Consider the following 72,089-nt stretch of genomic DNA (forward strand, 5'->3'; position numbering starts at 1 on the left):
TTCAGAAGTGGTGACCTGAAACCCACTCACCCACGTATGAAAATAAGTGTTTAACTTAGCAATATAATCACACACAGTTTCATCTGCCTTGCGTTTATGCTCATGAAACTTTTTTCTATAAGCTTCAGGTATTAACTTAAAGCATTTCAATAAACAATTTTTAACTGTATTATAATTTAAGCAATCAGTATCAGACAATTTATAAACAGCAGTTACAGCTTTGCCATGGAGTAAGGGGGTCAGGAATCGTACCCAGACCACTTGGTCAACATTATACTGTTTACATCCACTTTCAAACATATGAATAAAACTATAAAAATTATCACCCTCTGTAAATTGTGGAAGAAATTTACTGACCTTTACTGCTTCTGTGGTTTGGTTATTCCCTTTCCCATTACCTCCATGACCCTGGTGAAGAGTCAGCATTTCTTTTTCATGTTGCCTCTGCCTCTCATTTTCTTCAGCCTCCAAATGCCACAGTTTCTCATTTTCCTCAAGCTCCAAATGCTGTAGTCTCTCTGCTGATTCTATTTCCAAATGTTTGGCCTCCAGTTCAAGACTCTAACTCCAGACAGATTTTTAAGTCCTCTGAGGAAAAGTTGAACTGTTCATTTTCTGGGGGTTGTACATCCCAAAAGCCAGTCTGGTTGCCTTCCTGGTTGTTGGTTAGTAATGCAGCTGTGACTAAGGCTGCATTCATTTCTACTTTAGTCAGATTGGCATGCACCAGTCCTTTGGCTTGGCACATCTCAGTCAACTGGCTCCTTGTCAGCTTGCCATAATCCTCTGCTGACATCCTTGCCTGCTCTCCCTGACTAACTAAGCTAACAAAAAATAAATTAAACTATTGTGTATGAAACTCTGAATGTCTACTGTGTGGCTGCTTGACAGTACAAACACCTTCTTTAGTGACCACTGTTTACAGACTACAGGAGTTCAATATCCACACTACTGAATCCAAATATGTGATATGATGCTCCCACCACTGCCAGCCAATAAATATGTGATTTGGATATCCCACTACTGCCAACAAATAGAAATGTGATGACCGACCACTGGACCAGTAATCAAGGAGCCTCAATCCTCACCACTGGCACCTGTGGGGGATACTTACTGAGCGGATAACAGGCACACGCACAGTATTTCCAGATGCAGCTGTCTGCATCAAGTGCAATTTCCCTCAAGAGCAGACAGAGGCCACAGTCAGTCTGGGGCTGGTTTCTCCCTCTTTTTCCAGATCCCCAGTAAGAGTCCCCACTGGCACAGCTATAGAGTTGAGTCCTTAGCCAGGGTTCCAAGCCAAGTCCCCAACAGTCACTTTGTCCAACCAGTGTTTCATGTCCCTGCCCAAGTAACACTAACACACACACACACACACACACACACACACACACACACACACACACACACACACACACACACACACACACACACACACACACCTGGGAAAGGTTGGCATAGGTTTACTAGCTATAACCCTTCTGCCCAGACTATAAGGTAGTTATGACTGCCATCAGACACTCCTGCCAGCTACATTAAGGGTTTTCCAGGGGTACCCAATATACAGAGTGAAATTAATATTAATACAAATGGCAGTTTGACCAAGAGTAGGGCTATTAGGAGTGGCCCACACAGTGTCACCAAATACATATGCAAGTACTCTCAGAACTTAAATACCTCTACAAAGGTCAGACACAAAGAAAGGATAAATATATTTAATAATAAATAATAAAAGAACAAGAAAATACTAAGTATATATTCAAAATGACATCAGAGTTCAGAATCACAGGAAATATTTAAAACATTGAAGGACAGTCTCATACAAATAAAGAAAAACAATATCTAAACTAAGCTTCACTATACTCCTGACTGTATCTAAGAGAGTTACTATGCCCTAATAGCTTACTTAATTAGAGGAAGGCAGATGATGTGGTGAATGTTTCCTCTTGTTGTCAAGTCCAAGACAGAATACAGAATGCCCAGTCTCTCTAAGAGACTTCTCAAAATAATATCTAAAATATTACTGCTGGGATAGCTAGCAGAATGACATTACTTCTTGTCATCTGACTTCTAGTTCCCACACAAAATCTCCATTGCTGGAAGCTGGGAGCACTTAGCATCTACCTGTAAAAATACACACACAAGGGCTTTTGCTCAGATCTTTGTCAGGTGCTGGAAGTCATAAAACAATTGCATTCTTCCACACTTCAAGATTAGTAATTAGTTCACCCCAAAGACAATACAGAAAGCTTCCTAGTACAGACGTTGTGTATCTGGCTGCCTTGAAACCTGTGAAATAGCATCTTCATGGCCTAGCCTATAAAGTGATTTAATTTCAGATATTTTTCTAAAGTTTGCTGGACTGAGGTTAATTCTCCAGTTTTCTCTATCAAAACACTTACATTTAAACAGTTACAATAATGCATGTACATTTCTGTTCTCTCCAATAAGGCACACTGTGCATACATTCAAACACAAGCACTTTACAAATACCTTTTCAACACAAACATCTGTACAAAACAGTTTGAGATACACATGACATACAGTTCTAATACATTTGTAACACCAGCATCTTGTATGACCCACAGTTATTTATTTATTTATAAGCTAATCTTTTAATTAATGCTAGACTTTATAAGCACAAGAATTTAAAGTGTTTTATTTGCTAGTCACCATGAAAAGCAGACACCAGCAGCTCCTATCATTTCTCTTTGGTTACCCACTAGTCCTCATACTGTTTCTGTGTATAGTCTCCTGTTCTGCACTTTACCCTTCCCTGAATTCATTTCTAGCCTCACTCATAATTGCCTTTCCTAGTGCACCTGCCCTATTTTACTGTCTTCAGACTCTTACATATTAATGTTTTTTGTATGTTTTGCCCTGCTTTTAGCTGCTAGTAATACCTCTTTCTCCCCCTGCAAAGCCCCTCTGTATTGTAGCTTATTTTAACCATACAGCACTGGGTTTCCATCAAGTAAATCTGCTTGTGTAGCTTGAGGCCAGTGTCCTTTTGTAAACTTACTTCTGCTCATATTTTATTTCTTTTTATTTTATTTCTGATGACTATACCTTTAGAAACTTTATATCCTTGTCTCTCAAGCTAGTTTTTCACTATCTTTTCTGATTGTTTCGATGACTACATCTTGACCAGGGTGCTAGCCCCGCTCCGTTTGCTCCTCTACCCTACCCCCATTCCCAACCACCCCCTTACAATTACTTTTATACCTAACTATCCCTCCCCTTCCTGTCCCACTAGCCACTACAATTCCACTTCCTGCCTATTGCCACAACCACCTTACTAATCTGTCAATCTTGTCAACACCACTTCATCTATACCACTGTCTCTCTACCTACTCTATCTGACCATATTTTATTCCAACATGTATTATTTTCTAATATCTTCTACACTACTCCTTATTCTCTCCATCTCCACCTCTTACCACTCCAATCTATCTGACCCACTCCTATGTTCACCAACTTCTCTCTCATACAACATATGTCCAACTACTTCATCTTTTACTATCTCCCCTAATCTCTTTACTACCTCTATCTCAAGTCTGTATAAACTATCCATAATACAGGTTTTTAAACCTTCCCACAAAGCTAAGTCAAAACTATACAAACTCCATCTATGATCTACTACACACTCTCTCCTCGCTAAAAACCTACTTTGTTCTGGAGATTTCCATCCCAACCCTGACCCCTCTTCTCTCCCCAAAACTACCTCTACACTGCCCCCATCTTACTCCTTTAACAGTCACCAACCTCAGTCACAACAATCATCTCCATCCAAATACTTAACTATTTACTCATTGAATATTCAGAGTCTAGAAAATAAAGTCACTGAGCTGCACTCATGGATAGCTCTCAGCACCCCTCACATCCTCTCCCTATCTGAAACCTGGCTCAAGCCACACATCTCAAATAGTGAAAAATTCCCACCAAGTTATAATATCTTCTGATCTGATAGACCTGTAAAAAAAGGTGGTGGTGTGGCCATCCTCTACTCAAACATTCTTAACCTCTCACCATACCCTTCCCCAATTCCTGACTTCCTCCCAGCTGAAATCATCATCCTTAACTGCCATCTGAATCCCCACAAAAAACTTGCAATTGCCTCTATCTACCTTCCTCCTGGTAACAATCGGCCCATTCTTGAAAACATCCTATCCTGGTTCTCCCACAACATACCATATGAGACACTTATCCTTTGTGATGTCAACATTGATTGGTCCAAACTCACAATTGACTCCCCCCAACTCAGTATCCACCTACACGGTTTCCACCAACTTATAACATCTCCCACTCGCTTCCATAAAAATTCCTCTTCCAGCTCCATTATAGACTGGATCCTTACCAATCCCCCCCCCCCCAATACCACAATCCCACCACCTTACCTGACTCCCTCAGTGATCATCTCCCTACCAGCATCTTAAGACACTACTCCCATATTCCTAAATCCCACCTTATCAAAGACTGTCGAAAACTATTGACTTTCAATTCATCCCAATTTAACTCCATTCTCCACAACATAGATTGGCCCATTCTAAAACACCTCCCCCTAAACGATGCTGTAAGCACTTTCAATAGCATCTTCATGAATACTCTAAACTCCTTAGCTCCCTCTAGGAAGATCAGAGTAAAGTCAAACCATGCTCCCTGGCTCTCCAAAGAGACTGGGTCCCTTATGAAACAAAGAGATCATGCTTGGAAAACCTGGACTAAAACAAAACAACCACCTTTTCTTCAAAAATACAGGCAACTGAGGAACCTTGAAAAAAACATACAACTAATGACAAAAAGTTATACTATAGCTCTGCTCAGCTTAACAACAAATCCAATCCTCAAAAATGTTGGTCAACTCTCAACATCCTCTATCCTGGAAAGCCCTCTAATCCCTCCCCATACCCTAACTCTTCCTCTCAGGAAACAGCTACCCTCCTGAATAAACACTTTATCTCTTCCATCCAAAATCTGGTAACCTCTAAGCCAAACCTACTTCAACACCCACCTCTCCAAGTCCCACTAACACAACTTTGTTTTCTTTTGAGCCAGTTCCCATTACTTACATCAAATCTCTACTACTCAAGCTAAAACCATGCTCTCCTTCCACTGACAATCTATCTCCTACATTCCTCAAACTTGCTGCTGACTCAATTGCCTATCCTGTATCTATAATAATTAATTGATCTATTCTGGAATCAAATGTCCCCACCCTTTGGAAATCTTTCTTCACTAGCCCTCTTCATAAAGGTGGAAACTCCACTGACCCCTCAAACTACCGACCCATTACCATTCTGTCCCCCCTCTCCAAGATATTAGAAAAATGTATTCACTCACAGCTTCTCAATCACCTCCTCACACACCTCTTACTTACCCCTACCCAACATGGATTTCGTCCTCACCACAGCACCACCACTGCCCTCCTCTCCTTCACTCATATCATTGCATAGACCCTAGACAACAATAAACTCAGTTCCTGTCTCTTCCTAGATCTCTCCAAAGCCTTCAATACTGTCTCTCATCCTCTACTACTATCCAAACTCGCAAATCTCCACCTATCCCCTCTGCACTTGCCTGGTTTAATAGTTACCTATCTGGCAGGGAACAATCTGCCAAATGGCTCTCATCCTCCTCACCTTTCCTTCCCATCTCCACTGGTGTTCCCCAAGGCTCCATCTTGGGACCCCTTTTGTTTAACATCTTCACCAATGATCTTTACACCTCATGCAAAGAATCCTCCCTTATTCAGTATGCCGACGACTCCACATGTATATCCATCTCAAATAACATTCCTGAACTACACTCCCTGACCCAACAGGCTCTACTGTCCACTGAACAATGGCTCTCTCACAACCTATTGATCCTAAATCCCAAAAAGACCAAACTCCTACTTTTCCTTCCCCGTTCTCTTTCTCATCACAAAACCTCCTTTTTTATTACATCTTCTAACAATACAAATATCCAACCTGACACCCACACAAAACTCCTAGGGGTCATTATCGATGACAAACTCAAGTTCAACCTACACATACTCCAATGTATAAAAAAAAAAAAAAACAGAAACTAGGTCTGCTATATCAGAACAAGAAATTCCTAACCCCTGAATCTAGACTTACCCTGGGCCAGGCACTCCTCCTCCTCCCCTCCCTCTTATATGCCACCCCAGTTTTTACCAATATCCAGGCCTCCACTCTAAACAAACTGCAACAGACTTACCATAAAATAGCCAGATTCATTACTAACTCCCCATACAACTCACACCACTGCATTTCTTTAAACTCTCTTCGATGGCTTGAACTTCCCCAGTTTCTGCTATCTTATCAATTTAATATGCTACACTCTATTCTTTATAAACCCTCCTTCTGTCCATCTCTATCTTCCTTAGTCTCCATCTATATCCCATCTCGGACCCTCCAGACTTCTAACCAACAATTACTTGATATCTACCACCCAAAAAGGTCAGTAGGCAAACTACTCTACAAACACTCCCTTGCCCATGCTTAGAACAAACTTCCCCTTGACTTACGTTCAATCTCCCACACCTCACACTTTAAAAATGAACTAAAAGCTTATTTTCTCAATTCCAGAACCTGCCCTTGCCATGACCCTACCTAGTCTTCCTTCCCTTTATATACCCTCAAAAGGACCATACTTAGTACCTCATTACACCTCTCTCTCCAATGTGTCTACTACGCATTTGCACAATTTTATACAAACAAAAAATGTTCATTGTTGACCTATTGAACTATATCAATGTAAAATTACTTAGCTTATTTTTAATGCAACTTTAACTTTATACATGTATCCCAACATATGTGAATCATTTTGCTATAACTGCTATTATATCAATATTGTTTAAAATTGTACTTGTTTTAAAATTTATTTTATTTTTATTTATCATTTGTTGACCGGGAAAGTCCGACTAGGTTCCACAGAGCCTGTTTTCAGTGGAGGCCCATGGAGAAATGCTCCAGATGTAATTGAAGTAATTGGAGAAATGCTCCAAAATGTATTACTGGAGCATTTCTCCTTGGGTCTCCACTGAAAACCACAAGCCCTGTTGGACAAACCTGGTTAACAAATGTCAATAAATAAATAAATAAATAAATAATAAAGAAATGAAGAAATTTATCTGAGAGGGAAAGAGGACAAGAGCTAAGTCGGACAAGTTGATTCTTCCAATTGAACAAGGTGATTTAGGTTTACCTGATCTGAAAGGATATTTTAGAGCTACACAATTAAAGCTCATATATATAACACAAGGCGAAGGTTATAATTCAAAGTGGAAAGGGAGGTTGATGAACCAAGGGGGAAGTTCAAAAAATAGAGTCAGAGAGTGTGATTTTTGGATGCAGATCCTGAAGGAGACTAATAGCAACCATACATAATATTATATCCATAAAGTAGCAGAAAATATCCTGAGAACAAAGCCAATACCAGAATGGAGAAAGGAGATTTTGCCAATAGGGATGACTGCAAGTAGGGATACAGAAAATAGGCAAGAGGGGGCTGGAATTTACTGGAGAAATCTGGCAAAGGAACCAAGACACTGGGAACAAACAACTCAAACAGGGATGGTAATAGAGAGGGATGATGGTCTTCCCTACCAGGGCTTGATCACAGAGTACAAGCAAAGAGAAAGGGATAGGAGAATTTTAGTGAAAGACCTGCTCTGGTAGAGTTTTTAGTTGAATCTAGAACAGAAGCAGCAGTTAAAAAATGGATAATTAAAAGGGCGAAGGTTGGCCTTAGGTCAAGTGGTGCCCTAGGCAAAAGGGCTGTACAACGCCACCCCCACATCACCTGGTACTCCCATCCAGGTCTATTTACACCATCCAGTTTAATGAAAAAGCACCCTTGCTAGAGCGGCACCCTAGGCAGCTGCCTAGTTGGCCTATGCCTAAGGCTGGCTATGAGTATGGCATATAAAATATTGCATAACTATAACAATTAATCAGAGGAGGTTAGAAAAGATTGGGAAGAGAGACTGGAAAAGTAATTTATAAGAAAACAATGGGAAGGCGCATGCATGTCTCTCAAGCATGCAACCAAGTCTCGAAGGTTTAAGATCTTTGCTTGGAAATGTTTGCATAGGTATTTTTATACCTGAAGCAGACTTCAAAGAATTTTCCTCAGGTAGATAGCAAATGTTGGAGGTGGAGGAGGCTAACAACAACTGGGACCATTTTAGCCTAACCTTACATCCCAACTCTCTGACAGGTTCTAGTACCCTTGATAGTGTAAGCAGGGGCTGGGGAGATGAATCATTTACAAGCATGGGCCTATGAAGTGAACCATCTAATGGTTGCCTGTGTATATGAGAGACATAAGTGGCAAACTAGGGTGGATTTCCAGTTCCCGATCCAGTTATCTAAGCTACACTTAAACTGGGTTAGGGAGGAACTCTACTTCACATGTATCTGTGTCTGTTCCAGATAATGTGGTAGCCTAAGGGATCCATACCTGTCTCTCCAGCAGGTCCTATTTATATCAAAGGCAAGGTTTACTGTATGTCTTCAGAATGAGTAATTCTGGGGCTGTTTGTTTTGCAGATATGCAGGAGATCATCAGGATGGGGTCCAACAATGCCTTGTATGCCATGCATAGATCTCCCTTCAACAGCTTGTAGGAGACAGAATACAGGGACGGGGCTTTGAGGTGGTCTGCATAGGACATGTTACTTATGTCTTGTATTATTTTAGTGAGGAACCTCTGTGGATGTTCCTATAGTTGGATATGTCTGGTTAGGTACACACCAAAGGGGGTACTGTACTCAATGATAAGTCTGATGAATGCTGAGTAAAGTACAACATTGACCTCTTTGGACCTAGATGCCATACCTTTATTTATAAGTTGCACAACATAGACTGATTTCCTTATTACTGTAAAGATGTCTTGGACAAAGGTTAGATTATTATTTGTGTGTGTCCTCAAGTCCCTGACTTCTGGGTCCACTCTTAGGGGTGTGTTGTCAATATGATAGTTCCCAGGGGTGAATGACTTCCTGAAGTATGCTATTATGCATTTATTGTTATTTCATTTCAGTCCACAACTCTGACATAAGTTATTTGTCTTTGTCAGCCCTTCCTGGAGAACACTAGTCTCTGTGAGGGATCCTATGACCGCTCCTAATTTGCAATTGTCTGCAAATAATGTTCTTGTCATTGACTTCAGAGAACTGAATGCTAAAAAGGAGGAGTTCCTGGACTGATTCCAGAGGAACTCTGTTGGTGACTGGCCTGTTAGTAGAGGTGGGTTCCCCAGTTTTAATTTCCAGGGTCTTGTCTTTGAGCCAGGTGACTATCTGCTGGGTGACATAAAGGTTTATATTTAAACTCTTGGGTTTGTCAACAATGCCCGAATGGGGTATTATGTCAAATACAATGGCCAGGTCGAGACAGGCAGTGTAAACTGTTTTGCCCTCATCCATTGCTTTGGTGGCCCTCTCAAAGAAGTCGACCAGGTTGAGTAGGAATGACCTCTTCCTGAGAAACCAAACTGGGTGGAGTCCAGTGTCCGGCATTTTTTTATGTCATTTTTTTTTAAACACCCTTACTACATTAACACTTGTGGCACAGGCAAACTTACATTGATGTAAATGTAATCAAACCATATTGACAAGTTCACATTTATAAACATTATACATCACATACATTGTTTTATACAATTTAACCAATTAACTGTCAACTTTTCTAAAGATTTAACTTCTTGTTCTTTTATATCTGTTAAATCTTCATTGTGGTGGGTTCAGACTTTGATTTCCATTGTCTAGTAATTGCTTTTCTGGTAGCCAACAGAACTGAACATAGCAAGGCCCTTCTATGTCTACTAGGCAATTCAGATCCTGTATCTCAGCTAAAAAAAATAATTTCCTTAGTTATGCTCATATGCTCACCCAGGACTCCTGACAGAGTAGTCTGTAGGGAATTTTTAAAGTCTGCCAACTCATTACAGTCCAAAAACATATGCTTCCAAGTACTTTTTTCTTTCCCATTACACCTTCAACATTTGTCATCTACCGGAGGAAAAAATCTTTGGAGTCTGCCTGGGATAGAAAAATACCTATGCAAACACTTCCAGGCAAAAATCTTAAATTGTATAGTCTTTGTTGCATATTTGGGAGCCATACATATGTTCTACTATTGTTTCTTTGTACATTGCATACCTAATCTCTCTTCCCAATCTTTTCTGCCCTCTTCTGATTGATTCCTATAGTTAACTTTCCTCTCACCTCCCACCTTTATTCTCTGCAATCAAACCAGACTCATAGGCACCATAGACTAACTTTCTCTCCTCCTACCATAACATACTGTTTTCTTTTGCAAGCCCTTATGAATACCTTTATTAAAGCAGGATAACCAACTTTTTATCCCACAAGTCAGCTACTACCCTTAAGCCCTTCTTTTAATGTTTACTAACATCTCTAACATGCCCTGAATAAAACTTACCATCTCTCTCACTCTGATACTAGCCCTGTACTCCTCCTCATACCAAACCTACCTTACCATATCCTACCCATCTCCTACTTTACCTATGATTCCAAACCATTGTCAGTATAAAGCCCCTGTTCACATCTCCCCACATCTTTCTGATACCTCTTCAACACTACACTTCTCTCTTAGATATTTTCACACGGATACCCCTGCTAATAACCTTTATATAGATTACAATTTTTTTCTAAACTAAAATTTTTTATCCTCCACTCCCTTACCCATATTAAACTCCAATAAGACATCCATCCTAACCCAGGCCCTTCTCTCACTACTTTCTCTAACCCACCCTCTCCACTAACCCCAAATTCTAACTTCCCCCTACCTATTATCTACCTCTAAAAATGTAATTCTGATCTTCTCATCATAAACTTCAATCTCAGAAGCCTCCTTAATAAAGTTCATGAATTTCATGCTGCCATTGCCCTTTATTCCCCAGACGTAGCAATTATTACTGAAACCTGTCTTAAGCCTCATACAAAATCAGAAGAATTACTTCCTAATGGGTACAGTATCATCTGAGTATATATTATCTAAACATGGCAGGAGCATTGCCATCATGTTCCTAGACAACATTAATTTGGTTCAACTAAACTCAACCCCATCCAATCTCCCTAATTCAGAAATTTTAGCTGCAAGGCTTGATATAAATAAACATAAGTCCATTGTCATTATAGCTATCTACTTCCATACTGCTCAACTGTACAGATTTTCACATTGTCCAGATTTTTGGCTCATATTTTTGGCCTGTTCCTCTTTTTTCCTGGCAAATCACTGGGATGATCTCAGGATTGTAGTCACTAAATAATGACATACATTTGAGTTTCAGACTTCAAATTCTTCAGAAAATGTATATTAAAACAAATCCTATTACTGTAGCAACTTTCCAAGTTTATAAGAGCAATATTTAAAATATGTCCCTATTTGTACCCCCATTTTTTCAAGCTTTGTCTAGATTTTTTTGCATTAAAAGGTTGAGAGGTATGTGACTACCTCCCCCGTGCAAATAACCTCCACAATATTGAAAACATCCTTGAATGGGCCTCCTCTAACTTTAGCCATGAAATGGTAATACTTGGAGACTTTAACCTTGATTGGCTCACCTGCTCCTCTAATTCACCAACAAATTTTATAAACCTATATAACTTCCATCAAAACATTCACCTCCCTACACATAGACAAACATACAAACAGACAAGCCATCCTCAACTGGATTCTAACAAACAAATATAACATTAACTAAGAAGCTAGCTGTCTTCCTGACACTAAGTGATCACTTTCAAGCGCATCTAATAAGAAAAAATACAAATAACTCTAGTAATATTACATTCCGCTACATTCGAAACAAAAAACAATTTTCCCCAATCATCTTCAAGACACATTTAAAACAACATAACTGGGCACCTCTAAAAACTCTACAACTGGACCTTGCAGTGCAGTATTTAATTATACTTTCCTGCAAACACTAAATAAGCTTGCCCCACTCAGAAAAATTTGTATCAAAACCAAAAAACTTCCCTGGTTATCAAAAGAAACAATTCTACTACTAAAATAAAGGGACAGAGCATGGTCTCTTCTTCTTACTAACAGAAATAATGTTAATCTCACCCCCTAACAACAACTCTGAAATCAAGCCAAGAAGCAGATTAAACAAGACAAAAAACATACTTTCAGTCTTGTCAACTAAAATACCAAAGAAATCCCCAGAAATTCTGGCAATCAATTAACCACCTTCTTAAGCCTGGAAAACCCACCACCCCAGACCCAACAACTGCCAATACTATGGAATGTATAGCCACTCAATTCAATTCCCATTTCACAACCTTGATAACCTCGCTATGAAACAAAACTACTAATTCTCCTCTTTCGATACCCAATTCCACTATCCAAACTTCTACCTTTTTCAAGTTTGAACCCATCCAAACTAGTTGCATACAAAATCTACTAACTAAGGTAAAACCATGAAAAAAAGTCTTCTGTTCCACTGGAATATAGTTCTCCTTTATTGTAAAACGTTACAAATGAGCGCTTTCGTCTGCTCAGGGCAGACTTCTTCAGATAGACTAAGGTAAAAGCTTGTACTCTTGCCGCTGATCAGCTACCTGGTGACTATTTAAAACTAGCCGCCATATCCATTGCTTACCCTATATCTATTCTAATCAACTGTTCTACCTCTGAACAATATGTACCACACCTTTGGAAAATATTCCATGTCATACCCCTTCATAAAGGAGGCCCCTCAACAGATATATCCAACTATAGACCTATAGCCATTCTCTCAACTCTAGCCAAAATCCTAGAAAAGTGTATACACAAACAAATATTAGACTTCTTTTATCTGATACACAACATGGCTTTCAACCCATACATAGTAACTACTACAGCCCTCATAAGTTTTACCAATTCCATTAATCACCTCAGAAACAACCAACTTGTCACTGCCACCTTCCTTGACATGTCAAAAACCTTTGACACTGTATCTCATCAAATCCTTCCAAATAAACTGGCCTCCTACAATTTTCTGCCCTGAAGCCCTAAGTTGGTTCCATAGCTACCTTTCTAATCAAAAACAGGCCTCCTTATGGGAAAATAAACTCTTACCCCCAGCTTCCCATCTCGGTAGGAGTCCCACAAGGATTGATCCTTGGACCACTACTTATCACTATTTTTACTAATGACCTAAGCTCTGCTGCTAACCCTGCCAAAATCATACAATACGCAGATGATGCGTCCCTCATCTGCTCTGCTCACATTATCAATGAACTTCAAATAAAAATTCAGACTGCCCAAAATAATATCGAAAACTGCTTAGCTGTCCAACTTATACTAAACCCCAATAAAACTAAGCTTATGGTCTTTTCAAATACCTCCATCCCAAATAATCGACAACCTCTCTATATATTTTCTTCAAATGGCAGTAAAATAGAACCTGTCAAACAAATAAAACTTCTCAGGGACACTACTGACAATGCATTCAGATTTGACAAACATATAGCACTAACAATTAAAAAAGTCCATGTAAAACTTAGTACTTTGTATAGGGCTAGACCCTATCTTATTAAACATGCCAGACTTGCAACAGCAAGAACCTACGTCTCATCTTCATTACTTTACTGTTCTCAAATATTCATCAACCTTCACAAAACAGAAATGACTAACCTCAAATCTTGCTATAACAAAATAGCCACATTTGCATCTAACCAGCCTCAAAAATCACATCACTGTATTGGCCTCCACCACCTGAACTGGTTAGAAATCCCAAACTTACTTACACTAAATCAACTATTAATTTCCCATACAGTCATGTATTAACCTGATAACTGCCCAGCTCTATCTGACCCTGTTCAACCCTATACTAACCTTAGGTCTCTTAGGTCAGCTGGAAAAGTGTTGCTTAAAGTTATCAAAACTCATAACTCACATGGAGACTCCTTACACTGTCATAAAATTGCTAAATACTGGAATTCTCTTCCTCAACATATACTATCCATCACTAATACTCTTCATAGGTTCATAGGTTCATAGGTTAGTACTAGGCTAACTGCTCTTGCGAGCCATTGAAAGCCTAGCCAATTATCCCTTGTGAGACACAAACCCTGCACCTTGTGTTTGTAAGGCAAACACCTTAACCATTAGGCCACCCTCCCAACTTCAAACAAGCCCTGAAACAATACTTCTCAAATAATTGGATATGCTTCTGTTCTCCCCAAGACTAACCTGTTCTTACCCTCCTTTTTCTGACTCTCTTCTTGCTCTCACATAGCCTCATGTCCTTCTTGGCGATGACACTTCCAAATTTCACTTGATAATTCGATTCTGCTTTTTCTTAGTATTTTATATGTGTATATATATATATATATATATATATATATATATATATATATATATATATATGTGTATATATATATATATATATATATATATATATATAGTGATGCCCATACACTGTCCCAGTAATCAAGGAGCCTCAGTCCTCACCACTAACACCAGTAAGGGATGTGCACATTAGGAGGATAACAAGTATATACAAAAAAGCACTTGCAAGGTGTTGCAATAAATTCCAAAAGCTGCCAAGTGGTGAATTCCAAAGAAAACTTTCTTTTATTGACACAAATACAGGCTTATGCGCTTTTGGCCATGAAAATGGCCTTCATCAGAAACACCCATAATCCCTAAGGCAAACACTTAAATACCCTTCAGTGACAAAAAATACTATTCAATTAACCAATTAATATATTTTATACAAATAACATAAATAAACTAAAACACTACTATAAGACACTTATAAAAACTGCAATTCTACTTACATTTATTATATTTTGCTTTGCTACATAAAACAACTTTATAATTCACCCCACTATTAAGACTAGGTTTGTTACAAGCACTGAGCAGAATGTGCCATTTAAGCTCTCTATATTCAAGCTCTCCTTCTTTGTCCCCATTGAAATAAGGGGAAACATAGTCTATTACTGAAAACAAAAACTTTGAACACTTGGGACATTCTAATGTATGTTTAAACAATGCATTATTGTAATCTTTCTTTTGGATTCCATAATAATTTTCATAAATTCTCCTTCTCAGTGATCTATTGGTTTTTCCTATGTAGAAGGAATTACATGCTAGGCACTTTGCCATGTATACCACAAATTCTGAACTACATGTAAACCTACCTGGCACTGTAATGTTTTTTTTCATAAGTACTTACTTCTACATAAAGCCCCTCTGCTATAAATCTGCACTCTTTGCAGTCTAAACACTTATACATATCCTTAACTCTACTATTACTGGGTGCATGTTTATTTTCTAAAATCTCTTTAAAATTCCTAGCCCTTTTATTAATGTATATGGGTTATTCTCCCACTGCAGCCTTAACTTCTTTATTTGCTACTAATATTCTCCAGTTGTTATTGGTAATTCCTTTGATAGCTTCGCTGTCCACTGTGAAGATTAAGGGCATGGCCGCTTGCCAATTCTTATCCTGCTTTACCTTTTCTTCTCCTTCCCTAATCTCTTTTCTTGCACCTTCCAATAAATTGCTAACTATCTTACTGGGATATCCCCTATGCTTAAACCTCTCATGTAATTCTCCCACAAATCTGTTTATTTTGCTAGCATCACTTGTGAGTCTCTCTACCCTAATCAGCTGCCCCTTCACCATATTATGTTTGACATACATAGGGTGCATGCTAGTATAATGAAGTAAGCTATTAATAGCCACATTCTTGCAACTTATAACTGTACTTAATGTCTGTTGTTCTTGATCCTTGATGATGTCTAAATCTAAATAACTAATCCTAAAGAAACAAGTATACAAACAGTAAAGTACAATTTTCCTTAAAAGCACACAGAGATCACGGTCAGTCTGGGGCTGGTTTCTCCCTTTCTCTCCAGATCCCCAATAAGAGTCCCCACTAGCACAGCTATAGGGTTCAAATCTCAGACGAGTGGTCAAGCCAAAACCTCCAGCATCCTCTCTGTCCAACCAGTACTTCGTGTCCCTGCCCAAGTAGCTGACACACACACAGTTTGAGATTTGATTTATATATAAAATCACAGACACTCCTGGAGAAGGCTGGCACAGGTTCGCTAGCTATGCCCCCTTCTGCCCAGACTATAAGGTAGTACCGACTGGCACCAACCACTCTTATCAGCTACCATAAAGAACCTTCCCAAAGGGTGTCCAGTTCTACTGTGCAGTGTTATTATTATCCAATTGGTAAGTGTGATTAAGACTTGAAGGCTGCTTAGGAGTGGCTTGTACAGTATCACCAAATACATGCAAGTCCTCTAACAGCTTAAATTATCTCTACACAAAACAGCCACAGTTAAAAGGTTTAAATATATTTAATAATAAATAATAAAAACATAAGACAATACTTATGAACTCAACACAGTGACAATAGAGAGTTCAGAAATCACAGGAAATACTTTACAACAATATTGTAGGACAGTCTCACATAAATATAGAAAGCAGCTACACTAATCTGGCTATATTCCTATATATCTCTAAGAGAAATACTAAGATCTAAGTCTTACTTACAGGGCAAGGCAAAGTGCTGGTGAGATGATGTGTTCAGGTTCAGAAACAAATATAAAATGTACTCTCTTTCTCTCTGAGATAGTTCTTAAATTGATAATACACATTACTGCTGAATCATTTCAGATTACATCATTCTTGTTACCTCTGCTTAAGTCCCCTGGCTAACAGAACTTACAATTTAACATTTCTTTGTGATCTACAGCTGCCAGGAAGTCACAGAGCAATAAAAGACACTTTACATTTGAAACCTAGTAATTATCTCTGTCTTAAGACAATAGAAAGAAACTCCTAGCCCAGACATCCTGTCTCTTAGATTGAGAGAACACATGGTCATAAACTTCTTTACTTATCAGCTTATTTTCTTAGAGTTTGCAAGTTAACTCTGTATGTCCCACTTTCTACCATAAAACATGCATTACACAGGCATAGAGTTTATACACATTTCTGCTTTCTTCCAGCAGGGTGCACCATGATAATCTTGAAGCTCAGCACATAACACAGCTTTCTTACATTTGTGAAACAAGCCTGTGGATCATATTGATATTTACAAATGACATAGAATTATTTACAAAATTCTATCTAGTTGGGCTGGCAGCCCCTCAGTTTATCACATATATATATAAAAAATTCTTATTTAAAACTTTTTTATCTGAATTCTCTGATGTAATGATGTTTTGTTTATTATCACTGATTTTTAATGATGTACCATATGTAACCACATGGTTCTCCCTTACACATTGTATTTAATGGCTTAATGTTTAACTATGTTACTTCTCTGGAGCTTTTTTCCCCGGGTCTCCACTGAAAACAGGCCAATTGCCTAGTCGGACATTATTCGGTAACCAAATGTTAATAAATAAACTAATTAATTAATAAACTTTCAATATTTTACATGCCCTACTAATTATCCATTATAACAGCAGCTTCTATTCTAGATTCAACTAAGAATTCAAACAGTGCAGGTCTTTCATTTAGGACTTCCATATCCCTTTCTCTTTGCCTGTACTCTGATATCAACTCCTGATAGGGAAAACAATCTCTAGTCTGTAGTCCAAATGTCTTCATTGTCTCATCCCATTCTCTTACCTTTCCCTCTCTAATTATTCCTTCTCAATACCCAGGTTCCTTTGCCAGCTTTCTCCAACAAATTCCAGTCCCCTCTTGCCTATTCTCTGTACCCCTAATTGCAATCATCCCTATTGCCATACTCTCCTTTTCTCTATTTCTGTGTTAGCTTAGTTCTTAGTATACTTTTTGCTACTTTATGAATACGATATTCTGTATGACTGCTGTTATTCTTCTTAAGGGTCTGCATCCAAAATCCAATTATTTCCTTATTTCTTGAATTCTCCCACTTCATCATCATCCCTTACCATTTTCAATTATAGCTTTCTGTTTGTGTTATGTATAACAGTATTGATGGAGTAGCTGTAAAATATCCCTTCAAATCAGGTAATCCTAAACCTCCTTGTTCTATTGGAAGGATCATCTTATTCCACATGACTTTTATGCCCTATTCTCCTCCTAGATAAAATCCTTTATTTCTTTATTAATTACTATCCACTAGTTCTCTGGTTGATAAAAATATGCCTGACTTGTGTATATAACTAAAGAGACTAAAACATTTTTCTTGCTTGTATCTTGCTATCCATATCCATAGACTAGACCTTCCAGTTTCTCAGTTTTTGTATTATCTTTTGTTTCATCTCTTGACAGATATTTTTAACTGCCACAATAGCATCCATTTAAATTCATCCTTCTAAATACTTCTTTTAATCATGTCCCCATAAATATGGGTATTGCTGAAACAATTCATGTGTGTGTGTACATAGTTTACAGCTACGGCCTTTATTTTCTCTTTGTTAATTTTATATCCTGAAAATTAACTCCTACCTTTTCTAAAGATCCAACTTCTTGTTCTTTTATCTCTGTTACAATCTTCATTATACTTGGTTTAGACTTTGATTTCCATTGTCTAGTAACTTTTTGGCAGCCACCAGAATTAATCTTAGAAAGGCCTTACTATGTTTAGGCAATTCAAATCCTGTATCCCTACACAAGCAGTAACAATCTTTAGTTTTATACACAAGTCAGGTATATTCTGTTTCAGAATATTCCACAACACCGAGATGTCCTTTTCTGGATTTATCAGGTACAAAATAATATCACCTACAAGTAAAAGCCAACTTTTCTTGAATCTCATTCCAGTTATATCCTTGAATTTCTGAGTCCTTTATTTTCATAGTTCAAAATATAACCCCCAACAAAAAGGGGAAAGAGGACACTCCTACCTGGTTCCACAGTTCAGACACAACATATCATTAAAAAAACCCTCCCACTTTGATTTTTGCTTCTGATCGCTCATATATTGTCCTAATGAACCTTATTATTATACCAGAAAATGCAAATGCTTTCATTTCCCTACTAATAAAATCCTAGCTGACTTTGTTGAATGCTTTCTCTGCATCAAGACCCACCAACAACAGCAGTATTCAATTATATTGTTTCCCTCTGGATCATCATTGTTCTATTAATGTTGTCAAATGCTTACATCCCCTCCACAAAACCATATTTATCAATTTTGGCAACATCTTTGCCTTTCTTTTACCTGTTATACACATAAACACTTCATAATAATGGTTTAAAATTGAAATATGCCTATATGAAGCTGAATCTGTTTGGTATTTACTGTCTGTAGGTATTACAGCCACCACAGTTTTTTTCCATGATGTTGGTACTTCCCCCTCCTTTTAAAATACTATTAAACAAAACCTTCCAGATCATTGTCACTTTCTTCCCTCTTAGCTTGCAAACTTCCACAAAAATATAATCTATTCCTTGGGACTTTCTTGCATGCTGGTTGCACACCAGTATTTTTATCTTAACTCCCTTATTATTTAACTGTTAATTGCTGAGCTTCGTCTACCTCTAACATTGGTAGTTAAGTTTTCCATAAATATTTCCAATTGTGCTTTTTCTTGAATTCTCCATTTCTCTGCTTTATACAAATTTTCATAGAATTTCTGAAATATATCCAATACCTTTACAGGATCTTTAGTTATTTTTCTGGTTAAAGGCTTCCTAGGTTTGGCAACAACCCTTTCTACTTTCTGTTGCCTAGAAAATTTGTGCTCTAGAGTTATTACCAAAAAACATTTCTTAACAGTAATCTTTCTAAGCTCATGCATATTACCCAGGTACTCCCTTATTTTCTCTTTAGCACTCTCCAATTATGTCTATTCTTGTTCAGCGAGATTCCCCTTATTATTTAATCTTTATCAGCCCCTCTAAACAATTCTTACTGCTTCTTAACCATGTCTTTTTCTTTTATGTCTACCTTATTTTTAAACTCCACTTTAGTTATATCCCATTCCCTAGCTAAAATTTCTGGAGTACTTTCTATATTCCATGAATCCTGAATAATTTCCACTATAAATTCCTCTCTTTTTAAAGGTAGGTGGGGAAGTGCTAGCATTTCATCTTTACTTCATTACCCTGAATTTTTATCTTAATAATAATTGGGAGTATGATCTGAAATAGTTATTGGATGTGTGTGAATGTTCTCAATTAAATTCACATGATCCTGTGAAATATAATTTCTGTCTAGTCTAGCATAGGTATTGTACCTTGGGGAACAATATGTAAATTCTCTCAAGTTCCTTCTACTAAATGTATGTATTCTGTAACAAATACTTGTATAAATTTCTTTAGAAATATACCATCTTTTGTTATATTTTCCCTTCTAGGCCCCCCAGGTGCATTCTCATTGTTGTAAATTAAATTCCAGTCTACACCTGTTATTAATAATATCATATCCTAAGCTGATTTTTCACAAATAATAAGCTCCATAATACCAGTTTTAGGTGTAACATAAATACATGCCAGTGTAATCATCTTCCCTTGTCAATAGCACCTTACTACCACAAATCTGTCATTATCTTTTCCTCCTCTATCCCCACTGGAGCTTGTCTAGCAATTAATATAAATAGTACTCTTTTCCTTTGTCCCTGATATTCTGCTGAATATCTATCCTGAAATCATTTCTTTAACAAATTCACATGCTCAGTTCTTTACAAATGTGTCTCCTGTAGCATTACTATTTGCGCTTGCATATCTTAATATAATTACATAGTCTTTCCATTTTGTCTAAACCGGTGAAGCCATTCACATTCCAAGATAATATGGACAGTATCACCATTATGAGAAGAAGTCATTATTCCCATCCATTATGCATGACAACTTTTCTAAAGGTCTGTTTCCAGCTTTTATGATATACACACCAGCTAATGCTTGGCAGGTTAATCCTTTATATATTTTTTTCTTATCATTAGCATTGGAACCTGTGACACATTTTACAAATTTTTTTATTTTAATGAAAACCCTCAAACAAAAATCATACCTCAGAATACTCCTATAACCTTTTAACTTAATACAAACACAAAACTATGCACATCCTCAAATAATGAAGTTTAACCCATGTAATAGGAATCTGCGGTGGTGGTGCTGCGGTAGCATTGTCGCCTCACAGTAAGACACTGTCCGGTTCGATTCTCAGCTAGAGCGTCTTCTGCATGCAGACATGCGTGAATGGGCATACCTTCGTTGAAGGTTGTGCATCAGGGCTGGTAACTCGGCACATAAAAGTCAACTACCAATCATTAGCGGACCGGAGTTCCACTGTGGTGACCCCTAACCAGGAAAAGCCGAAAGACACAACAACCCATGTAATAGGAACAATTGTCCCAAATAGATAGTTGTAAATACAGGCCTTATTTAACTTAAAACTGAGGTTATTCATGTTGTTCCCTGTGCTTCTACTTACACTAATTGGTGTCTGTTCTTTTTAATCTCTATTACTTTCCTGGATGTGAAAAACAACTTGCATACCTTCAGAAATCATTAACTTTTAGCATCCAAGAAATCAGTATTATGTTTTTTTATTGTCCTATAATCAGCTTGTATCCATGGAAACAAGAGAAAAAATGTAGTCCTCAGCTGCATGTTTCTAAAGGCAAACTAAATCCCTTATTGCTAAAGGAAAACTTCATTATATTCAGTCTTCTCTTATTTACTTGTTTCTATTTAAAACTTGTATTAGATTACACCAAGGGTCTTAATCCAGACATTCACCCATGCAAAAGTAAGAAAAAACACATCAGCTCTACATATATTACAGTCTGTGTACATTTGCACCCCATCCCCCACCTCAACAACCCAAGATTACAACCTATTAACTTAAACATGCTTTTGTCTAGCCTTTTTTCTCTTTTTGTATTGTAATGCTTACATTTCACACTGCTAAAAGAAGCAAGGAAAAAAAAAACATGTTTTCTTATCTTTATTACATACAAGAACTAAAAATGCTTTATTATGAAACAGGCACTTTATATCCTAAAAAAACTTCACAGTAATACTGTTAAGAAGTTTTACTTACAGCTATCTTTTTCCTTTCTCTTCCCCTCCCCTCAGTGTCCTTCTAAAAATGAATTATGAAGTGAGACAAATGCCTTTTAGTTCCCCACAAGTTTTGTGATTGATGCTTTGCAGTCTCACATTTATTCATTAACTTCTCTGTTGCTTGTTTTCTTCATGTTCATCTCCATTTCACAACTCCAGACTCCAGTTCAATTCCAAGGTGCTCCAAATTCTTCTGATCAACTCCTGTAGTTTTCTCTGTCTGTCAGACATTTTCCTTTGGAACAATGTAAAAGGTTTCAGTGGCAAATTCTCTCTGTATGCTTTATTGTTAGAAGAATTAGAAGCAGAGTTCCCCTCTGCTTGATGGCTCACTTTCTGTTGGACAAACTTTTGTATTTCCTCCTTACCCTGTTATGTATCAAAGAAATACTTTGATCCTCCAGGAAAAATATTCTGAAGAGAGCTGGATACAGAAGCTTGAATCTCACCTGCCTCTTGACTTTCCATGATTGCTGGAAGAAATTAGTTTCTCTTTTGCCTGGTGTACATTGAATAATAATTTCCCAAAAACATTTTACTGTCTCCAACTTTCAATACTTTACCCTTTTACCACAATATTGTCAGGATCAGATCAACCCTTTCTGCTTGCAGGTTTGCATATTTACTAATAGAGGTCTTGGCTGCTTTTTCATGGCCAGGTTAGAAACATACACATGGTGCGCCCTTTCAATTAACAGTTCATGCTGTGGACTACCAGTCCAACTGCTTATGTGTGCCTTCATAAAATTAATACACTGGTCATTCTAGTTTCCCTGGTACAGCAGAAAATCTCAGATTTTCCCTTCATGTTCTGTCCTCTAATTATATAATTTTTGAAACATCTCTTCCTGAGCAGTCTCACTTTGCCAGCCATTTTTTTCATTTTGACCTTTGATTTTTACAGTTTTATCAGCTCATCTGAATATCTTTTTAAAGCTTTTTTCATTGGTTACCAGCCTTTTGCCATTGAGTTGATATGCTCCTTCAGTCCTTCATTTATTTTAATCAGCTCTAAGCACATTTCGCTTATTTTTCCTCTAGCTTATTGAAAGCCATGTATTGTGCCAAAGTTGGACCTTCAACTGTGTTTTGCTGAACAGCTGCAGGATTCTTCCTAGTCAGTGTTTTCTCTTCACCTTTTCTAGTTAACTTTCTAAGTTCTCTTAATTTCTTCTTTGCTGGTACCAAGGCAGTGCACTTACGAGACAGTAACTGAATTTACTAAAATCGACAGAGTTAATAGCCACTGCAGTTTCTATTTTCTCCTGCCACTCAGACTGCTGAAGTTAAGCTGCTGATAATTGTGCAACCATCTGGGATTCTTATGTCATTATTGATCATTTTCATGAGAATTCTTTCCATGGCTCTGCATATAAGCTGAATGAGACTTACAGGTCTTTAGTTTCCAGAGTCCACAGATGGTTGCAATTCTCCATTTGTGAGACATGAAGCATGTGTGGAGGCTATGGTTAAATAGTGAATGTGGACAGTTGATAGGTTGTGTTTCATGCTAGTTACAAAGAAAGCTTGGGATATTGTCAGGGCCCATTGATGCAGTGTTGTTGGCCTTAGAGCATTGAGAACCTTGTTCTCTAGTTAAACTTGGGGGAGTTATACTTGATGGTATTTCCTGATGGGAGGTGGGGAATGAGAGAAGAGTAAAGTCAGAGCTAAATTTGTCAGCTAGTAGGTTTGTTATATCTCAGTGTAGGCTGTTCCATTAACAATGAGCTCTGCACTAAACTGTGTATTGCCTTTGAGGTTTCAGACATAGCTGAAGAATGCCTTATGGTTGGCCTTGATGAGGGAGGCCAGATTTACCTCCAATTTGGCCTTGGTAGATTTTATCTATCATCTGATTTTTTTTTAGTTTTATTAGAGCACATTTATCCTGCTAGGTGCTGCACCTTTTACTTTTTGCCATGATTTTCTTCTTTCTGTTCTACAGCCTACTGATGCTGTGATTCCACCCGGGTAACTTTTTTTTTTTCAGTTAGTTCTGTACTTATTCCTGGTGGTTACAGCTGGCATTATGCAGCTATTAACAAGCTTGTATTTTCTATGGACAGTTCCACATGGGCAGCCATGTTCTCAGGGTTTACAGGAGGTTTACAGTTTTGCCAGGTAATCACTTAAGAATTAAGCATTAAAGTAGTTCCTGTGTTTTATTTTTACTTTATAGGAGACAATTTTGTGGTCTGACCATGCTAGGCAGGACATTATACTAGGGGGTGTGCAGTGCTCTCTCATAGTAGTGAGCAGCAGATCCAGTATATTTTTGTTTCCCTGCTCAGCATACTGACAAACAGGTTCAGGGAGTTTTTGTTTACAAAGTCCAGGGATTTCTGTGTCTGCATGTTTGGTGTTGTATGCAATTTATAGTTAATACTGGGGTAAAGTACAGTTGTGTAAAATCTTACCATAACAGTAAATGTCCTTCTCTTCACTGTTGCAGTATTCTTAACTGTAGGGATCTCCTGGCAAGTCCAGCCAGTATACCAAAGCCTTTAGATCTTGAATGTGCCACACTTCACAAGATTGCTCCCCATACTGGAATAGGGCATAAAGGTGACATATGGACACAGTTTCCCAGAACAGAATTGTCCCAGAAGAGAACAATCTTCATAGGACAAAGAAGGCTATGCACATCCAAGTGGAGAAAATACAGAATGAAAAGGGGGCCCTCAGCCAGGAGAATAACCAAAGCAAAGCCCAAAAGAAAACTGGGGATGGAGGGAGGGACTGAATACTGCAACAGTGAAGAGGAGGACATCTACTGTTATGGTAACATTTTACACAACTGCATTATGTCCTTCTATATCCCTGTTTGGTTTGCTTGGAAACAGATAACGACAAAGTCCTGGGATGTAAAGAAAAAGCTAGTTAGATTTACAAATGGTCTCAGTTTTATCCAAATAATACCAAAGCTGTCTGTGCAAATCCAGTATATGCAGGACCCTCTCACTAGGAGACTGTGGAAAAGGAAAAAGGAAGGTGTTGTACTGCCTGATTTAAGGATAGCTCATTAACAATGTTGGGCATAAAAGAAGGATTACTACAAAGATAAACCCTGTCTCTGTGAAAAACCAAAAAAGGAGTGGCCGTAAGGTCCTGAAGTTCAGAAACCCTCTGAGCAGATGTAAGAGCAAGCAAAAAGATAGGTAAAGTGTTGCAGAGGAGCTAAATCTCCAGGCTCAAAAGGAGCCTGAGTCAATTTTTCCAAAACAAAATTAAGGTCTTAAGGAGGAGGAATAGGCTTTTGGGGGGCCTAAGATGCAAGAAGTCTTTAAGAAATTGTTTGAACTCAAAACTAGAAGCCAAAGGAGAATTTAAGGGCAAGCGGACAGAAATAGCCGACAAATGGGTATTTATAGAATAATAGGCCAAGACAGACTGGAATAACTCACACAAATAATAGAGAACTCGAAGGACCCCCACTGAAAAAGGGTCCTGGCTATGAGCATGGCACCAAACAGAAAATCTTTTCCATTTGGACATACAAGACTTTCTGGTTCTGGGTTTTCTTGCCTCCTGTAAAACCCTGAGCACATTCCCAGAAAAGAGGTGTCTAAAAGGAATAAAATCCCTACCACCCACAGTGTGAGCTGAAGAATGGACATGTGAGGATGGTGAGTGGCCCATTATCCTGTGTGAGGAGGTCCAACTGGTGAGCTAAGTTGTGATTATGCCTAGCGATATGCATTAAGAGGGGGACCAGTGCTGTCTTGGCTAAAAGGGAGTCACTAGCAAGATATTTGGAGAGTCCAGCTGAATCTTCTGCAGGACTGTTGAAAGTAGAGGAACAGAGAGGAAAGCACAGAGAAAGATCCCTTTCCAAGGGAAAGAAAAGGCATCTGTCTTCCACGTCAGATGGCATGGCACTCTAGAACAGAAAAGAGGGAGTTGCCAGTTCAGATGAAATACAAAAAGAAATACCCCACCAATGGACCATGTCCAGAAATATGTCTCTGTGAAGCATCCAGTAGAGTCTGGGTTTTGAACCTGCTTAAAGAGTCTGCCACTAAATTGTACTCTGAAGGAATATATACTGCCTGACGAGTTAGCTGGAAACCAATAGCCAGATCCCAGGCCTGAAGATACAGCCTGCAAACAAGATAAGACTTTGTGACCCCCTACACCCTGCTTGTTGATATACCACATCACTGTGGTTTTGTCTGTGTAAAACTTCATGGGACCTGGAGAAAACATGGGGTGAAAAGCCTAAAGGACCAGAATCAGAGCTCTCATCTCTTTGATGTTGAGATGGTATGGCTTCTGATGGGGGGCCAGAGACCTTGAACTTTTAGGTAACCATGGGAAGCCCCCAACCCCATGTCTGTGGCATCTGTGAACAGTTCTTGAGAAGGAACCAGAGGCTGAAAGGGCAGGCACGGGTGGAGAAGAATTTGCTGAATTCAACACTTCAACTAACTCTCGAGACAAGGAAGGAGTGGCACTCTGAAATCCTGAGGGTGGCAACACTGAAGCCAAACTGACTTGAAGTACCATTGAAGCTTCCACATAGGCAGTCTGGTAAAATGGAGCAGTGGAATAGAAGAAGCCATAAAATCTAGGGTGTGAAGAAACTCTCTGGCTGGAAAGGCAAGCAGAGGAAGAAGAAACTGAAAGAAAAATGTCAAGGACAAAACCTTTTGAGGTGGAAGAGAGGCCAACATTGGCACTGTCTGAATCCTGCAGCCCAGATAGACATGATCCTGAGAGGAAGTCAGGACAGACTTTTGGAAGCTGATAGTAAACCTCAGACTTTGAAGATGAGATACCGTGAACTCCAGAGCTAGTAACAGGCAATTGCGAGAAACAGCCTGAATCAACAAGTCATCTAAATAAGGAAACAATCTAAATATTTTGGAGTCTGCAAAGGGCAATCATGGGAGCTAGGCATATTGTTAACCTTGGGGCAGTGCAGATATCAGAGAGCAAAGCAGAGAATTGAAAATGAGAGGAAGAAACATTGGAATGTAAAAAACTTCTTGGAAAGAGGGTAAGTAGGAATATTAAGATAAGCATTCTTCAGATCCAAGGATACCAGAAAAGCCTGGGGCATCAGCAGAGGAAACAGGGTTTGAAAAGAAAGCATTTGAAAAGAAGGAACCTGGCGAAAGGCATTGAACAAAGAGAGATCCAAAACAGGTCTCCAAGTGCCCTCCTTTCGAGGAACCAGGAACATTCTGGAGTAAAAAGCCTTTCCCACTTGGTAAGGAGGAACTAGCTGAATAGTTCCCTACTCCACCAGGCATCCAAGAACCTCCAAGAAAAGAGAAAACTACTCTAGAGGTGGTTGAAGAATCCCTGAAAAAGGAGAGACAGACTTTCACACCATGAAGTAACCCTGACAGACAATGGACAGAACCCAAGAATCTAAAGTGACGAGTTGCCAGTTTGGAAGACAGATGGAGAGCTGAAAGGACAAATGAACCTAGAAGAGGGTTAGAGGGGCAAAATGTCACAGAGAAGCAGACCTGTCAGAAAGAAAAGGCTTCTTAGCCATGGCAGCCTGGTAAGACTTTGCAGAAGGAGATTGCCTGCCATCCTTCTTGCCTTTAGTGGCCCAGCAAGACTACTTGTCAAAAAAAGCAGACCTAGTAGGATAGTTCCACTGGAACTTAGGGATAGGGATACAAAAATATGTTTAAGGTCCTGTAATTCTTTACCTTTTTTGGAAGGGACTTAAACATAGCAGCAGCAGCAGCTCCACAGATATTCTTACTATCCAAAGGAGCATCAAGCAACTTAGCCTTAATGTCTTCAGGTAATGACTGCAGATGAAGTCAAGAGTAATGCCTCATGACAGACCCAAAGACAGCATCTCTGGAAGAGGTATCAGCAGCATCATAGCTGCACTTGATGTTGTGGTGTGTCACCTGAGAGGTAGAATCCAAAACAGAAAACTTCCCTTCAGAATCAGGGAGGTCAGAAATAACTTGACAAGTCTAGGCAATCAAGGCCAGAACATATCTGGTCATGTGGGTCCGGTAATTGATGGCTCTAAAGGCCAAGGTAGAAGCTGTATAAACCTTCCTTCCAATCATCTCCATTACCTTACAATCTTTATCTGAAGGCAGAAGCTTTGAAAAGGGTGAAAGCTCAGAAGGCTTATCAGAGAATACTGACACCACAGCACGGCCAGCAGATGTGACACTTAAAAGGAATTGCTAATCCTCGGGAACCTTATAGAACTTGTCAGGTTTCTTAGGAGCAGGGAGAGCTGAGAATCAGGAGTCTTAGAGGCAGCTGTAAAGGTGTCTAATAAAGCAGACAACATAACAGGCACTGCAGAAGGTTTAGGAGTGTACACCTGAAGCAACTCATAATACCTCTTCTGGATATCAGACACCTGAGAAGAATCTCACTTAAAATATTCCATCATTCTGGCTACTGTGTCCCCAAAAGTCTCCTCCAAATGAGATGGACTCCTCTTTATCAGAGTTATAAGCCAAAGGAGAAAGCATCTGGGAAGAATAAGACAAGGACCCCTCATCAGACTCCGAATCCTCATCCATGGAATCAGGTTCCCTAGACCATTCAGAAAGAGTAGAAGTCCAAGGGAGTAGGGACAGATACCTCTTGGGGAGGTTTCAGGGCCATTAAGGTATTAAATAGGCCTTGAGTAAACTCCTGCCATTCACTTTTAGGGTCCTTAGGATGTACAGAAGAATGTTTAGTCTTCTGTTTTTTCTTGGTAGGGACATCAGCTCTAAAAATACGAGAGGTTCCTGAAACCTGACAAGATTCAGTAGGAGCACCCAGAACCTTTTCCCATGAACAAAATCAGTGGAATCCCTCTAGGGTCATCTGAGATAATCAACCATGGTTCCCCCTTAACATCCAGAGCAGATGACTGCAAAACCTCAGAGGACATGTGAAAGGAGGAATCCATGCCAGTCTCCAATGGGGTTGTGGGAGATGAATCCAAAGTCAACACAAGATGGCCTACAGAGCTGTCATTGGCTTCTAGAGAGACATCTGGTGGGGGCTGGACAGTCAAAGAATCCAGATGAGATTTCTTGGCCTTCTTCTTACTTAACTGTAGTACCTCAATCTACCCTTGTTGGATGACATGAACTCCAAGCAATCAAAGAAAAACAGGATCAAGAACAAAGAGGAAAAGACCCAACAGGGCACTTATCTGATGGCTAGGTACTCAGCACAGCAAAGGGCATTCAGTCTGACAAGTGAAGATGGTGCTCAGACTGGCATCAAACAAGTTCTGGGTAACTGTGCTGGAATGCCATCTTTATACCCTACATCCAGTACAGGGAGCATGCATGTGATGTATGGCACATTCAAGATCTAAAGCCTTTGATATAATGGCCTGATTTGGGGCTATCCTTGGCAGGAGATCCCTACAGTTAAGAATACTGCAACAGTGATATAGAAGGATGTTTAAAATTACCCATGAATATGATAATAGGTTGGATGGTGTCTCCAGTGAACCTAAATATGTGTTATGGGTTTCCTCGGTCATGGAGGAGGACCTGTAGCCTACAAGGAAGTGGTATGGGATCTTGCCTATGATGATTTGAATGTGGAGAAGCTCAAGTGAATCATTCTTCTTCATGAGCCTTGGAGTGTATTTATTTTTGACGTAGATCAAGACACCTCCATCTTTAGTCCCTGCCTGTGTAGTACCAGGTTTAAATCTGTGGAAGGAATTATAGCCTTGCACTGCTGGGGTGCTCTCACAGCTTTAATCCGTATCTCAGTGACTACACAGATGTCAACATTTTCTAAGCTGACGTGAGCTTGTAGGGAAAGGTGGTTCTAGTTTAAACTCCTGGCACTGAGCAGTAAAACCTTCAGATTTTCTTGTTTTTAATTGCTATTTTGGAAGGATTGTCATTGCCTAAAAAAGACACTATGGGGAAGATAATGTTTAACTAACATTTGAAAGCCTATATGGGTGCAGTGCAGACCATCCCTGGCAGAGCATTGACTGTTGACCATCTCCTTTCTTGCTAACAAAAATGGCATCCCCTTGAAATGAAACCAGAAGTTAAGCCAATTATTGTCAGTCATCTTCTATTTGTATTGTGGCAGTATCCTTTGAGAAGGTAAACTACTCCTCAGTGCTAGGCTCATACAAGCCTGGAACACAAATTCCAAGATCTCCATTATGTTTTTCTTCATACAGTCCAGGGAGGTACATCTCAGGTCATTCACAGCAACATGGACTATGACTACGTCATACTGATACTTGTGGTCCAATGACCTAAGTGCATGTATAATCTGGCAGATGCTGGCCCCTTATAAGCAACTGACATTAACCTTCTCCTTACTCATCCTGGTGAGAGGGACATCATTGTGTCTCACAATGGAGTCTCCAATAAGAGGAATGTTGGTTTGTATGGAGGCTTGTCTTATGGGCTGAGAAGTACAGGTTCCATGAGATTTGTCTAAAAATGTTGACGTGCATATTTTTTGAAAGAGTGCATTTGGGGCTGCTGAGGGCATTTATATGTGCTTCATCTAGGAGGTGTTTAAAGTTTAGGAAGGTTACATTTAAGTGCCTCAGCATATGTGGGTTTCTGTGTCTGTTTCATGCTGTGTGTCTTGGGTATAGTGTGTGAACAACTGACAACCTGATTGACATTGGGAGTGCTTTTATGTAAGAGTTTTGCCTCCAGTGACATTGTGTAAATACATATCTCACAAAGGATCATAGGAGGTTACTAGACTAATGGCCCTGGGGCCCTTACAAGCCTAGCCAAGAGTTTATCCCCAAAAATAAACCTCAGTCAGCACCTGTCACCCCTGTCAATGAGGGACACAGGTGGAACCCCTGGGAGAAATTTGTGGTTTCCCATCTACTCATCAAGGTTGTGCTTGAAGAGGGTCAGTGAGGTGCTCTGTTTGATGTATATGGGAAGTCTATTCCAGAGATGGGGCACCCTCTGGGAGACAAACCTGTCTCTCCAGCAGGTTTTGTTGATGTCACATATTAGATTCAGGCATTTTTGAGCAGGTAGTACATGAGGAGTTAGACTTACAGATATGGAGCATCTCTAATAGGGCAGGGTCCAAGATTACCTTGTAGGCGAGACACAGATCACCCCCTGAGCAATTCTGTATGATACTGAATAGAGTGATAGTGACTTGAGCATGTCTGCATAGGACAGGTGTTGGAGGCCATGGATACCACAATACCAACAAAAATAATTGACTTGAACAATTGGCTTAATTTCTGGTATCATTCCAAGGGGATCCAGTATCTGTCTGCCTTGGGATGACATGGTCGACAGGCCTCGATGCTTTACCAAAGATGGCCTTCACCTGACAACCACTGGGTTTCCAGATCCTGGGCAAAGCTCTCGCCTCCCCCATTGTATCTTTTTTAGGCAATGTCCCAGAGACAAACCTTTCAACATAAAAGATCTGTCAAAAAGTAAACAGAAAGTCATGCTACTTAACATGAGGAGCCTTAACCTGAAAATGGACTCACTAGAGGCTCTCCTTGCACTGGAAGATGCTGATGTCTGTGCAATCACAGAAACATGGTTCAAGGCTGAGGAGAGCACCCCTCCCTTAGCAGGCTATACCTCCTTCCACACATTCTGACCCCAAAATGAAGCTGGGAAGACTAAGGGTGGTGGAGTCTCTATCTTCATTAAGGACAGCCACACCTCCAGACTAGTTTGCCAACATGATGCACTGGAACTACTCCAGGTGCAACTGACAATTGACAAGACACCCACTCAGGTAATAGCTAGCTATAGACCCCCCCCCCATGACTCAGGGCACCCATTCCTCTTATCTGGATCTACTTTGACTACATCAAGGTACCATTTAATACCATGATTCTTGGTGACGTCAACTACCCCACCATAGACTGGGTGAACTATTCTTGCACTAATGGACTCTCTCATTGATTCCTTGACTTAATAATTTCTAACTCACTAGACCAGCTCTCCTCATCCCCCACAAGGGGAGATAATATTCTGGACTTGGTTCTCACCAGCATGGGTGACCGTTGCACCACTCCCATAGTATGTTCTTCCCTGGTGAGATCAGATCGGACTGTCTCATTCAAAGTTTCTATCCCACCCCCCCCCCCAGCTGTAATCAAGCTAAGAAACTTCTCAAAAGCTGACTACAACCTTCTAAGGGAGGGTATATGTAGCTTCACACCAACAACCCCCTCAAAGGATGCAGAAAACTATGCTGAACAGTATGCCAATGCAGTACACAAGCACCTCTACAACTGCATGGACTCAGCCATATCCAATAGAACTAAAACCTGCTCCTCAAGGAAACAGAAACCTGTTTGGTGGACATCCTCTATCAACAGGCTTTACAACAAGCTTACTCTATTAAATGCTTTCACTGCATTAAGACCCACCAACAGTGGCATTTTCTTACATTTTGCCTCCCTCTGGATCATCACTGTTCTGTTAATGTTTTGTCAAATATTTGCATCCCCCTCAACAAAACCACACTGTTCCATATGTATCAATTTTAGCATTACCTTTGCCATTCTTGTAGCCATTATGGATATAAACATTTTATAATCATGGTTTAGAATAAAATGAGTCTATATGAAGCTAGATCTGATGGTATTTACCATCTTTAGGTATTTCTTCCAGCATGTTGGTGCTTCCCTGCTTTTAAAATACTGTTAAAGCCTTCCAGATCTTCATCACTTTCTTCCCTTCTAGCTTATAAATGTCCACAGGAATACCATCTATTCCTGGAGATTTTCATGTAGATTGGTTATACATCCCAATGTTTATCTTATCGACTCCTATCATAACAGTTGATAACTAAGCCTCATCTACCTCTAACCTTGGCATATTTAATTCTTCCATAAACACTTCCATTCATACTTTTTCTTGATTTCCACTTTTCTCTGCTTTATACAGATTTTCATAAATTTTCTAAAATATATCAAATATCCATAAAGGATCTCTGGTTAGTTTCTTTGTTATATGATCCCTAAGCTTGGCAATAGCCCTTTCTACTTTATGTTGCCTGAGCCATTGTGAGAAAAATCAAGTTGGAGGTTGCAGGAGCAAAACAGGTCCAAAAAATGAAGAGTATCTCAAGACCAACTATGTAAAAAGAATGAGTATTTATTTAAAGATGAGCGCTTTCACTGTTAACACAGCTTCTTCAGATCTAAGTTAAAATAAATAAAAACTTAAAATGGTTTTTTTATATGATCACCTCTAGTGGTCGAACAAGTAATTACAATGAAGAAAACATAAACTGATTCTTTTGTATGATCACCTCTAGTGGTCAAACAAGTAATTACAATGAGGATACATATAGTGAATGAATAACAAGTTGGATATACATCATAAAATCACAAATCAAATAGATGTTAAATGCTCAAACAATGCCTGTCCTGAAAATACAGAAAATCCCAGTCAACTACATTTCCAAATGAAATGACATGAAAAATATATATAACCTACATAAGAAATATCATGAATAAAAGTGAGTGTTGAAGGGGGGGGGGGAGAAAAGCTAAATTCTCTAGTGGTCAAACAAGTGATTACAATGAAAAGAACATAAACTGGTTCTATTGTATGATCACCGCTAGTGGTCAAACAAGTAAATACAATAAAAATGCATGTAATGAATAACCAGTTGAATATACAAAATATATGTCCTAAAATCACAAAAATGCATTTAATATTCATACAATAGAACCAGTTTATGTTCTTTTCATTGTAATCACTTGTTTGACCACTAGAGAATTTAGCTTTTCTCCCCCCCCCCTTCAACACTCACTTTTATTCATGATATTTCTTATGTAGGTTATATATATTTTTCATGTCATTTTATTTGAAAATGTAGTTGACTGGGATTTTCTGTATTTTCAGGACAGGCATTGTTTGAGCATTTAACATCTATTTGATTTGTGATTTTATGATGTATATCCAACTTGTTATTCATTCACTATATGTATCCTCATTGTAATTACTTGTCTGACTACTAGAGGTGATCATACAAAAGAATCAGTTTATGTTTTCTTCATTGTAATTACTTGTTCGACCACTAGAGGTGATCATATAAAAGAACCATTTTAAGTTTTTATTTATTTTAACTTAGATCTGAAGAAGCTGTGTTAACAGTGAAAGCGCTCATCTTTAAATAAATACTCATTCTTTTTACATAGTTGGTCTTGAGATACTCTTCATTTTTTGGACCTGTTTTGCTCCTGCAAACTCCAACTTGATTTTACTTCTAAGTGCTTTTTAAACTGGGTGACAGGCAGCATTCATCTGGTGTATTCAGTGGTGTGCTGTTTTTAGTTTACTTAATTGTGAGAAAAATGTTTGCTCTCTGGAATTTTTAAATTCCACTTTCATTGTATCCACTCCCTAGCTTCAGTTTCCACTACCCATTACTTAAATTCCTCTCTGTTTAAAAGATTGGAAGTGCCAGTGTCTCATTTTTATTTCTTTACCCTGCATTTTTTATTTCAGTTATTACTGGCAAGTGATCTGAAATAGTTAATCAATGCATATAAAATCTTTCCTTTAAATGTGCATGCTCCTGTGAAATATAATTTCTGTTTAGCCTAGCCCACTTTTTGTACCTTGGGGAGTAATATGTAAATTCACTCTGTGTTCCTACTACTAAATTCACATCTTTCATACCAAATATTTTCATAAATGTCTTCAAACATCTACCCTCTTTAATTATATTTTCCCCTCTAGGCCCCTAAGTACATCCTCACTGTTGCAAATCAAATTGCAATCGACACCAATAAGTAGTATTCCCTGGTAAAAGCTGATTATTTCATTCAAAAATTTCTTAAGCTCCACTATAACAGTTTTGGGTGCAATAAAGATAACACATCAGCATAATCTTCCTCCTTTGGCTGTAGCCTTTTACTATGACAGATGTACTATTATCATCTTCTATCACTATTGTAGCTCCTTTAGCAATTAATATAACTATTCCCCTTTTTCTGTCTCAGATATTCCTCTGAATAACCATCCTGAAATCCTTTATCAAATTTACATGATCATTTTTTCCAAATGTCTGTCCTGTAGCATAGCTATTTGCACTCTGCATTTCTTAATACAGTTCACTACTTTTTTGTACACACCTGTGACACCATTCACATTCAAAGATAAAATGGAAAGTGTTGCCATTATGATAAGAAGTTGTGTTCCCCAATTACACATGGCAGATTTTTTGAATGTGTATTTCCAACATTTATGCAGCTTTTCACCTTATCTCCAGTTTAACCTATGTCATATTTTCACAAGACTTTTTGCTTTAATGAAAACCCTCAAACAAAAAAAAACTAAATATTTTTTTTAAAATGCCCCAACCCTATTAATTTAGGACACACAAAACAATGCACATTTTTAACAAATAAAGTTTAACCCTCCAGATAGGATCAATTGCCCCAAATCAACAGCTGCACCCACAGTCATAACCCAATCTTAAATTAAGGTTACCCATGCTAAAGCACACTACAGCCTATGTTCCCACTTACATCAATTGCTGTCTGCTCTTTTATCTCTATTCCTCTCCCAGACATGAAAAGAGCTTGCATGCTGTCAGAAAACACTAACGTTCAGCCCCTAAGAAAATTTGCACTGGCTACCTTTAAACAAAACTAAATTATGCACTCTTCCATTAAATTCATTAAAGTATTAAGGCTACTGGGGAGGTTACTATCACTCACTTCCCATAATTTCAAACTTTATTTTGTAGTTAACTATATGTTATTGTACTTTTATATTTTGCTTGCACCTACAGACAGCTTGCTTCCAAGTAAAAGTAGTTAGCAATGACAAAGAAAAGAGATTGCAGATGTGTGAAGAAATCTTTGTAAATTTCACTCAAAACAGAATGTATGTAATTCCGTTTGGTAAAAGCCGTCAGATGCAGACTTATTGTCTCACATTGAGATTTACTAATAGAAAAAACATGGTAATGTCTTTGCAAATGTAAGACGTTTAGCATTTTTTTCATGGCTTTCCTCATTTTGTCTTATTTTTCAAGCCTATTTGCTTACAAAAAATGTGTTTATAATTTAAGCCAATGACATTAATCTAGACATGTAAAATCAAAGAAAATTATCATATTAGTTCAACATATAATGAGTAAACGTTTACAACCCATTCACAACCCAGTACCCCAAGATTACTGCATTATATTAACTTAAGCTTGTTTTAGTTCAGCATTTCCTGTCTTGTTAAGACTGTAAAACCTTACAATTAAAAATGACCTTACAATTAAAAATGTAGTTTCATGTCTTTAGAACATACAACAGTCACTGAAAAGACTCTGCTCATATTTAAAATACCCCAACTATATGCTATACAAAATTCCTTTTCACTATAACATGCAATTTATATAACAAAATGTTTTATACAAATATTAAGAACACTTTTTTTACTCACACTTATTTTTTCCTTTAGTGTCCTTCTAAACATTAAAGACATATTGTGGGGTATATGTTTCATATTCTATCCAAAATTTAGCAAGTCAGCAAACATCCAATCTTTTCTCATCCATTTTATCTGCAAAGCAATATTTCACAGATGTGATTGATGCTTTATAATCTCTCATGTACTCATCAATTTCAGTGTTACTGGCTTCTTCCTTATCATCTCCATCTGCCAACACTAGACTTAGTTCAAAGTCCAAAGTACTCCATATTCGTTTAGCCAATTCCTATACTTTTAATGTCTGTCAAGCATTTTCCTTTAAAACATTGGAAAAGGTTTCACCGGCAAAGTCTCTATGTGCTTTATTGTCAGAAAAATTAATAGCCAAGACCCCTTCTGTTTTCTGGCTCACTTTTTGGTGGCCAAACTTTTTTCTTCCTTAATGTGTTCTGCAACAAAAAAAGGTCTTTGATCCTGCAGAAAAAATTACTCTGAAGACATCCATATATAGCAGGTTGAATTTCACACCCATCTCTCAGCATTCCCAGATTTCTGGGAATAAATTTGTTTCTCTTCTGCCTTGTATACAGTGAATAATCATCTTTCACAAACACTCTGTTGTCTCCAATTTTTAATACTTTCCTCTACTGCCACAGTTTTGTTCGAATCAACTCTTTATGCTGGTATGATTGCATTTTTACTAATATAGGTGTTAGCTGCTTTCTCATGCCCAGGTTTGGAGCATACACTTGATATGCCATTTCAGTTAACAAAATCCTACTGTGGAGCATCAGTCAACTTACTTTGATGTGCTTTCATAATATTAATACAGTCTGTTCCTTCCAGTTTTTTTCTGGTATAGCAGAGAATCTCAAGGTTTCCTTGCTCACTGTGTCTTCTAACAATATTTTTTGAAAAAGTCTTCTTGAGAAGCCTCATACTCAGCCAGCCTTTTCTTCACTTCTGCTTCCATTTTTTTGCAGTTTTACCAGTCCATTTGTTTATATAGTTAAAGTTTCCTCTATTTTCCAAAACTTTTGTTATTTGAGTTGCTACATTCCTTTAACATTTCTTTACTACATTTATTTTCTTTAAATTCCTGGAAGCTATCTCTTAAACAACACCTGAAGCATGAGCTGCTTTTTGCTGAACAGTTGCACGATCCTTCACAGCCATTTTATTCTCTTTACCTTTTTTGGTTGATTTTCTTTCAAGTTCTCCACATTTCTTCTTTGCTAGCACCCAGGCAGTGTGCTTATTCACCAATAACTGACGTTTACCCAAATAAAAGTTTCAACTGTACTAATTTTTTCTTGGTTTCTGTTTTTATACTGGGAGAGATGAAATTAAGCTTTTGATCAGTTTTCAGACAGATTGGATATCCATCTTGAGACTGATGTAGTTCCAAAACTGAGACCACAATCAATCCAAACAGATCCATCTCTATCAATCCAGATACTGAAGAGTCAATCACTGAAAAAATCAGAGCCATGATATTGACTTGATCTGGTGAAGAAAGGGGAGAAGAGCAGCAAATCTTGGATGAAAAGGATTTCACCTGTCTCAATGTTACTGAGGGGAGGTGAACAGTAATCATATGTTCTACACTAAGAAAAGTCTGCCACATTTTAGAATTATCTCCTACATACTTTTTGATGCACCAAACTACTAACATTGTCTGTTTGAATTGCAATTGTCCCCTCAGGAACAGCTGTCTGACAAGCCAGAAACACTGGAAGCACCGCTCATAGCTCCAGGACATTGATGTGCAAGTTGGCCTCTAATGGGGACCAAGTGCCTTGGACAGTCTTGCCCAGAAATTGTCCCCCACCCCATCTGGGAGGCATCTGTGGTCACTATTGCTGTGGGCTCTTGAAGAATAAAGGAGTGACTGTGGAGAATTTGTTCAGAATACATCTGACAAGGGTTGGTGAAGGATAGACCACTGAGAAGCTAGTAGCCATTGCAGAATTCTCATATGAAACCTGGCTAGAGGTACTAGAGTTATTGATGCTATCATTGACCTTGGAGTTTGCAAAACTAGTCAAGCAAGAACAGTCTTTCTGGGGATTATCTTTTGAACTTGTACCATTATTTTGTGTAGTCTCTCTGGAGGAAGGGATGCTATAGTTGTCTCTGTATTTAGTACAGCCCCTACGAATTTGAAATTTTGTGTTGGCATCAGATGTGATTTCTTGAATTTTACTGTAATTTCCAGATGGGCACAGATATTGACTGTGTAATCTCTGGCTACTATCAACTGTTGCTTGGTTGAAACGATTATGAGCCAGTTGTCCAAGTAAAGAAACACCCAGAATCCTTGCAGTCTCAAGTGAGCTGCCACTACTGCCATGCATTTGGTGAACACCATGGAGACTGTGGTAAGACCACTCTGTATTGGTAACGACTGGCTCCCAGCTGGAAAAGGAGGAACTTCCTGGAGCATTTGCCCATTTTTATGTGGTAATATGAATCCTGACGACCTATCAAGCACATCCAGTCATCTTTCTTCAGAAAAGGAAGAGAATGGCTATACAGTGACCATCCAGAACTTTGTTTGTCGAACTGATTTGTTCAGTACACTGAGATCCAAAATTGGTCTCCATTCTCTCGTCTTTTTTTGGCACTAAAAATAATCTTGAGTAGGTTCTGGATCCTTTCTGGTTTGGTGGGATTTCTTAGATGACTCTTTTGTCCAGCAATTATTGAATTTCTTGCACTGCTGAATCCCTCTGATTGGGTGGAACACTGGGGATTTTCTTGTGTACAGGGAAAGGATAAGAAAAGTGAATACTATATCCTCTGGATATGATCCATTGTACCCAGGAATCTGTTATGTTTAGCCAGGCATTTAGGTGCAAGGGCAAGCACCCCCCAACTGCCTCCAGAGGAAGACAATCAGGCTTCCCTTCAGGAGTGCTGAAAGAGCTTCCCTGGAAAGGAATCCCTGAAACCCTGGTTTTGTAAACCACCTCTGCCATGAGGGTGGCATCTTCAATTTTGTTTCCCCCCTCTGCCCTTGGGGGAATTCCCTCCACATGTGTCTTGCAAAAGGCCCTTGGGATTTTTTGAACCACATCTTTCCACTACTACTCTGGTTCCTAGAAAAGGACCTTGGGGGGGTGGAGAAATGTACACTCACAGCAGAAAGGGTCTTACTATCCTTCTCACACCTGGATAAAGTCTTGTTTACTTTTGGGACAGACAAGGATGTTCTGTCAAAGGGAGCATTGACAAGAGAAGACTTGAATGATTCCACAAAGTCACACAGGTGCATTCAGGTGTGTCTGCTTATGGCTACGCCTGTACCTACTGCTCTGGAAGTCCTTTGGCTGTATGTGCAATTAGCCTCTTGGACAAATTAGACACAGACACCAGGGTGGCTAGCTGGGAAGCCACTTTTCTCTTGGACTCCCTCAGCTACAGCTCCCACCAGGTTATCTGACAACTTAATCAGATTCCGTTGAAGTCTTGTAAAGTGTACCAAGAAGTTCAAAGACCTTATAGCGAAGGTCGATGAAGTGTAGACTCACTTCCCAAATCTGTCTATAGCCTGAGACTCCCTGTTGGGTGGTTGGACAGATAAACTCTCATCAACAAGTTCCTTTTTTGTGGCGGTTGCTACAACCATGGCATCCACAGCTAACCCCTTGGCCCAGAACTGTTTATCTTTACAGGCAGATAATATTTTGTCAAGTCTCTTGGCAATGGGTTCGATGGTGTCTGGAGTCTTCCATGCCCACTGTGAAATCAACTGAATAAGTTCATCAGTGGGTGGGGCCATCCAAGAGGTAGACAGGCAGGTGCTAAAAGCCTGTAGCTAAAAAGATTCCTCTGAGGAAGGTTTTGGTACATCCAGCCACCCCTTTGTTTTAAAATTTCTAGGATGTCTCCAAAGGAGACATCTTCAGGTGGTGACCATGGGGACCTTCCCTCCTCATCAAAATCTGTGTCGTTGGTGACTGATTCCTGCGGGGAATCTAAGTGCTTCCTCTTGCACTTCTTTTTCTGAGGGACCTCCTCCAGGGGGATAATCTGGGGAGGTGTCAGAAGATGTGTCAGAAGATGATAGGATTTGGGTCTGAGAAACCTGAGACTTCAGCACCTGCTGTCCCAGTGGAGAGGCAGGTGGAATAACAGAGCCAGAGGTGGTATCTGTTCTGAGGGGGAAGGTTCTGACTGAGTCACTATGAGTGAGAGGGCCCTCTACGTGACCTTGAAGGCTGGCCTCCCAAACAGGGAAGGGAGCCTGGAGCTAGATAGACTGCCTCAGGACCAGGGTCACTCCCCGCTCCAAAGAAGCCAGAGCTGAGCTAACTTAAGCCAAAGCCCCAAGGAGCAAGGATGGCTCTGAAAAAATGGAGTCAACTCCTGCCCTCCTCAGAACCAACTAGGTAGCTACAGCTTCAAGAGGTCTCTGGTTCCAAAGCTGCCAGAGAGCTCAGGGGATTACTGGTTCCGCAGATGTGAAGATCTCAGGAACCAGCATAGCTGGTGCTGGGAGATTCAGAACAGACTACTCTGAGACCTCGGAGCAGGTTAGAGGAGGAGTGGTTAATGGAGAAAAAGAAGGCTCTGTACCAAGACCCAAAGGGGTTGGAACCAAAAGTGGGCCTTAATGTCTTCTAGCCCACAAGATTTTATTCACCAGTCTCACCATGTCGAGTTCAGAAAGACTTTTGGTGGAGCAGCTAGATGACATTGAAGGAGATTTAGTCCTCTGCAGGAAGATTTCTGGAAGCTCACCAGCAAAAGGGTCTACAGACGGTGAATAGGAAGTCCTTGGAAAAATCTCCTTAGAATCAGAAATTTCTGTCATGGTAGGTGAAGCAAAAATTTTGTCCTGCACCGGGGCCAACTTCGAAGGGCTATAGATAGTAATCAGTGCTGGAGCAGTTGTTGACACTGGTATTTTACAGCCAGAGGCCTCTGGTTCCAAAGATCATTTCATAACTGAGAGTTTCAATTTCTTAGGCCTCCAAACCAATGGAGAGGTCAGAACTGATAGACTCCTCTTTTTTTCTTTGTCTACTGAAAATGAGGACGAAGGGGAGAAAACGTCAGTTTTGGCTTTGTCTGCAGAAGATAAGGCTTCACTAAAGGCTGAGGGAATCAATTCTTTCAAAATAAGCTTATTTCATCTTTCAACAAGGGCTCGATAACTGAACCCATGACATATACTGCAGTCTTCTTGCAAATGAACAGGGTCCAAGCAACAGATACAAAGAGAATGTATATCAGACATTGGAATTTTGTGGCAGCACTTCTGGCATTTTTTAAAGCCAAACAAGTAAATTTAGGGGTCACTGGAACCGTGATACAGTGGTTTATTAGGCTCATACAACTTTTAAAACCACTAGTAAAAACTTTGCCTTAAACAAGGCTTCTTTAGGCATATGAAGCAAAAAATACCACCTACCATTTATACAATATCAAAGTGGGTCACATGATGACAACCAGGCTCGTTTGTGTATCTTTTTTAAATAAAGGCTTTAAAAATACATACCCATTCAAACCAGGTGAAATATGTGCCCCTAAATGTAAAATCCAATTAAATTCTTACTTTTCAGTGTAATCATTAATATTATCCCCACGTATATTATCAACTACTCTTAAAATTGAAAATTCAAAACTATGTCCAGAACCATTGTCTCTAATGTGTTTATATAGTGGATTTGTAACTATTTCTCTCTTAATTTCAGATAGGGGGTTACAGATACGATAACTCTGGTTCATTCTACCCACATAATATTCTTGACATGCAACACATCTAGCCAGATAGACATCTGTAGTTTTGCAATTACCATATGTATTAATTCTGAAAATCTTATTAGAAACTGGATGAGTAAAATATTTATAACAAGAAATAAAACTATAGAAAGCACATCTGCCACATACAGAGGTGCCATTCTTAATTGGTCATGTCTTCCTCGATATATCTGTCTGCTCTTTATAACATAACAACTGCTTCAAACTTCGATTATTCTTACAACCGAAGCATGGTCTCTCATTGGCTGCCATCTGTAATTCTGGTATATCATGTAGGATGTGCCAGTATTTCTCAATGCTTTTAACATTGGCAGCATTTCAATTATATGTTAACATGCATCTAACTTTACCCTATGAACATTTATTCATTTGTACCTCTTGGTTAGCTTCTGAGAATAGTGGCTTAGCTCTGGGAGATCTACAATTCTTAACATCCTCACAAATCTCCAGTACTTTCCACTTATTATAACCTCTATTAACTCATGTACCTTTAACTTCAAGTAGGTGTGGCTTCGGCCTTTAAAAAATGAAGTTATCACCTTACAGTTCTAACAAATACTCATTGACAGAGGTTATATAGCAATACAATTCTGTTTGCCATCATGTATGTGCTTCAAGATAAAACATTCTGATACCTTGTATGTAACATGGTTTTGGAATTATTAATGCAAATATGAACAGACAATATCTGATGCCTCGAGGTGCAGAAGGAGGTAACTGCAGAAACACCTGGAGACATCACTCAGCTGTAATGAGTTAAACTCTACAGCAGTGTTATGCAGTTGCAACTGCATGTTCTCATTAATTGCGTTCAGCCTTGTAACTCTATAAAGTTGATTCCTAACTACGTCAAACTGCGAGTGCATACTACCACAATGTAAATATGCATTTCTCTTAGTTGTTTTTTTACATAAATGAGTATTTAAAGTATTGTTAATGCCTCTAAACACTGTTATGTCCAAAAAGTCAATATTCTCAGTTGATAGTTTTTTTTTAAACGTAGAAAGGAATATGTGGAGGATAAATATTCATAAAACATATTAAAGCTATACACACTATTTCTCCATATTACAAACAAATCATCCACAAATCTACAATAAAAATAAAATTCCTTGCTAGGCCATTATCTGTGGATAGAATATAATTCTGTTTCCATACAAACGTAACAATATTTGCAGAACTGTTAGCAATGGGGGTACCCATTGCTACTCCTCTATTTTGAACAAAAAGTTATTTTATAAATAAAAACACATTGTTCAACAGAACCATATGTAATAAGTCATACAGCAGATTAATATACTGTTGAGAATATTCAGTAAAATCTAGCAAATATTCTTTCACATAAGAAACTCCAGTGTCATTAGGTATTACAGTGAATAATGAATCCACATCTAATGTTACAAAAATTCAATCAGTGAAATTCACATTCTTAGACCAATCATATAATTGCTTAAAAAAATTATTTGTGCCCTTAATGACTGTCCCAGTCTTTTCAAAGCTCACTCTATTTGGCTTTCTAAAAACTTAGATGTGGGCTCAGTTACCCACCCTCTAGCAGATATATAGGTCTAAGTGGAGGCTTAGTCATAGATTTGTGCAGCTTATAAAGCCCAAAAAATAAATGGAATGATGGGTTTGTTCACCATTAAATAATCAAATGCATCCTTATCCATTCTGGTTTGCTCAGAAATTCTCTTTATATTGTTTAACACATTAGTTATAATGACATTACATTCATGCCTTGTAATTTTAGTATAATCAGCACTATTTAACAACATAGTCATACATTCAGTATGAAAACTAGTGTCTAAAACAACTACCCTTCCACCTTTATCAGCATTTTTTATAACAATTTCTTTATTACTAATTAATTTACTAATGGTGCTTTGTTTACTTCTTGTTAAATAAAAAAATCAGTATTTTGGTTACTGTATAACTTATAAATCCCTTTTTCCACAGCCCTTTCAAACACTTTTAAAGCCAGAAGGGGCCTTACCCTTCTCAGCCACATAAAAAAAATCATGGCTGGAAGACAGTCACTCACACTGTCACTTACATTAAGGAAGAAGAAGAGAGGAAAGAAAGTTATTTTTTTTGTAAGAGAAAGAAAGAAAGAAAGTGAAGCGGAAAACTATCAATGATGACAGTTATAGAAAGTACACTAATGTGTACAGGAAAATAATATCAACAATGATATTTAAGGTTACACTACATGCAAGAAATAAGGGGGAAAAAAGAGATGAAATATTACAGTATAGGGTAGAGGACCAATTATAAAGAAAGAAAAAAAGAGAAATCTGTAAGAAATGAAATGAAATTTTTATCTAAACCCACTGAAACTCAAGAGCACTGGCAAAATGCAACCATTTGGAAAAGTGGCAAATGAGATGAGGTAATTGTGAGAGAGGGATTGTGAGTAGAGGTGAAGCTCGAGTGTTTTTGGCTGGTGCGAGCTGTAGTAATGGCCAAGTCTGTTCTGATATCAGAACTAGACCCATCTGTAAATAATAAAATGAAGATTAACAACATCAGATCTGTATTTTTGTCTAACAAAATTTATTTAAATGAAACCTGATCTTACACCTACTGAAGATACCTGAACACACACAAGTATCTCTTTCTGTAGTTACTTTAAAATATGAAATATAAAATAAAGACACAGGCCTAACCTTACATTTTCAGGCCTCTGCAAAGTCTATTCTACTAACTGTATTTATATAGGATTTATTCTGCAACATTTGCCTCTGCAATTATTGAAATGACATTTACTTCTGTAATTACTTTATAAATGTATTAATATGGTCTGCGAAGGATACTATAATGATCAGAAGAACTAATATAAAATAACTTTCCTTTATCTGGTACATACATTTGCAATTTTAATTGTGACCACTAGGTGTCACTTGAGCATTTATGGTCTATTTGGATTGAAGTCTCTTAACTTTATGATTTAATTATAACTGGACAATTCTTTATCTTGTCATGACCGGCAAACTCTCTTCTTTTAAAACCTATAATATATGTATTTTGAAGCATAATTACCATATACTTTATTAACTTGTGTCTGTAAAGCTTCAGATAATTTTGTTAATCTGGTCTATTTATCTTTTTTAATTTCTATGTGCTATAATAGAGGTCTACCTTTCAAATTTATGTCCTGTAAATATCTGTGTGTTTTAACAGCATAAGTACCTTTACTAAACCTTTCAAATTTATGTCCTGTAAATATCTGTGTGTTTTAACAGCATAAGTACCTTTACTAAAACCTATGCTTTATGTATTTCAGATCTATACCATTGGATACCCTTGTCCATGTCTTTTTAACTTTCTGTCTAGGTAATGTGCACTGTATCCTGTAAATTAATTAACAAATTAAACCTGGCCTGTTATGCCTTGAGAATATTAAATAACTATTACTACTTATTCTTTAGATAACTAATCTTAATAACCCTGTTACAAATAATTCTGTCACTTTACCATTAAAACTAATGACTAAATGTGAAGTGTGTTGTATACTGTCTAGTATTGCTGTTAGAAATGTATAACTGAGTATGAATGTTATATTCTGATATCTGACTGAAATATATTATAGTGAACTCATAACTGAGTATGAATATCATATTCTGAAACTTGACTGAAATGTACACTGAAGTGATAAATATTATACTCTGGAAACTAACTAAACTAATACTAAAGGAATACCTTTCCTGCCAGTGTTACCTGAACACAGATAACAGCATAAATTGAAACCCAGTAAATGTTATATTCTGGAAACTAAACCACCACTACAGGAATACCTTTTTTTTTCTGTCAGTATCATTTGAATATATATAAAAGCATAAACTGAAATCTGGTAAATGTTATTTTGAAAACTAAACTATTAAAAAAGGAATACCTTTTTCTGTCAGTATCGTTTGAGCACAGATAAAAGCATAAACTGAAAACTGGTACTGTTACACAATTGTCTGAAAATATAAAAACATTTGCATGCTTTCTTTAACTCTTATTTGCATAAATGGACATTTGTTGTATATAATTTTAACTTTAAAGATTTTAGATAACTGAAACTCATTTAAACTGAAAACTAGTATTGTTAAACAATTGTCTGCAAACATAAAACATTTGGATACTTGTTTTAACTATAATCTGCATAAGTGCACATCTGTTGTATTTTTGTATGTTGCACATTTTAACTTCAAAGAGGTTAGATAACAGAAACACCACAAATAAATATTGAAAAAAAAAACAATCTTCATTTCTGGCTTTGGTGATCTTGTCTTTCTATAGATACTTGAGTTGTACACCACACCTCTTGCCAAATTTAGACCTTGGTCTGCATTGTCTCAGGCATTGGAAAGGCCGCCTTAAAGTCCCAAGTTTTCTTTTCTTTTATACTTAGGCCTTCCAAACCCCACCCTTTCCCATCCACTGTGCAAGGCTGTGTGGCTGATATATTTTTCTTGACAGTATTTAAAACCAAACAGGAAATTATTCAAATATCCAAGACTGATAGAGTTTCTTTTTGTAGCAATATCTGCAAAGCACATAAAAGCAGTATCAGGTCCTTAAAATAACATTTGTAACTTTCACAATTCTAAACCAGCAACATTGCTTCTTGCTCTAACTTAATTTACATTTTTCTGCATGAAATAAGCATATGCTACTAAGAAACACTTGTAAGTCTGTAAGCAAACTGATAATATATTACAGTGAAATAAGCCTATGTTACTAATAAATTCTCATGAGTCTGTAACTGAACTGATAATGTACTACAGTGAAATGGAAAGGCTGTAACTTCATTATTAAATCAAACAGAAACCTCAGTAACATTGTTTTTCTGTCATAAACTCTAATGAAACTTAAGTAGTAATATAACACTGTATTAATATCTGCATTTCTGCACCTTTACAAAATTAATCTTAACTGTTGAATTTTCTGCATTCACTCTGTGACCCTCGGGTCATAATTTGCAAAAGAAATTATTCTCAGTGTGCAGGTCTCTGTCTAAAAGAACAGCTACATGTTGGTCAATGACCAATGTCATTTAACTCCCTCCTTCCAAATCTACTTTCTTCTATTGTATCTTTCCCTCTCCACAATGTGAATACTACTACATACCCACATCATGTTTCTTCTAAATAATCCTTTGCATCCAGATTATCTTGTTGTTACTGTACAGATATACACAAAGTTTGTACAAAGCTGTTAAATTTGTTAACTTCACTTCGTTGTATAAATTCTTCTATTGCAATTTGTGATGTAAATTGTTGTTTTGAATAACTGTAATTGTAACTGGAGCTTTTCTCCTTGGGTCTCCACTGAAAATATGCCCTTGGCTCAGCTGGACCAACCCGGTTAACAAACAACAATAAATAAATAACTCTTTCAGTACTACTGCATGCTGCAAGGATTTATCATTACTGTCTAGAATTTTCTTGGACAAATATTAACAACTGTTACTGTATAAAACTGTCACTAATAATATTAAACTGACCTTTACCATACTGTTTTATGGCACACAGTACTGTCATCAATTCAGTTCACTGAGCTGGCCTGTAATCTGACAACTCAGTTAAGTAAGTCAGTGCCTCTGATGTGCTTGGTAAAGTGCAATTTCTGCATGAAATGTATACATTATTGAACTCGTTGTTCAATTCGATTCTCAGTTAGAGCGTCTTCTGTGTGGAGACATGCATGAATGGGCGTTCCTTCGTTGAAGGTTGTGCATTAGGCCCGGCAAGCCACCACGTAAAAATCTACTGCCAATCATTAGCGGACCAGAGTTCCACTGTGGCGACCCCTAACCGGGAAAAGTTGAAAGACACAGCATTAAACTCTATACATATACACATTTATTACTAGAGCTGAACTGATTCTGGAACTTTACTTGTCTGTCCTTTATACAATGATGTGAAGTTTTTTCATATCAAAACATGAGATTTGAACCTCTGGCTTTAATGACATATAATATTTATGCTGCAGTCTTTTCTTGCATGGGATCTGAACTTTTGACTGTACTGTCACGTTTGAAATGTAGCACTAACTTTAAATTCTACATTTTTTAAACTTGCTCATTTAATATCTGTGAATGCTTTTCTCTCTGTCTGCATCAATATTATTTATGCACTGCAACACTTTACCACCATAATTCAAATGTCTTAATGCCTGCTAAACAAAACAATAACACCAAAAATTAATTTGCCAGATCTGTAACTGTAAACCCTTTATTAGGAGGATTAACTTGACTGCCATTTCTGGTATACCACACACAACAAGTACTTCCAGAATGGTATATGCTTACCAGCCTGAAACTATTGCCTTTTTTTCTTACTGGCCACTCCCAGTATTTCATAGTTTTTTCTGAAAATAAGATAATGCTTCTGAAAATGTAACTTGACAACCTGCACTTCAGCTGTGGCAGCTGAAATGGAAGCAATTTTATCTTTAACCCATAAATCTGCATGTTCTTGTCAAAATCAATTTTCAAATTCTATACATTTGCACAAACTACTGCACACAAATTCCTACAAGTGTCATCTGTGTGCACTACTGTACATTCTGTAGCATTTTTATTTTTCCATAAAATATTATTACTGAAGTCTAACACAACATGTAGCTCTGATAACATGATCATACCTAGTATGGAACTGTTACACTCAGAATTGCTCACTGCTGAAACCTCTGCTCCTTCAAATCCTGACACAGCTGCACTCATGTCCTCTAGTAGAGGTCTATTTGTAACTGAAATTGATATGTCTGTATCAATCAGTACATTATTCCATAACTTCATTTTCTGCAAACAATGAAATACTGTAATTTCTCTCAACTTTAAATAATGACTGATAAATAATCTGGGTTGGTGCTGGACTGCCACAGCATTTATAGATGAGCTGAAAATCCTTTTTATAGAACAACATTGACTTGAGCTATGGTATGTGTTTCTTCTTTATTTTCCCCTTAAGTCTGTATATCATTCACTTTATATTGTATTTATTTTGTTTACTGTATCAAACTGATTAAAATCTGCACTCTGATCCTCTTAACACCCCCCCCCCCAGTGTAATACTTACACTGGCTTCCGAAAACGGCAGACTAGAATTTATTACATTCTGAACATCTGTATTCGAAATAACATGAAATTGAGACATTGCAAATGTAATCCGGTTTGGTCTGGAAATCTGCATGTTACATACACTGACTGTGTTTATGTATGTACCTGCAATACTGTGACTTAACTTTGTATTTTTAACAACATGTTCTGCAGCATTTACAATAATGTCTAAAGATTGTAAGCAAGAATTTGTGCTATTTAAGTCTGAAACCATACTGACAGAAGCTGACTCATTCTGTGAATCATGAGATAATGTGTCCATTGTCCTACTTATTACAAACTGCTTAACCTTTTGTGTCTAGAAAGATTGAACATTCCTAAACTAATAACATTGAAATTTAAATGAACATTTCTGAAACACAGTTTTGTAGACTGCTTTACCCACTTTTTAACTTTAAACCATACATTTACTGGTGCCTTTACTGTAAAAGTCCTGTTTAACATCTTTATACCATTTACATTTACTGATGTACTTAATTCTGAGATTTACTTTCTGGCTTAGACAGAAAATGCAATGCAATAAAAATTAATGCTCACATAAGGAAAGTTGAAGTTGCTTTAAGAAGGTGGCCTGGCATCTTGCAGCTTTTTCAAACTCTGTCTTGTAATGATTTTCTTGGTTCTGTGACATCACACTGGAAACTTGAAAGTCTGCTGTCTTCTTTGGTGATGACGAAGTTTTCTGATATGTTGCTGTTAACTAGATAATGTCCTGTAGACTAGTATCTTGGAGTTTGAAGTTCTTTGAGACTTTACTGTAGATTTTCTGAAGGAATACTTCTGATGTGTAGGATACATGTCTGACTGCTGATAAGGTTGCTACAGGGTTTTATGGCTTTCATCGAACCACTCCTTGAGCCAATAACCTACGACCACAAGTTAAAAAAACACCTTTAGTCGATCCACATAAAATTGTTGACTGTGCAAAATTTAATCCACAAAAGCAGATCAATAATCCACTGTGTAGGAATAATCCACAAAACAGGTCAAGCGCTTTCGTCGATAGACTTCATCAGAACAGTTAATAATGGATACTGAAACCATTTATATATATACCTTTCATGGTTTCATCACTTGCAAATATATTTCTACAAAACAACTTTAATTCAAGCCAGTACCAGTAGATAGCTGCAGCAGTGCTGATAAGTACTATGGAAACTACAACACTTGCAGACAACTTGTAAATCAAAATCTCCTTCATGCCTTTTCCATGCCATACATCCCGGCTAAATCTTACTATAGCACAATTAAACTATAGCAGTAGCAAGCGTAGGAGTGGTTCATTGAACGTTATTTGTGGTGGTTTCCGCTCTTTTACACACCTCTCAGTGTTACAAGGGTTTTATGGCTTACTTTAACTGCAAATATCATCCTGCCATCCCTTCCACTGATGATGCCTTACCACTGTAAGAGCTGGTATGACCGTAGAATACTGGAATGAACTGGAAAAAAATGGAATGAGAGTGGAATGAATATCTTTATTCACTAATTATCCAAACGTAAATACTGTGCTATCTTCTCTCGAACCAATAGAGGAAACACAGTATTGTACGACCACAAGAACGTTTATTGAAGCAAATAACATAAATAGTAATACAAATCCATATGAGTTAAGCGCTTTCACCTATAATACTTAGGCTTCTTCAGAACTCAAATGAATAATACGTGCGCCATTTTAAATAACCTTTTTGGCACGAATTTAGTCCAAAGAGCTTCTTTCATTTAAAGTGCCACTAAATAACATATAAACTAAACAAAATTAACAAATGATAAAACATCCTCCTACTAATCACTTTCTACAATTAATATTTGCTATCTATACCTAAAACCTTTGCCTTTAATACAGTGACATGTCCTGTTCGTCACTTGCATACTTGTCTAAATATGCCCTTTTCAAATGTGTCTCCTTCCTTGTAATGTTACTGAAGTTAAAAATACTACTACCTAGATCATAAGTGATTTTAAAAAATAAGTGATTTTAAAAACAGGTCCTAAACACTGGTTATTAATTTATAAAACTGTTAATATAGTTGACTGTATTAATTTGTAAATAATAGTACTCTAAATTTTGCATTCAATAAAATGTTTATGATGGGTGTTTATGTGCATACTGGTGAATATTTCATTGGTTGTTGAATTTTTAAAAATATGTGCTATATCCAAAACTATGTTTATATTATTGTTAGTGTTGTATCTACTTCTTAAAAATGAACTTTGTTACACAAAAATTAAAATAGATCAATGTTTGTATAAATAGTTAGTATAAATAGTTACTTCCAATTAATTAATAGATAAAAAATTGTTATAAATAAATTGTAAATATAAATATTAATATTAATAATAATAAATATAAATATAAATATTTATTACTAAATGTCTTAACTACTTAATATATAAATATATGTAATAATCTAAAAATGTTCTAAATAACATTAATTTAAAAAATATACTTAATACCTTTAATTTACAAAATCATATCTTATTAAAAACTAAATTTACTCCTAACCTCGTGTTGTTTTGAAACGTGTAATAACTAAAGAATGTGAACTTTTTATTGTTTGTAGTCCTAGAACAATTTTTTGTATATGTTTATTATTTTTGTTATTTATTAAACAACAAGGGTTTGGTTGCTATGGTGTCATTTAATCCAGGAAACGTGGCTGCGTCGGTGTATAACTGCCACCAAATTTCTTTATAACTTAATAGTTCCTTCATGTTTCTTCATTAATTGGAAGTAACTATTTATACTATTTATACAAACATTGATCTATTTTAATTTTTGTGTAACAAAGTTCATTTTTAAGAAGTAGATACAACACTAACAATAATATAAACATAGTTTTGGATATAGCACATATTTTTAAAAATTCAACAACCAATGAAATATTCACCAGTATGCACATAAACACCCATCATAAACATTTTATTGAATGCAAAATTTAGAGTACTATTATTTACAAATTAATACAGTCAACTATATTAACAGTTTTATAAATTAATAACCAGTGTTTAGGACCTGTTTTTAAAATCACTTATTTTTTAAAATCACTTATGATCTAGGTAGTAGTATTTTTAACTTCAGTAACATTACAAGGAAGGAGACACATTTGAAAAGGGCATATTTAGACAAGTATGCAAGTGACGAACAGGACATGTCACTGTATTAAAGGCAAAGGTTTTAGGTATAGATAGCAAATATTAATTGTAGAAAGTGATTAGTAGGAGGATGTTTTATCATTTGTTAATTTTGTTTAGTTTATATGTTATTTAGTGGCACTTTAAATGAAAGAAGCTCTTTGGACTAAATTTGCGCCAAAAAGGTTATTTAAAATGGCGCACGTATTATTCATTTGAGTTCTGAAGAAGCCTAAGTATTATAGGTGAAAGCGCTTAACTCATATGGATTTGTATTACTATTTATGTTATTTGCTTCAATAAACGTTCTTGTGGTCGTACAATACTGTGTTTCCTCTATTGGTTCGAAAGAAGATAGCACAGTATTTACTATTTACTAGCAGTTCTTCCTCGCAACTTATTTTTGGTTCAGCAGTTGTTATGGAGGGGGAAACAGTGTTAACGACCACTGTTCAGGACGAAATTCCTTGCTCATCCAACGGAGGTACCCGAGATGGGGAGTTGGCGGAAATAAGAGGTGAATTGAAGCTATTGACAAATACGCTAACCTCCTTTATGTTAAAAGTGGAGGATGAATTTAAAAACATCAGTCACAGTTTTTTTCGTGACACTAGCATTGTGTGCCACAGGAGTAAAGACTCTAGTAAGGGTATCAAGGAGTCGATAGTTATACCCTCTAAGGACATAGTTAAACCATGTCCTAATTATGGTAGGAAGCAAAAAGACAGTATGCCCACAAACATTACTAGCGCACAAGCCAATTTTGTAATGCAGCCAGGAGAAAGTGAAAATATTATTAAAGAGAAAGCTAGTAACGGCTTAACCAGCCGGCGAGATACTACACCAGGAAACAACTCGGAAGGACTAACAGCGTCTAGGCATAAAAACGATTCAGGGGACAGTGCTGACATAGATTTACCGGCGGGTCAGTGCTCCAGACACACTATGGATAATATCGGAATGGACTCTACTGGTTTCACTTTTGATTTTTCGATATATGACTTTGAGGAGGAGGAAGAATTCATGTCGCGAACAGGGACTAAACACAAGCGTGTGAAGCCCGTTAAGACCTACGCTCACTCAGTAGGCGCTTCAACGGCCAACAAAGGTACTGAAATAACAATTGATACACACACAAAGACTAAAAGTGATAATAGCAACAAAGACTATATGAACAATTTTATTAATAGTGACTGTAATTTTGACGAATTTAAGAAGGGTAACGACAGGGTTCCCTTCAACAGGAATGAGCACAAGGTATCTTTAAAAGACAAAATTTATAGGATGGGTGATATTATGAGCAAACTGGACAGTTTAAAAATAGAGAATGCTTATTTAAACAAATGTTTGGTTTTAAAGGTAGTCCCAATGGGACTACGTTTTTTTAAGACACCATTGGGAATTGAAATTAATGAAACTGTGATGAAAGATTTTAACGAGTTTTTTGATGAATGTGGATTCAAATTTATGAGGAAGTTAATTAAATATAATGATGAAGTAATATCGCAACTTATTAATGAGGTAGAGAATTTAAACGGAGAGATAGAAAGTGATTTATTGTTTGAGGAATGGAAAAATTTGTACTGCAAGCAGTTTACTATTGTAGAAAAGAAATCAAAATTGACACATGAGAGAAAGAGCAAAAAAATTAACAGAGACATTATACAATACAAAGAAAATAGGGTATACAGATGGAATATAGAAAGGGGCAATAGAAATAATAAGCACTACAGAAACAATAACCAGGGTTATGAACATGAAAAAGAGAACAATGGTACAAGGGACGATTATTACGAAGAAGGTAAATATGAACAGTTTGACAATCATGGGGGATATAATCAAAATTTTCAAAGGAATTGGAATCCTCAGTATTGGAAGAAACCAGGTTTAAAGGGGAGGAATTTCCACAGTCGTCAGTATTTACAACCAGTTTCTTACAGGCGATAGAGCATGAATTACAAGTAAACAACAACTGTAGTGGGGTAGAAGATGGGGAAACAAGAAGTTCAAATAATATACAAGACACGAATAAGATTGGTGAGTTTAAAATTTATAATTTCACTAATTTCAAAGTTGAAGAGACCCATTATAAATTGTTATCTAGAGGTATGAAATTTATACCTACTCCAAGCTTTGGGTTGGTTGACCATTTGATAGAAACCAAACTATTCACACGTAAATTGAATTTATCCATTATGTTTCAAAATCAAACCAAAAATGAATACATTTTAGGGGTGGGGGCAGATAGATTGTTAAAACCTAAAAGTACCTTTGTTCCACATATGAATCAAGTGGTAGAACTTTTTGAAAAACAGGTATCAAGAGACCTGTATAAACTGGCTAATACAGTGAAAAACACCAGATTTAGGGACAATTTATCTAAGGAAGAAAGAAATGAGCTACACAATTTAAGAGACAACAGTAATATACGCATTATGAAGCCTGACAAAGGGGGTGGGATGGTTATTTACGATCAAATGGAATATATGTCCAAAATACACTCCATTTTGACTGAAACAGGCAATTATACTACGATATCTTTGAATGAAATCAATATTGCCTATCAGAGGATTAATTCTTATTTAGAAGAGTTTTGGATAGATAATCGAATCAATAATGATTTATACAATTTTTTGAAAGTACCATATCCTAAAATGGCAAAATTAGTAGGCATCCCTAAGATACACAAGGATGCAGCAAACCCCCCATTCAGACCTATAGTGTCAGGCACAAAGGCCAAAACATTTCCTTTAGGAAAACTTGTGGATGTATGGTTGAAAGACATTTATAAAGGTATACCGCATCTTTTAAAAGATTCCTGGGACTTTCTCAGAACATTCCCTGTAAGTACTGACACAAAGAATCTTTTATATGTAACTATAGATGTAATCGATTTATACTCCTGTATACCCAGTGCGAAGGGGTTACAAATGTTTTGTGAAAGTATTAGAAAACATACTTTGTTAGAATGGGACAAAATTTGTCTCATTATGGATTGTATGTCTCTGGTATTGGAAAACAACTTTATATCATTTGAAGGTGAATTTTTCAAGCAATGTAAGGGGGTGGCTATGGGTTCAGCCAGTGCCCCTATATATGCGAACCTTATTATGTTATATTGGGAGGAAGAAGTACTATTTAAGAGTGAGTATTATATGTACATTTCCCACTATACGAGATTTTTGGATGACATTTATATCCTTTGGAAAGGAAGTATGGAAGATCTTAAAGAATTTATGTCATTCATTAACAGGAGTAGTGATTTTTTGAAATTCACCTACGATATCAGTAAGGCAGGTTTACCATACTTGGACACTATTGTTACTAATGATGCAGAAGGTTTTAAATCTAACATTTATAGAAAGAATACCTTTTCTAATGACTACCTGCAATATGACAGTAACCATCCTAGGAAATTGTTACGTAACATTTTTAAAGGTCAGCTCATTAGAGCATCTAGAATGACATCAAGGTATGACGATATGATGTTAGAAATGGAATATATAACAAATATGTTTAAAGAGAGGAAATATAACAGTTTAATGTTACAGGATGTTAAACAATATGTGACATCTCAGAGGGAAACCAAATATTATCCAATATTTGGAGTCAGTCTCCCAGAGGATAATATAACCGAGACAAACATTATAAATAACTACAAAAAGGCATTTATATTGCCATATACACCATATGTCAACACAGTGAAGGAAATATTGTTTAAATATTGGAACATATTTCTGGTAAACCCTGATTTAACAAGATTATTAGGAGAGAAACATGTCATTGTATATAGGATGTCACATAATTTAAAAAGAATTCTAGAATCTGGGAAAGTAACTAAATTTAAGAACGGAGGAAATGAATTAGTGGTATCAACTAAAAAATGTGGTAATTGCAACCAATGTAAATTTATTATGTGTCAAACTGAAATTACTTTAGACAATTGTAACAAAACATTAATTAGAAGTGTGAAGGGGAATTGTAATACAAACAATGTAGTGTATATAGCCAAATGTGACAGGTGTACTGCTTATTATGTTGGGAAAACTGAGAGGGCCTTCAAAAAAAGAATGTATGATCACTCTTATTGTATTAAAAAGAAAGATGTTAATAATGCGTTATATAGGCACATAGAGAGATATGGAGACCAACATAGATTTAAATTCATGATTATTGATCATATTAATCTGGATTTTATGGGGGGAAACATGAAGGAACTATTAAGTTATAAAGAAATTTGGTGGCAGTTATACACCGACGCAGCCACGTTTCCTGGATTGCAACCAAACCCTTGTTGTTTAATAAATAACAAAAATAATAAACATATACAAAAAATTGTTCTAGGACTACAAACAATAAAAAGTTCACATTCTTTAGTTATTACACGTTTCAAAACAACACGAGGTTAGGAGTAAATTTAGTTTTTAATAAGATATGATTTTGTAAATTAAAGGTATTAAGTATATTTTTTAAATTAATGTTATTTAGAACATTTTTAGATTATTACATATATTTATATATTAAGTAGTTAAGACATTTTGTAATAAATATTTATATTTATATTTATTATTATTAATATTAATATTTATATTTACAATTTATTTATAACAATTTTTTATCTATTAATTAATTGGAAGTAACTATTTATACTAACTATTTATACAAACATTGATCTATTTTAATTTTTGTGTAACAAAGTTCATTTTTAAGAAGTAGATACAACACTAACAATAATATAAACATAGTTTTGGATATAGCACATATTTTTAAAAATTCAACAACCAATGAAATATTCACCAGTATGCACATAAACACCCATCATAAACATTTTATTGAATGCAAAATTTAGAGTACTATTATTTACAAATTAATACAGTCAACTATATTAACAGTTTTATAAATTAATAACCAGTGTTTAGGACCTGTTTTTAAAATCACTTATTTTTTAAAATCACTTATGATCTAGGTAGTAGTATTTTTAACTTCAGTAACATTACAAGGAAGGAGACACATTTGAAAAGGGCATATTTAGACAAGTATGCAAGTGACGAACAGGACATGTCACTGTATTAAAGGCAAAGGTTTTAGGTATAGATAGCAAATATTAATTGTAGAAAGTGATTAGTAGGAGGATGTTTTATCATTTGTTAATTTTGTTTAGTTTATATGTTATTTAGTGGCACTTTAAATGAAAGAAGCTCTTTGGACTAAATTCGCGCCAAAAAGGTTATTTAAAATGGCGCACGTATTATTCATTTGAGTTCTGAAGAAGCCTAAGCATTATAGGTGAAAGCGCTTAACTCATATGGATTTGTATTACTATTTATGTTATTTGCTTCAATAAACGTTCTTGTGGTCGTACAATACTGTGTTTCCTCTATTGGTTCGAGAGAAGATAGCACAGTATTTACTATTTACTAGCAGTTCTTCCTCGCAACTTATTTTTAATTATCCAAACGTGCTGAACATGCGTCAGTCTCTCCTTTATGGGCTAAATCTTTTTGTACCTTTTAGAATAAAGTCTGAACATACTGTACTTCAGTTAAGAATGCTTTATTAGGTACAGTGGAGGTAGACAGACAAACTAACTTAACTGTGTCTGAAAGTGTTTCATAATAATCTACAAGACTCTAACCTTGGTTCCCAAGCCTTGTACCATCCAAACAGGATGATCTGTTTGTTCTTAATGCACTGCACATATTTTTGAGTGAAGATTATTTTCACTGATTGAAGGTGCATTCACTGAAACTGTATGCAAACTGTGAAGACCTGTATTAATATGCCTGCATTTCTAGACTTATGTAAAGAGAATAGCATATTTTGGTTTACTATCAAAATTGTGCAAATTGGTTTTGCGAGTAATGACTTACTCAAACCAAAATCCTGAAATTGTGCACATCGATTGCTCACATATCCGAACACCGTAATGTTGGTATTTCAAATGAGACGTTATCAACATTACCCAGACATCTGGAGATGCACTACCAACATTTTACAGGGGGGCAAACCCCTGCTAATTATATAACTCTGAGATCAGACTACTACTTTTCTTGATCCCCACTGTAGTGTGATCCATTTAAAATGATATGTAAAACCAGGAATGCAAGCCACGTGTCAATGTTTTGGAGGTGACAGGATTTTCAATTGTAGTTTTGAACTTTTGCACCTTTACCCTCAATCTTATGAATGATGGTAAGGTGACTTTCTAACATTTGTTAGTAAACCCTGTATTTTTGTCAAACAAAATACATTTAAATGAAACATGATCTTACGCTCCCCATGGTACTGCAACATGGGGATAAAAGGATGGGTAAATGAATAGCCTGATTAAATCAGAACTCATAGGCCACCTTGGACATGAAGGATGGGTTAGGTTGACAGGAGACATGATCCTTAAAGACTAAGAAGGTTCAGTAGATGGAGCAGGAAGCTCAGAAATCCACTACACAGAGGTAACAACCACCAAAAAGATACTTTTCCAACAAAATAAAATCTGTGCTCCTATGAAAAGACTACTTCAAAGAAGAGCTTCTGCTAACATTTTCAGTACAAAAAAAGAGGTCCTAAGGAGGAAAGGGCTCATGTGACAGAATATTCACAGAAAGGTGCTATTTAAAAAGGCCTTAGACATATTACTTAAAGCCACAAAATAACATCTTAGCCTTGATGAAAACCTGAAATTCTGGCCAACAGGGCTTTGACACTAGTGCACAAAAAAAGTTCACCTACTTACAGTCAGAGCAACAGAAAAAAAAAGTTTGTCTTTCTACTGCTGAGCTCCTGAGGAGTAGAAATAATGGAAACTACATTTACAGATGGGGAATGAACACTAGAAACTACTGGAATTTGAGAAAATAAGCTGCAAGCTATAGGAAATGAATGTCCTGATGAAATCTGGGCAACAAAGCTTTTGGTCAGTCTCAAAAAAAATAAATCTCCAGCAGATCTGGCAGTATAAAGGGAACTCGACCTGCCGAGGCCAAAAGGGGCTGTGTTAACATGAGGGAGTTGGTTTCACCTAAAATACACAAAGTATAGGGTTTGATTCTGACCTCAAGGGATTTGCTAGGCTTAAAATGGCCCTTCATGACAGTTAGCCTTGTATTTACCCATGAACTTCTCTGAACTGGCTTTGAAAAGCTTTGTCATGTGGATAATCATTATCAGAGGAAAAGGAAGAAATTGCAAAGTAGCCCTGTTAGCCAACAACAATCCAGAAAATTTCATGATGACAGGGTGAGGGGAAAAGTCATTCTTGCACCTATCATTGTCAAGGATGTGAACAGGCTGCAGCCTGACTTTCCCATCTGCAGATTTTCCTTGCCATTGAAGACCACTTGTATAATGTAAGCAAGTACCACCTCAGTTGATCTACAAGACAACAGAACTGTCCAGGAATGTGTACAGCCATTAGGATGTGGTCTGTAACTCTAGTCCATTCACAAATACTCAACTTCTCAGCAGAAGAAAGATCATGCTCCCCACCCCTTGTTCATAAACCATATAATTGACATGCTGTCTGTACAGACAGAATCCCAGGATGCAGGTATTCTTAAAAGGCTATTAAGGGAAAAACAATGGTCTGTCCTCATCTCCAGTACAATGAAGTAAAAGTTTCTTGGACATTCACACACTTTGAACCATATGCCTACTACATGCCTCTCCACCTCAGGGCTAGAGCATCCATGCTGTCATCTGAACAGTAGAAAAATGGGAGGGGCTGGTCAGCCACCAGGTTAAGTGAGGCCTGTGTGTGAGATAAGCAAATCTCATGATCCATCGAGTACTCAGCTTGTGATCACTGGACATGAAGGATCAACTGCAAAACTCATACGTGATTTGGCTAAGACATTTGTGGGGACAGTTGTTAGCACCATGAGACCCACTACCTACTAACACCAAATTAAAGGTGAAAGCAGCAGCAACTCTGTAGATCATGACCTGAAATCTGTTTGTGAGAGGCACAACTTTGCAAGTCATGTCCTACTCACAACATACAAAAACTAACCATGCAGTGACTAAGCTGGAACTTGTGAACATTTACAGTGATATCGACACAGATAGACAGAAAAGCACAGTGAGGAGACAGTTGCTCCAGTATGGAAGCATACAAGTTATATAATTACCAGAATGTCAGATTTATCTGGTCTCTGTTCAGACACTGGAAATAGTTAGACTGGTCACATGGCACCTAAGTACTTGAGTAACACTTGTCACAAGCTTGAGCTCCTCCCCATCCCATAACCCATGCTCTGAGGAGAGAACTCCAGATTAAGGACTAACTACATGCATCACTAACATAAGAATAGCACAGCATAACAGATAGGGCCCTGAAGGAAAACATGAACACAAAATTTCTGCAGTTGCAGATTCTTTAGACATGAGAATTTAGATGCAGAAGGTGACTGGGTCATTCCAGTATCTGGAGAGAAACCAGATAAATCTGACATTCTGGTAGTGCATAACTTACGTGTTTACTCTGATCCAATTCAGAAAGTGGAAACTGTTGAGACAGAATTCCAAGCAGACCTCAGACAGCCCAAACTAGCAAATGTTTTAGAATGAGGACTACAAAAGAAACAGGAGTGCTAGAAAGGGTATTCAAGCTACAGAGTTTAGCAAGAATATGCAAGATTGACTAAGCAGCAGTGCTTGCAATGTCTTTTAATGGTAAATTTCACAAAAAAGCAGCCAATGTTGCTTGAGCCCCATGAGTGCACTTTCAGTTTTGTCAGTCAAGGATTTCCCAATGGAAGTGTAACAAAAGATAATACAATCAGAAACCAACTTAGAAAGAGTGATTCTATAACGTGTTGATACTTTTTCAGTGAAGAGGTGACAATTGTTCATCCTTCCTGAAATTCTTTGTATGGTGGAGCTAAAAAGAAAGTTGTCTGTGGTGATCTAAAGCAGTGTAACTGATATTCACCTTTACTGGAGTAAATTGGAAAGAATAATGATAAATTAATGGAATGGTTCAAGCTGATTTGCATGACCACCATAGGCATGAAGGATGAATTAGGTCTGAGTGACATTCTGTCCAGCTGAAAAATCAGGTAAGGTTACTTTGATGACAAGACAAGGAATTCAGAAAACCTTCTTGCAGAAGTAATGGCCACAAGGAGGGCAGTCTTCCTAATCAAAAATTTCAAGTCACTGGAATTAGCAGATTGAAAGGAAGGTTTAGTTTGTCTCTCCAAGATGAAATTTAAATCCCAAGTAGGAGCTGCATGTATCAAAGAAGGTCTGGAGTGAAAATACTCTTCAAAAAGGCGATATACATCTTATGAAAAGTCAAATACGACATGAAAAAAATACATAAAAGATGAAATGACTGCCAAGTGTACTTAATGAAAGAAAAACTGGCACCTGTCTTGATTAATCCTGCTAAAATGTAAGCACCTGGAAAAAAAAGAGATATAGAAGTAGGGACTATATTTTGTCTGTAGGCCCATACTTCATAGGTTCATAGATGTTTACTAGCCTAATGACCATGAGGGCCTTTTAAAGCCTAGCCATGCATCCCAAATCTCTGACAAGTTCTGGTACCCTTGATAAGTGTAAGCAGAGGCTTGGGAGGTAAAACACAAACAGGGTCCTGGCCGATCAACAATTTACAGGCTGCCTGTATTCATTAGAGACACAGAATTTCCTATTCCCCATCCAACTGTCCAAGTTACACTTGAATTGGTTTAGGAATGAACTCTGTTTCACATGGATGGGGAGCTTGCTCTAGAGAAGGGGTAGTCTCTGGAATACATACCCGTCTCTCCAGCATGTCCTATTTATATCACAGGCAAAGTTTAAGTCTTTAGAAAGGGTAATTCTGAAGATCTTTGTTTTGCGGCTATGCAGGAAGTCCATCAGACTGGGGTCTGATAATGCCTTATATGACAGGCATAGATCTCCCTCAACAGCCTCTAGGAGACATAATACAGAGATAGGACTTTGAGGTGGTCTGCATAAGACATGTTACTTGCACACTGTATTCTTTTGGTGAGGAACCTCTGTGGACATTCCAATTGTTGGATACACCTGGTTAGGTACATACCAAAGGTGGCATTGTACTCAACGATAGGTCTGATGAATAATGAATACAGTGGAACAATGACTTACTTGGTCCTAAATTTCATACCTTTGTTTATAAGTTGCACAACATAGAATAGTTTCCTCACTACTACAGATGTGATGGTCAACGGTTAGATTACTATCTTTGTGTGTCCCCAAGGACCTGACAAATGGGTGAACTCTATGTTCATCCCCAGGTCCCTGACTACTGGGCCAACTCTTAAGGGTGTGTTGTCAATATAATAGTTACCAGAGGTGGATGACTTCCTAAAGGATATTATTATGCATGTCTTGGTATTTAATTTAAATCCATGACTCTGCCACCAGTTGATTGTGTCAGCCCTTCCTGGAGAACATTTATGCCAGTAGCAATTCAATGACAGCTCGTAATTTTCCATAATCTACAAATTTACTCAACCAGATGCCATTAACATTGGCCTTGACTTCAGAGAAGTAAATGCCAAAAAGGAGCGATCCCAGGACTGATCCCTGAGAGACTCCACTTGTGACTGCCTCTTTGTGAAGGTAGACACCCAAATTCTAACTTCCTGGTTGCTGTCTGTGAGCCAGCTGGCTATCCACCAGGTGACATAAGGGGTTGTACTTAACCTCTTAAGTTTGTCAACAATGTTCAAATGGGGTATTGTGTCAAATGCCTTGGCCAATTCAAGGTAGGTAGTGTAAGCCATTTTGCTTTCATCCATTGCTTTGGTGACCTTCTCAAAGGAGTCCACCACGTTAAGTAGGCATAATCTGCACTTGGTGAAACCAAATTGGGTTTGGTCCAGTGTCTGGAGGTCTCCTATGTCATTATTGATCATTTCCATGATAATCCTTTCCATGTCTTTACATGAAATTAGTGAGACTTATGGGTCTTTAGTTTCCAAAGTCTGTAGATGGCCCCACCTTTGTGCAGAGGGATGACTGTTGCTGTTCTACATTCATGAGGTGTGAAACCTGTTTGGAGGCTACATTTAAATAGCAATTCTCGATGGCCTGATAGGTCATGATTCATGCTATTTAAAAGGCATCCTGGGATATTGTCTAGGCCCATTGATGCAGTGTTCTTGGCCTTAGAGACAGCATTAAGGACCTGCTCCCTAGTGATAGCAGAAGGAGTTACATTTGGTAGTATTTCCTGAGGGAAGGTTGAGGGGGAGAGAGGGTAAAGTTGGAGCAGAATTTGTTGGCCAGTAGGTTTCCTAGATCTTCTGGCTTTTTCAATTTCTCCAAATCTTTTGAGTTTCTAATACCATGACGGGAATGGACCCCATTCATAAGTTAAAGTACAATTAAAGGTCATGAAATTAGTATTATTTCAATCTTTGATGTCAATCGAGTGTGTTCTTCACAGCACCGGCAATGTGCCCAGTAATGACTCCTGCAATTTGTACAAAGTTACATGTATTGGTAACATATCTAAATACGACTGTAGATTATTTTTTATAAGACCCATTGCTCCTACTACTATTGGAAATGTCTGGTATCTTTCTTCAACTTTGCTCTCATTTCTGCCTGCAAATCTTGATATTTTATGACTTTGTGCCTCTCTGTAAACAAGACACTGTAGTCACTGGATGTATCAATTTCCATGATCAATGCTACTTTTGTCTTTTCATGGAGCACTATATCTGGTTTTCTCACATCTGTCTTTTGAACTGCTGGTAATGGGTGATCCTAAGAGATATAGACTTCATAAATTTCTATGATGCTTTGTGGTTCATGTTTCCAGTGTTTTTCAGCAACTTCAATACCATAATGTTTCCACAATCCCCAGTGCAACAGTCTTACCACATTATCGTGCCTTTCAGTATACAATCCTTCTGCCATCAATATGTCACAACCAGGAACAAGGTGTGCAACTGTTCCCAATTCTATTTTACAAAACCTACAATTGTCTGTTTCTCCTGGACTTTGTAAACCAGCTTGAATGTAGCCCAATATATTGGGCCTCCAATATTAACCTTTCATCTTTTGGTTTGAATTCACCTCTCCCTAACCATTCCTGTGTCTGATCCTGAACATGAGGTTCTTCTGGGAGTTTTCTATACTTGCAACTAAATTTATGCATTTTCCACATTTCTTGCCTTCTCATCTGATCCTTCATCTTATACTCTTTTTTTTGGCACATTCAATTGCTGCCTGATTTTTATCTTCTTCTGGTTTGATTTCCATTCCTGCTTGATGCCAATATACTGCTAGACTGAGAAGGGAAGTCATCTTAGATTTATTCTCCTCGTGTTTCAAAACTCAGTATGTCTGGGTCTTGTGAGGTCAGCAGATATATGTGCAGCCCTACGATTGTAGACTTATACGTGTAATCAATTTCAAGGAGGCCCATACGTCCTTCGGAATGGGGAATATATAATCTTGGTATGCACTGATTTTTATAAACCATTTGGTGAGCATGAAACACCCTTGTTTTCCTCTGTAATCTAACACTTTTGTGGCCAGTCAATCACTCCAAAACTGTAAGTTAGGACAGGATGAGCAAATTGGTTTATAGCTTGGATTTTTTTCTGCAAGATGTCAATGCTGTTTTCAGGATTAATTTAAGTCTTCTGAAGTATTCCCTGCTAAGTTTTATTCACATTTGCTCATGTTTTATTGTTGACCCTTCATCAATTCCCAAATATTTATACACTCCCTCTTGCTCAAGTTCTTTTCTATCACATTCTTGTCCCAAACTGATGTTTTCTTGGTGCTGCAATTTTTCTACATTAAAGGTTGCTTTTGAACATTTATCAACACCAAATGACATTCTTATATCATCTGAAAAAGTTTTGACTACTGCTTCAGTATTGGTGGTTCCATTAACAATGAGCTCTGCACATGATTGTGTATTGCCTTTGAGGTCGGGGACATAGGCAAAAAATACCTTGCGGATGTCCTTGGCCTGGGAGGCCAAATTTACCTCAAATTTGGTATTGGTAGACTTTATTTTCCTCTGAGTTGTTTGTTTAGTTTGATGAGAGTACTTTTACTCAGCTGGATGCTGCACCCCTTAATTTTTGCCATAATTTTCTTCCTTTGGTTATACTGTTGGGGTTCCACCAGGGGGGCTTGTTTTTTGAGTTAGTTCTGTACTTCTTCCTGGCAGGTACAGGTGCTTCTGCACAGCTATTAATATGCTTGTACAGGGTTTCTGTGAATAGTTATGCACAGGCAGCAGTGTTCTCTGGGTTTATGAGGACTTGAAATTTTGCCAGGTTATCACTTAACAGTAGGAGGTTAGTCTTATTGCAGTTCCTGAATATTCCAGGGTAAGCTGGGGTTCCAAGTTTTATTTTTCACTTCAAAGGAAACCATTTTATGGTCTGACCTTACCAGAGAAGAGACTTCACTAGGGGGGGTGTGCATGCAGCAGTCTCTTACATTACCAAGGACCAGATCCAGTATGTTTGCACCCCTGTTTGGTGCATTGACAATCTGGTCCAGTGAGTTTATTTTTATAAAAAACAGAAATCTGTGCAGGTATGTTTGGTGTCATATATGATTCCCAGTTATTAGTGCGGTAATTGCAGTCACCCATGAACATGGAATTGGGTTGGATGGCGAGTGTTTCTAATAAATTTAAATACATGGTATGGGTTTTCTGGGTCACAGAGGGGGATCTATAGCTTGAAGGGAAGTGATATTGGATTTTGCCTATGATGATTTGAACATGGAGAAGCTCAACTGCATTGTCCTGTTTGAGCAACCTTAAGGTCTATTTATTTTTGATGTAAATCGAGACTACACTTTTAGTCCCTGTCCGTTTAGTTATTGGTGTATGTGTGTGGAAGGCATTATAACTTTGCACTGTCAGTGTGTGCTCTCTGCAGCTTTAAGCCATGTCTCAGTGACTGCATAGATGTCAGCATTCTCTAGGGTGAAGAGAGCTTCTGCAGAGTGGATTTTTTTTTGCCTAGACTCCTGGCATTAAGCATTAACACCTTTAGATTTTCTTGGTTTTGATTTGCTATGTTGGAAGTACTTTCAGTTTGGCTTTGTCTAAAAGAGCACTATGGGGGATGGCAATGTTTTAGCTACTATTCATTTCAGAGCTACACAGTTATGGCTCCTACACATAGCAGAAGCAGAAAAAAAGAAGTTATATTCTTACCATAATGTTCCAGCTGTGCTGTCCATTTTCATTCATCTTCATAATATGGGACTTGTGGAAGCCTTCAAACTCCCGAGCTCCTCCCTACCAATAATGGCCTGGCCCCCATTCTCCTCAAATAATACATATAGCTTAAAAAAAAGAAGAAGAAATAAGAGACTATACAAATAGCCATCACTGGAATTCAACACCCTAGAACATGAGGTTTTGAATGTGTCCTCATACACATGCTTCTTTCTTAAGCGATGGGTAGGGGGGTGGGGAGTTGAGATGAATGAAAATGGACAACACAGATGGAACGTTATGGTAAGAACATAACTTCTTTATCTGATGTCAGTTTTTATTTATCCCCAACATATGGGACAGAGTCCCCAGCCACCTGACCCCTGGGTGGATCATAAGGAAGGATGTTCAGAGAACAGGTGAACCAAAAGCCACTCTTCCCCTTGAGACCAGATCCAATTTGTAGTGATTGATGAAGGTATGTGGATTTGACCAAGTAGCAGTTGCACAAATATATTCCATGGAAGCTCTACATAGGAATACAGTGGAGATTACCACTGATCTAGTAGAATGAGACTTTACATGTCTCTGGAGATGAATATTCAATTTTTTTATACACAAAGGAAATACATTCTGTTATCCATCTGGCTTGACAACGTCCCCCAATCTATGGTGCATAAAGGAAATAAACAGTTGGTCTGATTTTCTTAAATCCTTTGTACTGTGTAAGTAAAAATTTAACTGTCTGTGCACATCAAGTGAATGTAAAGTATTCTCCATTGCTACTGAAATTTGGAAAGAATATGGGGAGGTTAATGGTCTGGTAAATATTGGATTCTGATACCACCTTCAGTAGAAAGGAAACAATGGTACATAAGGTAACACTATCCTTATGAAAGGCTAAGTATGGAGGTTTTGAGGATAAGTTCTGATATTCTTCTGGCCAAAATTATAGCAACCAAAAAGGCAGTCTTCCAGACAAAAATTTTAAATTACATTTGGCTGAGGGCTGCAGGTTCAAAAAGAGACTAAGTCAGGGCCTGCAGTACTACACTTAAATTCCATGGGGGAACAGGATGTTTAAAAGGAGGTCTCAGCAAGAGAGTACCCTTCAAAAATACTATACAAATGTTTGAGGAAGCCAAAGAAGAATTCTAGAATCCCACATGGAAATTTGAAATTGCTAGTAGCTGAACTTTAATCATAGACGAACTTGCGCCTTTATTAAATACTCCAGCTAGAAATTCAAGGACTGCGTATATAGGAACTGTAACAGGGTCTATGTAATTCTGCTCTGTGCAATAAACAAATTGATTTCCATTTGCTTTTGTACAATTTTCTGGTGGATGGTTTATGAGATAACAGAATGGAATGGACCAGGGACGAAAGCATAGGTTGCCTGGCCATCAATGGAATTGGAGAAACCATACGGTCAGTCTGAGGTTCGAAATGTCTGGGCAAATCAGTCCTGTTGGTTATGACAGAAGGTCTGGAGTCAGATCCAGAATCCAAGGGGGAGACAATAGATGAGGCCAAAGAAAGGGGAACTATACTTGCTGAGGCCATTAAGGTGTAATGAGGATGACTCTGCTCTTCAATCTGGGTGCTATCTATAGAAATCTTGGGATAAAGGGAGTTGGGGATAGGTGTATAACAGACCGGGGGGGGGGGCAATCATGAAAAACAGTATCCCTCAGGGACTCCCCCATCGAGGGGGACTAGGTCAAAGAAACTACTGCACTTGTTGTTTAGGGGAGACGAAAGAGATCGCAGCAAGGCTGACCCCACTGAACAAAAATCACTTGCAGCACCTTGTGGTTGAGGGACCAATGGTGAGCTAACAGGATAGACCTGCTGAGTTTGTCTGCTATCACTTTGGACTTCCCCAGAATGTGCATTGCCACCAGAAAGAGATTGGAGGCTATCGCCCATTGCCACATTCTGAAAGCTTCTTGACACAGGGGATAACATAAGGTTCCTCCTTGTTTGTTGATATACCAAACTACTGACATATTTGTCTGTTTGAATCACAATTGTCCCGAGAGGGAGACACTCCTGGAGTGCTTGCAGCACAAGAAGCACTGCTCTCATCTCTAGGAATGTTGATATGCAGATTGGCCTCTTTGGGGGACCAAGTGCCATGAAATGTCTTCCCCAGATAATGTCCTACCCACCCAATCTGAGAAGTGTCCGTGGTCACTACAACCTTGGGCTGAGGAAGTAGGAGCAGTCAACCTTGTTGGGGCTGGCATGACTGTGTCCACCATGAAAGGTAACTTTTGCATATTTGGGTCACTCATCTTTGTGGACATATGGTGACTGAAAAAAGACCACTGTATTTGCAGCATTCACTGTAAAAGTCTCATTGGATACTTTGCCAGGGGCACTAGGGTTATGGCTGCAGACATCAAACCTAGAGCATGAAGATCTATTCTGGATGAAATCTTCATATTGCACATGATACTCTTGACTTGGTTTCTAATATTTTGTACTTGTGATAATGGAAGGGACACAACCATGGATTGTGTGCTGAAGATCGCACCTATGAATTCCAGTTTCTGGGTGGACTGCAAGTCCGATTTGTTGTGATTTACAGTGATTCTGAGAATTAAGCAAGTTCTCAGTACCTGGTCTCTTGCTGGTACCAATTGATGCCTGGTTGGGACGGTGATGAGCTAGTTGTCCAAACATGGGAACACCCAGATTCCATGCAGCCTTAGATGTGATGCTACCACTGCCATGTATTTGGTAAATACCCTGGGGGCTGTGGTGAGACCAAAGGGCAGTGCTATGAATCGACAGTGACTGGCTCACACTTGGAAGCGTAAGTAGCTCCTGGACCATCTGTTCATCTTTAGGTGACAGTACTCATCCTGGAGGTCTATAAAGCAAACCCAGCCATCCTTTCCCAGAAAGGGAAGAATGGACTGTAACATGACATCCAGAACTTGGTATGAGTGACTGACTTCTTCAACACACTGAAATCCAAAATCAGTCTCCAGTCCCCTGTCTTCTTTGGAATCAAAAAGAACCCTGAGTAAGTTCCGGATCCCATTTGGTCTAGTGGGACTCTTGGATGACTCTTTTTGTGAGCAACTGCTGAATTTGCTGAGTTGCCAGTTCCCTCTGACTCAGTGAAACATCGTAGAGCTTTGTTATCAATTGGGGTGGAAGGAAAAAGGGTATGGTATACCTTCTAGTAATAAATCTCTGCACCCAAGTGTCATTTGTTATATTTAGTCAGGCTGTTTGGTGCAGGGAAAGTCAACTCCCGACTGCCTCTAGAGGGAGGCAATTGGACCTCCTTTCAGGAATGCTGATAGGGCCTGTCAAAGAAAGTATCTCTGGACCCTGTATTCTACCAGCCTCCTCTGCCACGAGGGTGTGTGCTGTCATTATCATTTCCCCCTCTGCCTCTGGGAGAACCAGTTCCATGTGTGTCTTGGAATAGACCTTGAGATATTTTGAACCACATTCTGTTGACTCCTTGAAAACATGTTTGGGGGGGGGGGTCAAAAAACATACTCCAACAGCAGACAAGGTGTTTCCATCTTTTTCTCACTTGGAGAGTGTTATTTTCACTGTGGGTCCAAAAAGGTGAAACTCCATCAAAGGGAAAGTTGCTGAGGAAAAAAAGACTTGAAAGGCTCTGCAAAATCACACAGGCACATTCAGGCATGCCTCCTGATGGATATGCCTGAACCCACTGCCTGTGAGGCACCTTCTGTTGCATTGGAGATGAGTCTCATGGACAAGAAGCTTTTTCTACCACAGAACAATGGATGCTAGATAATCACCTAGCACTCAATGCCTTAAAAAACAAACTAATGCTCTTTACTCCTACTAAAACAACCATCATTGACAAGAATTCATTTTTCATCAAAAGCCATAACAATACATCTCTCGAATTAGTATCTGAGGCCAAACTACTAGATGTCCTCATTGATGACCAGCTCAAATTCACCTCTCACCTACAAATAAATATCAAAAAACCCACCAAAAACTTGGCATACTATATCGCTGTAATCTTTACCTTACTCCTTCTACTAAGTTTATTCTCGCTACCACGTATCTCATCCCTTCTCTTCTTTATGGTGCTGCACTTCTAACAAACCTACAATCCTCTCTCAAGACAAAACTCTCCTCTTGCTATTACAAAATTGCAAAGTTTGCCACAAGCCAAAAGTCTTCTACCCATCACTGTCTAGCCCTTCATCAACTAAATTGGTTAGAGCTGCCCAATTATCTATCCTTTTTTCAACTTACCCATGCCCATAAACTTATTTTCAATCCCTCCCTTTGCCCTTCCCTATCCTCAACCTTCAAAATACACCTCCCTGACAGACTATTAAGAACTAACAATCAAAACCTAATAGAACTCCATAAACCTACCTGCCCCTCAGGCAGAAATCTCCTATCCTTTGCCTTTGCATGCCAATGGAACTCACTGCCTCCATCCATCCGTACCACCACAAACCTCTCTTCCTTCAAAAACTCACTCTACTCACACCTAATTTCTCAGTGGGAATGCTCCTGCTCCCACCCCTCTTAACCTCCTTTCCTCATCTCAGTCTTCTCTGATTACATACATGGTTTAAGCAGGAACTGATCCATACATAAACAAATTACTCTTGGCTTATAATGCTGATACTTTTTATCTCAGAAGTTGTCTCTGTCTGCAACTAGTATAACCTAAACTTTGATTGTCATTTTTCCATTAGATATTGTATGTTTAAATGGATTTCATACTAATACTTTTGTACTTACTATTACAAAAACATCTGTTGTAAATTTGTTGTAACTACTGTTTTGTTTTTGGAGCTTTTCTCTCAGGGACTCCACTGAAAATGGGTTTTTTTAGGCCCAATGAATTATCCTGGTAAAATAACTGCAAATAAATAAAATAAATAAGTTCACAATAGATTGTAAGGTAGTCAACTGAGGGGTCACAGATGCTTGGGCCTCTTCAGTAGTGATCCTTGCTAATGAGTTGTAAAGTTCCTTAATTAGGTTCCTTTGCAATCTTGTGAAGTGGGCTAGATAATTTAGTGAATATATGGCAAAGGTTGCTGAAGCATACACTGGCTTCCCAAATCTATCCATGGCCCTAGTCTCCCTATCGGGGTGGGGGGGGGGTGGACAGGCAAGTTCTTTTTGCTGGCCAGTGCAACAACCATGGCATCAATTGGTATGCCCTTACTCCAATACAGCCTTTCTACTGAAGGTGCCATAGTTTTATCTGGTCTCTTGGGAAAAAGTTCAGTCGAGTCAGGTTCCTTCCAAGCCTTTCAACAAATTAAATCTACCAGCTCTTCGGCAGGTGGGGCTACCCATCAGGCAGACGGGCCTTTCCTGAAAGCTGCCAAGTATACCGACTCTTCAAGAGATGTATTGTGGGAAGGCCAGTCACCCTTTTGTTTTAGCAGTTCAAGGATGTCTCCGAAGGAGACATCATTGAGGGTAATTTGGGAGACCTCTCTCCATCATCAAAGTCAGTGTCCAAGGTGAGAGACTGTCTGGGTGAGTCCAGGCA

This window comes from Protopterus annectens, chromosome 1.part1, assembly GCF_019279795.1.
Source record: "Protopterus annectens isolate FY-2018-M chromosome 1.part1, PAN1.0, whole genome shotgun sequence".
Classification (NCBI taxonomy): Eukaryota; Metazoa; Chordata; order Ceratodontiformes; family Protopteridae; genus Protopterus; species Protopterus annectens.